Consider the following 72,089-nt stretch of genomic DNA (forward strand, 5'->3'; position numbering starts at 1 on the left):
GGTCATCAAGGCTCTTTTCTGGCACCATTGCCGAGGAGTGAAGTGCTCTTGGTAAGTGGAAATTGGTAAGGAAAAATTATTACTACGTGCTCAAATTTATTGTCACTTGTTACTATGGAAAACAATCCTTTGATGGGTTTGTTCGGGGTATCTTCACCTCGATCGGAACCAAAATTAGTTATCCCTCAACCTACTGCACCTACTGAAAATATTGAATATGAAATTCCTTTGGGTATGATGGAACAATTGCTAGCTAATCCTTATGCAGGAGATGGAACCGAACATCCTGATATGCACTTGATATATGTGGAAGAAATTTGTGGATTGTTTAAGCTTGCAGGTTTACCCAGAAATGAAGTTAAGAAGAAGGTTTTCCCTTTATCCTTGAAGGGAAAAGAATTGGCATGGTATAGGCTATGTGATGATATTGGATGTTGGAATTGGAATCGATTGAAATTGGGGTTTCACCAAAAAATTATCCTATGTATCTAGTTCATCGTGATCAGAATTACATATATAATTTTTGGCCTCGTGAAGGAAAAACGTATCGCTCTAGATTGGGGGAGGCTTAAGTCAATGTTATATTGATGCCCCAATCATGAACTCTCAAGACAAATTATTATCCAGAATTTTTATGCTTGGCTTTCTCATAATGATCAATCCATGCTTGATACTTCTTGTGCTAGTTCTTTTAAGAAGAAGACTATTGAATTCCGGTGGGATCTTTTGGAAAGAATTAAATGCAACTCTGAAGATTGGGAACTCGATGAAGGTAAAGATTCATGTATTAAGCTCAAGTTTGATTGTGTTAAATCTTTTATGAATACCGATGCTTTTCAAAAGTTTAGCACTAAATATGGACTTGACTCTGAGATAGTAGCCTCCTTTTGTGAATCATTTGCTACTCATGTTCATCTCCCTAAGGAGAAGTGGTTTAAATATCACCCACCTATTAATGAAGAAATTAAAGAACCGGTAATAGCTAAAGAGGAAACTATTATTTATAATGTTGATCCAGTTGTTCCTACTACTTATATTGAGAAACCACCTTTCCCTGTTAGGATGAAGGAACATGCTAAAGTTTCAACTGTGGCCAACAAAAGTTATATTAGAACACCTAAACCTGATGAACAAATCAAAGTAGAACCTAGGGTTGCTATGGTTAAGGATCTCCTAGAAGAAAATATAGGTGGACATGTTATTTACTTCTGTGATGAAGCTGCTAAAATTGCCAAACCTGATAAAAAGGATAAACATATACCTGTTGTTGGCATGCCCGTTGTCTCAGTTAAAATAGGAGATCACTGTTATCATGGTTTATCCGACCTAGGTGCTAGCGTGAGTGCTATTCCCTTTACCTTATATTAAGAAATTATGAATGACATAGCACCCGCAGAGATAGAAGACATAGATGTTACTATTAAACTTTCCTAATAGAGATACTATTTCACCAACTGGGATTGTTAGAGATGTTGAAGTCTTGTGTGGGAAAATAAAATATCCTACTGATTTTCTTGTTCTTGGTTCTCCACAAGATGATTTTTGTCCCATTATCCTTGGTAGACCTTTCTTGAACACCACTGGCGGTGTTAGCTTTGGTGATGAGTCTCATGAGTTTAATTTTTCCAAGATTAGTAGAAAACCACATAAAAAAGAATTGTCCAGTTAGGATGAAATAATTGGTCTTGCTTCTATTGTTGTGCCTCCTACTGATCCTCTAGAACAATATCTGCTAGACCATGAAAATGATTTACATATGCATAAAAGAAATGAAATAGGTAAGATTTTCTTTGAACAACGTCCTCTGCTTAAACACAATTTGCCTATTGAAACTCTAGGAGGTCCTCCTCCACCTAAAGGTGATCCTGTGTTTGATTTAAAACAATTGCCACACACTTTGAAATATGCTTATCTTGATGAGAAGAAGACATATCCTGTTATTATTAGTGCTAACCTTTCAAAACATGAAGAAGAAAGATTATTGAAAGTTCTAAGGAAGCATCGAGCTGCTATTGGATATACTCTTGATGATTTAAAGGGCATTAGTCCCACTCTATGTCAGCACAAGATTAATATGGAACCTGATGCTAAACCCGTTGTTGATCACCAATGTCGGTTAAATCCGAAGATGAAGGAAGTGGTAAGAAAAGAAATATTAAAACTTCTGGAAGCAGGTATAATCTATCCCATAGATGATAGTGGATGGGTAAGTCATGTTCATTGTGTCCCTAAGAAAGGACGTATTACTATTGTTCCTAATGATAAGAATGAACTTATTCCACAAAGAATTGTTACAGGCTATAGAATGGTAATTGATTTTAGAAAATTAAACAAAGCAACTAGAAAAGATCATTACCCTCTGCCTTTTATTGATCAAATGCTAGAAAGATTATCTAAGCACACACATTTTTGCTTCCTTGATGGATATTTTGGTTTTTCACAAATTCCTGTTTCTCAACCTGATCAAGAAAAGACCACTTTGACTTGTCCCTTTGGAACTTATGCTTATAGACTTATGCCTTTTGCTTTATGCAATGCACCTGCTACCTTTCAAAGATGTATGACTGCTATATTCTCTGACTTTTGTGAAAAGGTTGCTGAAGTTTTCATGGATGACTTTTCTGTTTATGGGAAGTCTTTTGATGATTGTTTAAGTAATCTTGATCGAGTTTTGCAGATATGCAAGCAAACAAATCTTGTCTTGAATTGGGAGAAGTGCCACTTTATGGTTAATGAAGGTATTGTTTTGGGCCATAAAATTTCTGAAAGAGGTATTGAGGTGGACAAAGCTAAGCTTGATGCAATTGAGAAAATGACATGTCCTAAAGATACCAAAGGTATTCATAGTTTCTTAGGTCATGCTGGTTTCTATAGGAGATTTATCAAAGACTTTTCTAAAATTTCTAGGCCCCTTACAAATCTTTTGCAAAAGGATGTTCCTTTTTTTATGATGATCGTTTAGAAGCCTTCGAAACACTCAAGAAAGCCTTAATTTCTGCACCTATTGTTCAACCACCTGACTGGAACTTGCCTTTTGAAATTATGTGTGATGCTAGTTATTATGTTGTTGGTGCTGTTCTAGGACAAAGAGTTGAAAACTAAATTTTATTCATTATGCTAGTAAAACTCTAGATAGTGATCAAAGAAATTACGCTACTACTGAAAAAGAATTTCTAGCAATGGTGTTTGCCTGTGATAAATTTAGATCTTACATTGTTGATTCAAAAGTAATTGTTCACACTAACCATGCTGCTATTAAATATCTTACGAAAAAGGAAGATGCTAAACCTAGGCTTATTCGATGGGTTCTCCTGCTACAAGAATTTGGTTTACATATCACTGATAGAAAAGGAGCAGAGAACCCCATAGCTGATAACTTGTCTAGGTTGGAGAATGTCCTTGATGACCCACTACCTATTGATGATAGTTTTCGTGATGAGTAGTTAGCTACAGTAAATGTTTCTCATAACACTCCTTGGTATGCTGACTATGCTAATTACATTGTTGCTAAGTATTTACCACCTAGCTTTAGATACCAACAAAAGAAAAAATTATTCTATGATTTAAGACATTACTTTTGGGATGACCCGCATCTTTATAAAGAAGGAGTAGATGGTATTATTAGACGTTGTGTACCTGAGCAAGATAGGAACAAATCCTATGGAAATGTCACTCCGAAGCTTACGGAGGGCATCATGTGGGGGACAGAACTGCTCACAAGGTATTGCAGTCTGGGTTTTATTGGCCTACTCTTTTCAAGGATGCTCGTAAGTTCGTCTTATCTTCTGATGCATGTCAAAGAATAGGTAATATCGGTAAGTGTCAAGAAATGCCTATGAATTATTCACTTGTTGTTGAACTATTTGATGTTTGGGGTTTTGATTACATGGGACCTTTTCCTTCCTCTAATGGGTATACACATATTTTGGTTGCTGTTGATTATGTTACTAAGTGGGTAGAAGCTATTCCAACTAGTAGTGCTGATCACAACACCTCTATTAAAATGCTTAAGGAAGTTATTTTCCCAAGGTTTGGAGTCCCTAGATATTTAATGGCTGATGGTGGTTCACACTTTATTCAAGGTGCTTTCCGTAAAATTCTTGCCAAGTATGACGTTAACCATAGAATTGCATCACACTAGCTATCATCCTCAGTCTAGTGGTCAAGTTGAACTTAGCAAAAGAGAAATAAAATTAATCTTGCAAAAGACTGTCAATAGGTCCTGGAAGAATTGGTCAAAGAAATTAGAGGATGCACTTTGGGCCTATAGAACAGCATATAAAAATCCTATGGGTATGTCTCCTTATAAAATGGTTTATGGAAAAGCTTGTCATTTGCCTCTTGAGTTAGAACATAAAGCTTATTGGGCAATCAAAGAACTCAACTATGATTTGAAACTTGCCGGTGAAAAGAGGTTATTTGATATTAGCTCATTAGATGAATGGAGAACCCAAGCTTATGAAAATGCCAAGTTACTTAAAGAAACAGTTAAAAGATGGCATGATAAAAGAATCCAAAAGTGTGAGTTCAAAGTTGGAGAATGTGTTCTTTTGTACAACTCTTGTTTCAGATTCTTTGCAGGAAAACTCCTCTCCAAATGGGAAGGTGATACGTCTCCAACGTATCTATAATTTTTGATTATTCCATGCTATTATATTATCCATCTAGGATGTTTTATATGCATTTATATGCTATTTTATATGATTTTTGGGACTAACCTATTAACCTAGAGCCCAGTGCCAGTTTCTGTTTTTCCTTGTTTTTGAGTTTTACAGAAACGGAATACCAAATGGAGTCCAATTGACGTGCCAATTTTTGATGATTTTTGATGGACCAAAAGAAGCCCCCAGAGTAAACGATTTGGGCCAGAAGAGTCCCGGGCCGTCCACGAGGGTGGAGGGTGCGCCCTACCCCCTGGGCGCGCCCCTGCCTCGTGGACGACTCGGAGACCCCCCTGACGTGAGACCAACGCCAAAAATTCCTACAAATACAGAAACCCCCAAAAAGAAACCTAGATCGGGAGCGCCGCAAGCCTCTGTAGCCACCAAAAACCAATCGGGACCCTGTTCCAGCACCCTGCCGGAGGGGGAATCCCTCACCGGTGGCCATCTTCATTATCCCGGCGCTCTCCATGACGAGGAGGGAGTAGTTCACCCTCGGGGCTGAGGGTATGTACCAGTAGCTATGTGTTTGATCTCTCTCTCTCTCTCTCGTGTTCTTGATTTGGCACATTCTTGATGTATTGCGACCTTTGCTATTATAGTTGGATCTTATGATGTTTCTCCCCCTCTACTCTCTTGTAATGGATTGAGTTTTCCCTTTGAAGTTATCTTATTGGATTGAGTCTTTAAGGATTTGAGAACACTTGATGTATGTCTTGCATGTGCTTATCTGTGGTGACAATGGGATATTCACGTGATCTACTTGATGTATGTTTTCGTCATCAACTTGCGGGTTCAGTGACCTTGTGAACTTATGCATAGTGGTTGGCACACGTTTTCGTCTTGACTCTCCGGTAGAAACTTTGGAGCACTCTTTGAAGTTCTTTGTGTTGGTTGAATAGATGAATCTGAGATTGTGTGATGCATATCGTATAATCATACCCATGGATACTTGAGGTGACATTGGAGTATCTAGGTGACATTAGGGTTTTGGTTGATTTGTATCTTAAGGTGTTATTAGAGTATGAACTCTTGGATAGATTGATCAGAAAGAATAACTTTGAGGTGGTTTCGTACCCTACAATAATCTCTTCGTTTGTTCTCCTCTATTAGTGACTTTGGAGTGACTCTTTGTTGCATGTTGAGGGATAGTTATATGATCCAGTTATGTTATTATTGTTGAGTGAACTTGCACTAGTGAAAGTATGAACCCTAGGCCTTGTTTCAATGCATTGCAATACCGTTTGTGCTCACTTTTATCATTAGTTACCTTGCTGTTTTTATATTTTCATATTACAAAAACCTTTATCTACCATCCATATTGCACTTGTATCACCATCTCTTCGCCGAACTAGTGCACCTATACAATTCACCATTGTATTCGGTGTGTTGGGGACACAAGAGACTCTTTGTTATTTGGTTGCAGGGTTGTTTGAGAGAGACCATCTTCATCCTACGCCTTCCACGGATTGATAAACCTTAGGTCATCCACTTGAGGGAAATTTGCTACTGTCCTACAAACCTCTGCACTTCGAGGCCCAACAACGTCTACAAGAAGAAGGTTGTGTAGTAGACATCAAGCAATTTCTGGCACCGTTGCCGGGGAGGTGAGTGCTTGAAGGTATATCTTTAGATCTTGTAATCGAATCTTTTTGTTTCTTGTTTTATCAATAGTTTAGTCTATAAAAGAAAACTACAAAAAAATGGAATTAAGGTTGCCTCATATGCTTCATCTTTTTAATGTCTTTCGTGAAAATGATGGGAAGGAAAATTTTGCTCAAGTACTAGAAGAATAATTACATAGAATGCCGGGCATAAAATATGTGAATGATGAGCATGATTGCAATGTAGTTAGTATGAATTCTTTGAATACACATGATGCTAATGATATGCAAAGCCACAAGCTTGGGGATGCTATGTTTGATGAAGATGATATGTTTAGTCCCCCAAGTTTTGATGAGCAAATTTATTATGATGAAAGCATGCCTCCTATTTATGAAGATTATTGTGATGACATGTATGCTATAAAGAATAAAGATAACCATGAAACTTGTCATCATGATTTTAATTTTCAATTGGATTATGCTTCACATGACAGTTATTTTGTTGAGTTTGCTCCCACTACTACTCATGAGAATAAATTTGCTTATGTGGAGAGTAGTAAAATTTCTATGCTTGTGCATCATGAAAATAATTCTTTATGTGATGGTTATATTGTTGAATTTATTCATCATGCTACTGAAAATTATTGTGAGGGAGGAATATATGCTTGTAGGAATTGCAACAATATCAAGTTTCCTCTCTATGTGTTAAAAGTTTTGAAGTTATGCTTGTTTTGCCTTCCTATGCTAGTTGATTATTGTTCCCAGAATTTGTTTGCTCAAAAAATCCCTATGCATAGGAAGTGGGTTAGACTTAAATGTGTTAGTCATATTCTTCATGATGCTCTCTTTATGTTTCAATTCTTATCTTTTATGTGAGCATCATTAAAATCATCATGCCTAGCTAAAAAGGCAATAAAGAAAAGCGCTTGTTGGGAGACAACCCAATATTTACCTTTACTGTTTTTGTGTGTACACATGATTATGCTATTGTAGTAATCATGTTTTATAGCTTTTGTTTCAATAAAGTGCCAAGTAGAACCTTTGGGAAGACTTGGGTGAAGTCTTTGCAATCTTGCTGTAAAAAACAGAAACTTTTGCGCTCACAAGATTAGCTGCCATTTTTTACGGGAGAGTGATTGTAGGTTGATTCTTTTTGAATATGATTAATAGACAAATTCCTCACGTCCAACAATTTATTTCAGAATTGTTGGAGTTACATAAGTATTCGAATGATACAGATTACTACAGACTGTTCTGTTTTTGACAGATTCTGTTTTCTATGTGTTCTTTGCTTATTTTGATGAATCTATGAGTAGTATCGGAGGGTATGAACCATAGAGAAGTTGTAATACAGTAGATATTGCACCAATATGAATTTATAATGAGTTCACAACAGTACCTAAGTGGTGATTTATTTTCTTATACTAACGGAGCTTACGAGTTTTCTGTTAAGTTTTGTGTTGTGAAGTTTTCAAGTTTTGGGTAAAGATTCGATGGACTATGGAATAAGGAGTGGCAAGAGCCTAAGCTTGGGGATGCCCAGGGCACCCCAAGGTAATATTCAAGGACAACCAAGAGCCTAAGCTTGGGGATGCCCCGGATGGCATCCCCTCTTTCGTCTTTTTTCATCGGTAACTTTACTTGGAGCTATATTTTTATTCACCACATGATATGTGTTTTGCTTGGAGCGTCATTTTATTTTATTTTGTTTTGCTTGCTGTTTGAATAAAATACCAAGATCTGAAATTCTGAAATGTTAGAGAGTCTTCACATAGTTACATAATTATTCGGCTACTCATTGATCTTCACTTATATCCTTTGGAGTAGTTTGTCATTTGCTCTAGTGCTTCACTTATATCTTTTTAGAGAACGGCGGTGGTTTTATTTTGATGAAATAGATGAACTCTCATGCTTCACTTATATTATTTTGAGAGTCTTTATAACAGCATGGTAATTTGCTTGGGTTATGAATTTAGTCCTAATATGATGGGTATCCAAGATGGGTATAATAAAAACTTCCATATAGAGTGCATTGAATACTATGAGAAGTTTGATACTTGATGATTGTTTTGAGATATGAAGATGGTAATATTATAGTCGTGCTAGTTGAGTAATTGTGAATTTGAGAAATACTTGTGTTGAAGTTTGCAAGTCCCGTAGCATGCACGTATGGTAACCGTTGTGTAACAAATTTGAAGCATGAGGTGTTTCTTTGATTGTCCTCCTTATGAGTGGCGGTCGGGGACGAGCGATGGTCTTTTCCTACCAATCTATCCCCCTAGGAGCATGCGCATAATGCTTGGTTTTTGATGACTTGTAGATTTTTGCAATAAGTATGTGAGTTCTTTATGACTAATGTTGAGTCCATGGATTATACGCACTCTCACCTTTCCATCATTGCTAGCCTCTTCGGTACCGTGCATTACCCTTTCTCACCTTGAGAGTTGGTGCAAACTTCGCCGGTGCATCCAAACCCCGTGATATGATACGCTCTATCACACATAAACCTCCTTATATCTTCCTCAAAATAGCCACCATACCTACCTATTATGGCATTTCCATAGCCATTCCGAGATATATTGACATGCAACTTTCCACCGTTCCGTTTATTATGACACGCTTCATCATTGTCATATAGCCTTGCATGATCATGTAGATGACATCGTATTTGTGGTAAGGCCACCATGCATAATTTTTCATACATGTCACTCTTGATTCATTGCCCATCCTGGTACACCGCCGGAGGCATTCATATAGAGTCATATTTTGTACTAGTATCGACTTGTAATCATTGAGTTGTAAATAAATAGAAGTGTGATGATCATCATTAATAGAGCATTGTCCCATGAAAAAAATGAAAAAAGTAAGGCCAAATAAAAAAAGGAGAAAGGCCAAATAAAAAAAGGAAGGCCCAAAAAAAAGAAGGGACAATGCTACTATCTTTTTTCCACACTTGTGCTTCAAAGTAGCACCATGATCTTTATGATATAGAGTCTCTTATTTTGTCACTTTCATATACTAGTGGGAATTTTTCATTATAGAACTTGGCTTGTATATTCCAACAATGGGCTTCCTCAAATTCCCTAGGTCTTCATGAGCAAGCAAGTTGGATGCACACCCACTTAGTTTGTTTTGTTGAGCTTTCATACATTTATAGCTCTAGTGCATCCGTTGCATGGCAATCCCCACTCCTTGCATTGACATCAATTGATGGGCATCTCCCTAGCCCTTTGATTAGCCGCGTCAATGTGAGACTTTCTCCTTTTTTTCTCCACACAACCCCTATCATTATATTCTATTCCACCCATAGTGCTATGTCCATGGCTCACGCTCATGTATTGCGTGAAAGTTGAAAAAAGTTTGAGAATACTAAAGTAAGAAACAATTGCTTGGCTTGTCATCAGGGTTGTGCATGATGAGAGCATTTTTGTGTGACGAAAATGAAGCATCACCAAACTATATGATTTTGTAGGGATGAGCTTTCTTTGGCCATGTTATTTTGAGAAGACATAATTGCTTAGTTAGTATGCTTGAAGTATTATTATTTTTATGTCAATATTAAACTTTTATCTTGAATCTTTCGAATATGAACATTCATGCCACAATAAATGAAATTACATTGAAAATTATGTTGGGTAGCATTCCACATCAAAAATTCTGTTTTTATCATTTACCTACTCGAGGATGAGCAGGAATTAAGCTTGGGGATGCTTGATACGTCTCCAACGTATCTATAATTTTTTATTCTTCCATGCTATTATATTATCCATCTAGGATGTTTTATAAGCATTTATATGATATTTTATATGATTTTTGGGACTAACCTATTAACCTAGAGCCCAGTGCTAGTTTCTGGTTTTTCCTTGTTTTTGAGTTTACAGAAAAGGAATAACAAACGGAGTCCAATTGACGTGCCAATTTTTGATGATTTTTTATGGACGAGAAGAAGCCCCCGGAGTAAAAGAGTTGGGCCAGAAGAGTCCCGGTCCGTCCACGAGGGTGGAGGGCGCGCCCCCTGCCTCGTGGACGACTCGGAGTCCCCCCCGACGTGAGACCAATGCCAAAAATTCCTATAAATACAGAAACCGCCAGAAAGAAACCTAGATCGGGAGTTCCGCTGCAGCAAGCCTTTGTAGCCACCAAAAACCAATCGGGGCCCTGTTCGGGCACCCTACCGGAGGGGGGATCCCTCACCGGTGGCCATCTTCATCATCCCGGCGCTCTCCATGACGAGGAGGGAGTAGTTCACCCTCGGGGCTGAGGGTATGTACTAGTAGCTATGTGTTTGATCTCTCTCTCTCGTGTTCTTGATTTGGCACGATCTTGATGTATCGCGAGCTTTGCTATTATAGTTGGATCTTATGATGTTTCTCCCCCTCTACTCTCTTGTAATGGATTGAGTTTTCCCTTTGAAGTTATCTTATCGGATTGAGTCTTTAAGGATTTGAGAACACTTGATGTATGTCTTGCATGTGCTTATCTATGGTGACAATGGGATATTCACGTGATCTACTTGATGTATGTTTTGGTGATCAACTTGCGGGTTCAGTGACCTTGTGAACTTATGCATAGGGGTTGGCACACGTTTTCTTCTTGACTCTCCGGTAGAAACTTTGGGGCACTCTTTGAAGTTCTTTGTGTTGGTCAAATAGATGAATCTGAGATTGTGTGATGCATATCGTATAATCATACCCATACCCGTGGATACTTGAGGTGACATTGGAGTATCTAGGTGACATTAGGGTTTTGGTTGATTTGTATCTTAAGGTGTTATTCTAGTATGAACTCTTGAATAGATTGATCTGAAAGAATAACTTTGAGGTGGTTTCGTACCCTACAATAATCTCTTCGTTTGTTCTCCTCTATTAGTGACTTTGGAGTGACTCCTTGTTGCATGTTGAGGAATAGTCATATGATCCAGTTGTGTTATTATTGTTGAGAGAACTTGCAATAGTGAAAGTATGAACCCTAGGCCTTGTTTCAACGCATTGCAATACCGTTTGTGCTCACTTTTATCATTAGTTACCTTGCTGTTTTTATATTTTCAGATTACAAAAACCTTTATCTACCATCCATATTGCACTTGTATCACCATCTCTTCGCCGAACTAGTGCACCTATACAATTTAACATTGTATTGGGTGTGTTGGGGACACAAGAGACTCTTTGTTATTTGGTTGCAGGGTTGTTTGAGAGAGACCATCTTCATCCTACGCCTCCCACGGATTGATAAACCTTAGGTCATAGTGTCCTACAAACCTCTGCACTTGGCGGCCCAACAACGTCTACAAGAAGAAAGTTGACGTGTCCGGCGGCGGAGTGGGACGAGGGCTAGGGTTGGACTGAGATTTCGTTTTTCGGGATGCCCACATATTTATAGGTAGAGGGAGATAGGAGGCTCCAAATGAGGTGCGGTTTTCGCCCACACGATCGTGATCGAACGACCTAGAGCATGGAAGAGAGTTTGGTGGGTTTTGGGCTGGTTTTAGAGGGGTTTTTTGCTGGACACTCGAATGGACATTGCGGATGCCCGGTTAACCGTTGGAGTACCAAACGACCTCCGAATGGAACGAAACTTGACCGGTAGTCTCCGGGTGGTATATTAAGACCACTTGACAAGCCTCGGTCCATTCCGAGAAAGTTTGACACACGCACACAAAAGAAAACAAGAGGGGTGCACCGGTGGAGATAGGAGCGCTGGATTGGAAAACGGACAACGGGGAAAATGCTCGGATGCATGAGACGAACACGTATGCAAAAGCAATGCACATGATGACGTGATATGAAAATGCATGACATGACAAAATACAAAACGAAAGACAAAATCCGACAACGGAGGGAAAATCATAACACATAGCCGAAAATGGCAAGAGTCGGAGTTACAAATATGGCAAGTTACATCCGGGGTGTTACAACACTCCACCACTACGAGAGGATCTCGTCCCGAGATCTAGGACTGAAAGAACTCCGGATATTCGGAACGGAGGTGGTCCTCGCGTTCCCAGGTGGCTTCCCGGTCGGAATGGTGCGACCACTTCACTTTCAGGAATTTGATAGACTTGTTGCGAGTCTTGCGGTCAGTTTCTTCAAGAATAGCAACGGGGTGCTTATGATAAGACAAATCTTCTTGGAGGTCAATCTCTTCGAAGTTGATAGTGCGCTCAAGTGTCTTGAAGCACTTGCGGAGCTGTGACACGTGGAACACATCGTGCACGTTCGCGAAGTTGGAAGGAAGCTCAAGTTGATAGGCGAGGTCGCCTCTTTTGCCAATGATCTTGAAAGGACCCACGTATCTAGGGGCAAGCTTCCCTTTGATACCGAAGCGACGAGTGCCTTTCATTGGAGAGACGCGGAGGTAGACATGGTCTCCGATCTCGAAAGCCAAATCACGATGCTTACTATCATAGTAGCTCTTCTGGCGCGATTGCGCGGCTTTGAGATTATCACGGATGACTTTACACATTTCTTCAGCTTCAGTGATTAAGTCATTGCCAAGAAGTTGGCGTTCACCAGTCTCTGACCAATTGAGAGGAGTACGGCACTTTCTGCCATAGAGAATCTCGAATGGGGCCTTGCCCGAACTCGCTTGGAAGCTGTTGTTGTAGGAGAATTCAGCATATGGAAGACAATCTTCCCATTTCATGCCAAAGGAAATGACACAAGCCCTGAGCATATCTTCAAGAATTTGATTGACTCGCTCGACTTGGCCACTAGTTTGAGGATGGAAAGCTGTGCTGAAGCGAATGTTTGTGCCCATGGCCTTCTGGAAGGAGTCCCAGAACTTAGAGGTGAAGATGCTTCCACGATCTGAAGAAATCAATTGTGGAATGCCGTGCAAGGAGACAATTCTGGAGGTGTATAGCTCTGCCAGCTGAGCTGCTGTGATGGATTCTTTGATTGGAAGGAAATGAGCCACTTTAGAGAGCTTGTCGATGACAACGAAGATAGCATCATTTCCGCGCTTGGACTTGGGAAATCCAGTCACGAAGTCCATTTCGATATGATCAAACTTCCATTCTGGGATAGCAAGAGGTTGGAGGAGACCAGCTGGTCGTTGGTGTTCTGCTTTCACTCTTCGACAGACATCACATTCATTCACGAATTGAGCAATTTCTCGCTTCATTCGAGTCCACCAATACGACTGCTTGAGGTCATGATACATCTTCGTACTTCCAGGATGAATGGAAAGGAGAGAATTGTGCGCCTCGTTCATTATGACTTTCCTTAGATCACCTTTCGGAACCACAATCCGGTCCTCGAAGAATAAAGTGTCTCTGTCATCAATGCGATAGCACTTGTATTTGGAAAGACCCTTGTCGATACCACGTTTCACCTTCTTCACCATGGCATCAAGGAGTTGTGCCTCACGAATTTGATCTTCCAAAGTAGGAGATACTATGAGGTTGGCAAGAAAGCCTTGAGGAACAACTTGGAGATTCAGCTTGCGGAAAGCTTCACAAAGATCCGGTTGGAAAGGCTTGAGGATTAAGCTGTTGCAATAAGCCTTCCTGCTTAAAGCATCTGCAATGACATTGGCCTTGCCTGGAGTATATTCGATACTCGGATTGTACTCTTGAATCATTTCGACCCATCGAGTCTGCCTGAGGTTGAGGTTGGGCTGAGTGAAGATATACTTGAGACTCTTGTGATCGGTGAAAATGTCCACTGAGGTTGAGGTTGGGCTGAGTGAAGATGTACTTGAGACTCTTGTGATCGGTGAAAATGTCCACTTGTCTTCCCAACAAGAGATGTCTCCACGTTATTAATGCATGGACAACTGCCGCCAACTCAAGATCGTGAGTGGGGTAGTTCTTCTCGTTGGGCTTCAACTGACGAGAGGTATAGGCCACAACTTTCTTCTCTTGCATTAACACAGCACCGAGACCTTGTAGAGAAGCATCACAGAAAACTTCATACGGCTTGGATTCATCAGGAGGAGTCAAGACAGGAGCTGTGACTAGTTTCTCTTTGAGAGTGTTGAAAGCAACGTCACACTCAGGAGACCAGACATATTTCACATGCTTCTGTAGGAGGTTGGAAAGAGGCTTTGCAATCTTGGAGAAATTCTCAACGAATCTTCGGCAATAGCTTGCAAGACCCAGAAAACTGCGGAGCTGCTTGACATTTTGAGGAGGTTCCCAATCCACAACTGCGGACACCTTCTCGGGGTTAACAGCGATGCCCTTGGCAGAGATGATGTGACCAAGGAAAAGAACTTCATCGAGCCAAAACTCACATTTGGAGAACTTCGCATAGAATTGATACTCTCTGAGCTTGTCGAGCACCAATCGCAAATGTTTGGCATGATCCTGCTTATTCTTGGAGAAAACCAAGATATCATCGAGATACACCAGAACGAATTCATTGGTATAGGGGTTGAAGATGAAATTCATCATCTGAGAGAACACTGGAGGAGCATTGACAAGGCCGAAAGACACGACAGTATATTCATAAGAACCAAAGCTTGTTCTGAATGCTGTCTTGGGAATATCTTCTTCACGAATGCGAATCTGATGATAACCCATACGAAGGTCGAGCTTCGAGAATACTTTAGCACCCTTGAGTTGCTCAAATAGCTCATTGATGTTGGGAAGTGGATACTTGTTCTTGATTGTCTTCTTGTTCAATGGACGGTAGTCGACACAAAGTCGGTCCATGCCATCCTTCTTCTTGACAAAAAGAACACCACAACCCCATGGAGAAGAACTCGGTCTGATCAAACCCAGACGCTCTTGTTCATCGAGCTGCTTCTTCAATTCCTTCGGCTCGTTAGGTCCAAGCTGGTATGGACGCTTGCAAACGGGTTCAGTGCCAGGCTCCAGTTCGATAACGAACTCAACTGGCCGATGAGGAGGCATACCCGGAAGCTCTTCTGGAAAGACATCTTGATACTCGCAAACGACTGGAATTTGAGAGATGGCATTCAATTCGCCCTTCTCATTGAGAGAGAAAAACCGAATGGTTTCATCACGAGCGGCAAAAATAATCACATCCTCAGATGAGTGTGTCAATTGAATTTCCCTGGCAGCACAATCAAGTTGAGCCTTGTGCTTAGAAAGCCAGTCCATCCCGAGAATTAGATCAATATCCGAGTCACCAAGAACAATTGGAGAAGATTGAAAATCATAGTCGCCCATCTTGATGGAAACATCCGGAACCATCATACTAGAACTCAAACGTTTACCCGGAGAAACGACATCCATGGGTTTACTCAGATGAGAACAAGTGAATTCATGCTTGGCAAAAAATGGTCTTGACATGAAACAAAGCGATGCACCAGTATCAAAAGGAACTTCTGCGGGAATATCATTAACAGGAAGATTACCCATTATCACATCAGTAGATTCCTCCGCTTGAGCTTCATTCATCATGTTCACCTTTGCAGACTTTGGATTATGCTTGACCACTGCATTGCTGGAAGATCTGACAGGAGGAGGAGGAGGAAGACGCCTCTGGTTGAAGCACTTGTTAGCATAGTGACCTTTCTGCTGACATTTGTTGCAAGTCACCTCTGAGAGTGGACGGTGATAAGGAGCATTGGACTTGGGAGCTTGATTCTGAGACTTGTTCTGATAGCCAGAGTTGGAAGAGTTGGAAGAACCATGGCCACCTTTGTTCTTCTGCTGGTAAGGCTGACGAAACGGAGGAGGAGGCAACCAGAACTTCTGTTGCTTAGCTGTCACAAGTGAGGAAGAAGAAGACTGAACTACGTCTCTGACTCTCTTCTTAGAAGCCTCACACTTGAGCTGAGCAGCCTCTTGCTTCAGTGCCATATTGTAGAATTGATCAAACTGAGTAGGCTCAACAAGAACGAGAGCTAACTGCAGATCCTCTTTAAGGCCACCTCTGAAGTGATAGATCATGCTCTTCTCATCAGGAACGTCTTGTTTAGCGAAGCGAGCAAGTTTCTGAAACTGAATGTTGTATTGATACACAGACATGTTGCCTTGCTTGAGATTGCGGAACTCCTCACGCTTGCTCTCAACAACACTTTGTGGAATGTGGTGCGCTTTGAAGTCCCGACAGAAGTCAGTCCAAGTGATCACACGACCTCCTCTGGAATCTTTGTATTGCTGAAACCAATCAGCAGCTTGGTCCTTGAGCTGGAAAGAAGCGAACTTGACATAGTCCTTAGGCCTGACATTGCTACATTCAAAATGCTTGTTGATGTCCACGAGCCAATCATCAGCATCCGTGGCCTCGGCACAGTAGCTGAAAGACTTGGGCTGATTTGCGAGAAACTGGTTGAGAGTGGCGAAGTGAAACTGATTGTTGCCTTGACCTTGATTGCCTTGATTGCCTTGCCCTTGAGTACGTTCTTGCAAGAGTTGCAGAATCATCTGAGCATTGGCGTTGGTGGCTGCCATGATAGCTTGCCATGCCTCCGGAGGTGGAGGTGGTGGCGGAGGGTTCGCTTGACTCCCTTCATTGCGATCCGGATTCTGACCCGTTGGCGGAGCCATCCTGAAGAGGGTGACATCCGTTAGCATCTTGATAGACAAATAGATAAGTAGAGTCAACGGATAGAAATTGCAACATATAGTCTTCACAATAAACATTCGAACGAAGATGAACGAATGAATTCCGTAGTAAATCATCACACTTCCATAAGTTGAGAAGCCACTTGAAAAAGATATGGAGTGAACATATGAATTCGAAGCAACTCGAATACCACAATACAAAATAAAACAAAGTATTGGCTTGCAAAATAAGCCGGAACAAACATATGATAGATATTTCGTCCGAAGTTTTTGTGGTGGGGCCCACACGGGCTCAATCGTACATCACCATCATGTACAAGGCTATGCACATGACATACGAAGCGTCCCCGAGTCGGCAAAGCCATGGACTCTTTAAGACACAACGAGACCACTGTAAAATCAACCGTATACAGGCGGACCACTAGACGTCGAACCCCAATCTCATATCATGCGTCTGTCGGAAAGATATCCTAAGGCTACTTGAATTCCCACTTATAAACTCCCGAAACTTTCTGGTTATGCAATCTGGTGTAGGGGATACAGGGGACACAAAATATATCACCCAAACTAACAATCCCTAGATCCAGCTGTATCCATCCGTCAACACATAACCAAGAAACCTTCGGAAATCGTTTACCTCAACCTTCGAAAAACATCTGTTATACAAGTTATGGCAATACTCCCGAACTCCCGCCCCAGTACTGGGTGGCGTCGAGGTGATCTCACCAACAACTGCATAAAAGAGATTTCGATGTCGGCGAAACTCAGGTATTCCAGAACTGCAACGATAAAATTGTGACGACAACACCTCGGAGCTCAACTCCCCGGGACACTGCCACAACCCCTAAATGACAAGAGGCACCAAGAACAATGTTCTCGTCACAAATCCATCGGAACGATTCCAAGATACCCGCGTGATCCTAAATTTTTTTTTAGTGAAATTTGAGGAGAGAATAGTCAAAACTTCTACGTCAGGAGACCTCACCAGAGCGACGAAGGGACTGAGGAGTAAAAAGAATCCTACTCTCCGATATATATAATCCTAAGACTCAAAACATTTTTGTTCTAGACTCAACAACGCCAGCGATTCGATAAAGCAGGGGGCTCCTAAGTCGGGGATGGCTCTGATTGCACTTGTTGAGCCTACTCAGTTTGATCAATTCTACAATATGGCACTGAAGCAAGAGGCTGCTCAGCTCAAGTGTGAGGCTTCTAAGAAGAGAGTCAGAGACGCAGTTCAGTCTTCTTCTTCCTCACTTGTGACAGCTAAGCAACAGAAGTTCTGGTTGCCTCCTCCTCCTCCGTTTTGTCAGCCTTACCAGCAGAAGAACAAAGGTGGCCATGGTTCTTCCAACTCTGGCTATCAGAACAAGTCTCAGAATCAAGCTCCCAAGTCCAATGCTCCTTATCACCGTCCACTCTCGGAGGTGACTTGCAACAAATGTCAGCAGAAAGGTCACTATGCTAACAAGTGCTTCAACCAGAGGCGTCTTCCTCCTCCTCCTCTTGTCAGATCTTCCAGCAATGCAGTGGTCAAGCATAATCCAAAGTCTGCAAAGGTGAACATGATGAATGCAGCTCAAGCGGAGGAATCTACTGATGTGATAATGGGTAATCTTCCTGTTAATGATATTCCCGCAAAAGTTCTTTTTGATACTGGTGCATCGCTTTGTTTCATGTCAAGACCGTTTTTTGCCAAGCATGAATTCACTTGTTCTCATCTGAGTAAACCCATGGATGTCGTTTCTCCGGGTAAACGTTTGAGTTCTAGTATGATGGTTCCGGATGTTTCCATCAAGATGGGCGACTATGATTTTCAATCTTCTCCAATTGTTCTTGGTGACTCGGATATTGATCTAATTCTCGGGATGGACTGGCTTTCTAAGCACAAGGCTCAACTTGATTGTGCTGCCAGGGAAATTCAATTGACACACTCATCTGAGGATGTGATTATTTTTTGCCGCTCGTGATGAAACCATTCGGTTTTTCTCTCTCAATGAGAAGGGCGAATTGAATGCCATCTCTCAAATTCCAGTCGTTTGCGAGTATCAAGATGTCTTTCCAGAAGAGCTTCCGGGTATGCCTCCTCATCGGCCAGTTGAGTTCGTTATCGAACTGGAGCCTGGCACTGAACCCGTTTGCAAGCGTCCATACAAGCTTGGACCTAACGAGCTGAAGGAATTGAAGAAGCAGCTCGATGAACAAGAGCGTCTGGGTTTGATCAGACCGAGTTCTTCTCCATGGGGTTGTGGTGTTCTTTTTGTCAAGAAGAAGGATGGCACGGACCGACTTTGTGTCGACTACCGTCCATTGAACAAGAAGACAATCAAGAACAAGTATCCACTTCCCAACATCAATGAGCTATTTGAGCAACTCAAGGGTGCTAAAGTATTCTCGAAGCTCGACCTTCGTATGGGTTATCATCAGATTCGCATTCGTGAAGAAGATATTCCCAAGACAGCATTCAGAACAAGCTTTGGTTCTTATGAATATACTGTCGTGTCTTTCGGCCTTGTCAATGCTCCTCCAGTGTTCTCTCGGATGATGAATTTCATCTTCAACCCCTATACCAATGAATTCGTTCTGGTGTATCTCGATGATATCTTGGTTTTCTCCAAGAATAAGCAGGATCATGCCAAACATTTGCGATTGGTGCTCGACAAGCTCAGAGAGTATCAATTCTATGCGAAGTTCTCCAAATGTGAGTTTTGGCTCGATGAAGTTCTTTTCCTTGGTCACATCATCTCTGCCAAGGGCATCGCTGTTAACCCCGAGAAGGTGTCCGCAGTTGTGGATTGGGAACCTCCTCAAAATGTCAAGCAGCTCCGCAGTTTTCTGGGTCTTGCAAGCTATTGCCGAAGATTCGTTGAGAATTTCTCCAAGATTGCAAAGCCTCTTTCCAACCTCCTACAGAAGCATGTGAAATATGTCTGGTCTCCTGAGTGTGACGTTGCTTTCAACACTCTCAAAGAGAAACTAGTCACAGCTCCTGTCTTGACTCCTCCTGATGAATCCAAGCCGTATGAAGTTTTCTGTGATGCTTCTCTACAAGGTCTCGGTGCTGTGTTAATGCAAGAGAAGAAAGTTGTGGCCTATACCTCTCGTCAGTTGAAGCCCAACGAGAAGAACTACCCCACTCACGATCTTGAGTTGGCGGCAGTTGTCCATGCATTAATAACGTGGAGACATCTCTTGTTGGGAAGACAAGTGGACATTTTCACCGATCACAAGAGTCTCAAGTACATCTTCACTCAGCCCAACCTCAACCTCAGACAGACTCGATGGGTCGAAATGATTCAAGAGTACAATCCGAGTATCGAATATACTCCAGGCAAGGCCAATGTCATTGCAGATGCTTTAAGCAGGAAGGCTTATTGCAACAGCTTAATCCTCAAGCCTTTCCAACCGGATCTTTGTGAAGCTTTCCGCAAGCTGAATCTCCAAGTTGTTCCTCAAGGCTTTCTTGCCAACCTCATAGTATCTCCTACCTTGGAGGATCAAATTCGTGAGGCACAACTCCTTGATGCCATGGTGAAGAAGGTGAAACGTGGTATCGACAAGGGTCTTTCCAAATACAAGTGCTATCGCATTGATGACAGAGACACTTTATTCTTTGAGGACCGGATTGTGGTTCCGAAAGGTGATCTAAGGAAAGTCATAATGAACGAGGCGCACAATTCTCTCCTTTCCATTCATCCTGGAAGTACGAAGATGTATCATGACCTCAAGCAGTCGTATTGGTGGACTCGAATGAAGCGAGAAATTGCTCAATTCGTGAATGAATGTGATGTCTGTCGAAGAGTGAAAGCAGAACACCAATGACCAGCTGGTCTCCTCCAACCTCTTGCTATCCCAGAGTGGAAGTTTGATCATATCGAGATGGACTTCATGACTGGATTTCCCAAGTCCAAGCGCGGAAATGACGCTATCTTCGTTGTCATCGACAAGCTCTCTAAAGTGTCTCATTTCCTTCCAATCAAAGAATCCATCACAGCAGCTCAGCTGGCAGAGCTATACACCTCCAGAATTGTCTCCTTGCACGGCATTCCACAATTGATTTCTTCAGATCGTGGAAGTATCTTCACCTCTAAGTTCTGGGACTCCTTCTAGAAGGCCATGGGCACAAACATTCGCTTCAGCACAGCTTTCCATCCTCAAACTAGTGGCCAAGTCGAGCGAGTCAATCAAATTCTTGAAGATATGCTCAGGGCTTGTGTCATTTCCTTTGGCATGAAATGGGAAGATTGTCTTCCATATGCTGAATTCTCCTACAACAACAGCTTCCAAGCAAGTTCGGGCAAGGCCCCATTCGAGATCCTCTATGGCAGAAAGTGCCGTACTCCTCTCAATTGGTCAGAGACTGGTGAACGCCAACTTCTTGGCAATGACTTAATCACTGAAGCTGAAGAAATGTGTAAAGTCATCCGTGATAATCTCAAAGCCGCGCAATCGCGCCAGAAGAGCTACTATGATAGTAAGCATCGTGATTTGGCTTTCGAGGTCGGAGACCATGTCTACCTCCGCGTCTCTCCAATGAAAGGCACTCGTCGCTTTGGTATCAAAGGGAAGCTTGCCCCTAGATACGTGGGTCCTTTCAAGATCATTGGCAAAAGAGGGGACCTCGCCTATCAACTTGAGCTTCCTTCCAACTTCGCGAACGTGCACGATGTGTTCCACGTGTCACAGCTCCGCAAGTGCTTCAAGACGCCTGAGCGCACTATCAACTTCGAAGAGATTGACCTCCAAGAAGATTTGTCTTATCATGAGCACCCCGTTGCTATTCTTGAAGAAACTGAGCGCAAGACTCGCAACAAGTCTATCAAATTCCTGAAAGTGAAGTGGTCGCACCATTCCGACCGGGAAGCCACCTGGGAACACGAGGACCACCTCCGTTCCGAATATCCGGAGTTCTTTCAGTCCTAGATCTCGGGACGAGATCCTCTCGTAGTGGTGGAGTGTTGTAACACCCCGGATGTAACTTGCCATATTTGTAACTCCGACTCTTGCCATTTTCGGCTATGTGTTATGTTTTTCCCTCCGTTGTCGGGTTTTGTCTTTCATTTTGTATTTTGTCATGTCATGCATTTTCATATCACGTCATCATGTGCATTGCTTTTGCATACGTGTTCGTCTCATGCATCCGAGCATTTTCCCCGTTGTCCGTTTTCCAATCCGGCGCTCCTATCTCCTCCGGTGCACCCCTCTTGTTTTCTTTCGTGTGCGTGTGTCAAACTTTCTCGGAATGGACCGAGGCTTGTCAAGTGGTCTTAATATACCACCCGGAGACTACCGGTCAAGTTTCGTTCCATTCGGAGGTCGTTTGGTATTCCAACGGTTAACCGGGCATCCGCAATGTCCATTCGAGTGTCCAGCAAAAACCCCCTCTAAAACCAGCCCAAAACCCTCCAAACTCTCTTCCATGCTCTAGGTCGTTCGATCACGATCGTGTGAGCGAAAACCGCACCTCATTTGGAGTCTCCTAGCTCCCTCTACCTATAAAAGAGCATCTCCTCTCGTATACGAATCGCAGACGAAACCCTAGTTTCTCCACCGCGCGCCGCCGGACGAAATCGTCTGCCGACGGACATGTCCGCCGCCCTCAGCCGCCGCCCCCGTGCCAACCGTTGACCGCCGCGTGTCACCGCCGCCGCGGGCTTCTCCGCTGCCGCCCGTCTCCGCCCCGCCGCCGGCGACCTCGCCGCCCCCGCCGCCGGCGACCGCCGCCCTCCGGTCTCCCTCTCCTCCGCCGGCGCCGCCATCCCTCTCCCTCCTTCCTCTCCGGCCGGCGAGCACCCGAGCGCCGTCGAGCTCGAGCCAGCCCTCGATCCGATCTGGAGGTTACTGTTCCCGTTGACTTCCCGAGCCCTGTGTTTTTTTCTAAGTTTTTTGCATTTTGTTATTATATGCCTCTGTTCGTGATACCATAACTCCTTGCATGTAGCTTTGATTCGCGCATGTAATATGTCAAATTGTTCGCCTCGTGATGCTCTCCATTTTTTTCAATTGCACAATATTCATTAGAGGCCATCTTGATGCCCAAATCTCTGTTGGAAGAGGGCTAGTTGCTGTTATTCTCTGGTTCTTAACAGAACTTGGAGATTTGTCATTTTTGTATCTTTAATCTGTGCATCTTTTGAGCATGAGCTCTACATGTGTTTTGAAGTATGTCATGCCATATTTCCAGTGGTGTAGTCCATGTATTTTTGTGATCTCTGTGGTGACTAGCACAAGCATGCAAAGTAGGCCCCGTAATATTTCTGATTTCAGGGACTTGGTGATTTCTCTAAGTCCTTGTCTGCTGTAATTTTGTTGCCATGTAAACTTGATGCTACAGAGAGATCCATGCATATTTTGGAGATCCATTGCTGCAATTTTTTGCAATTATGGAGTGCCATAGTCTGACTCAATATTTCTCTACTTTTGCTATAAAATATTTCTGGCAGATTCTTAACATGATATGCAATTTTGCCAAGCTTATTGTAGTTGATCCATGCATGCTATGCTATTGTTATTACCATGGATAGCTTCATAAACATTCCATCTTGCTGTAGGAATGCTTGGTTTGTCATGCATTGCTCTGTAGTGAGTGCATCAAGCTCACAAAGAGGCCTACATATTAATATTTCTGCCATGCTCTGTTTTCTGCTAAGTCTGAAACCTGATAACGAAACTTGCTATGTTTACATGCTTGCCATCATATCTTCTGGTCCTTTTGGCTTATGGTAAGTAAGGGAATTTTGTCATGTGCATTTAGTAGAACACTGCCATGCCTTGTTTTGCTATGTTAAGTTCCTGTAGCATGTTGTTTTCGTGCTCTGAACATTGCTACCTGATGCTGTTTTCTGCCATGTCCAGTTTTTCACCAAGTCTGTGAACCTGTAATATTTTGCACTTTTGCCATGCTTGTTTGAGCTTGATATGTTGTGAACTAGCCATATCTCACTGTTCATCTTTTGTCGAGCATCTCTTGTAGATTACTGCCATGTACTTTGTTGCTATGTTAGGGTGCTGTAGCATTGTTGCTTGTTGCATTTTAAGTGCTATCATGCTGTTAATCGCAGATTCGTGTCATTCTTGTTTTGCTTGCCATTTGCAAACCGTGCATCCGATTCCGGTGATCTTTATATCGATTCCGACCGAAATCATCTCATCTTTTCAGTGGCATGCTTGGTTTTCCAAGTTACTGCCATGTTCATCATTTTCCTTCCGGAGCACGCACATGCATCGCATATCATATCTTGCATATCATACATGTTTTGCATCATGTTGCTTGCGCATTTCTCGTTGTTGATTGTGGTTCCGTTTGTTTGTGTTCTTGTCTTGGGTAGAGCCGGGAGACGAGTTCGTGAACGAGGAATCTGTCGAGTACGCTTACGAGGATCAAGCTTTCGACAACTCTGAGAACCTTGCAGGCAAGATGACCACCCCTCGAAATCACTTCTATCTTTGCTATGCTAGTTGTTCGCTCTATTGCCATGCTCCGCTACCTATAACTTACTATATCATGTCTCCCATTTTAGCCATGTCAGCCCCTAACCATCCTTTCCTAGCAAACCGTTGTTTGGCTAAGTTACCGCTTTTGCTCAGCCCCTCTTATAGCGTTGCTAGTTGCAGGTGAAGTTGAAGTTTGTTCCATGTCGGAACATGGATATGTTGGGATATCACAATATCTCTTATTTAATTAATGCATCTATATATATTTGGTAAAGGGTGGAAGGCTCGGCCTTATGCCTGGTGTTTTGTTCCACTCTTGCCGCCCTAGTTACTGTTATACCGGGATTATGTTCCTTGAGTTGCATTCCTTACACGGTCGGGTGATTTATGGGACCCCCTTGACAGTTCGCCTTGAAAAACTCCTCCAGCAAGGCCCAACCTTGGTTTTACCATTTGCTACCTAAGCCTTTTCCCCCGGGTTTTCGCGAGCCCGAGGGTCATCTTATTTTAACCCCCCCGGGCCAGTGCTCCTTCGAGTGTTGGTCCGAACCGAGCAGCCTGCGGGGCCACCTCGGGGAAACTCAAGGTCTGGTTTTACTCGTAGCTTGACTTATCCGGTGTGCCCTGAGAACGAGATATGTGCAGCTCCTATCGGGATTTGTCGGCACATTCGGGCGGCTTTGCTGGTCTTGTTTTACCATTGTCGAGATGTCTTGTAAACCGGGATTCAGAGACTGATCGGGTCTTTCCGGGAGAAGGTTTATCCTTCGTTGACTGTGAGAGCTTATGATGGGCTAAGTTGGGACACCCCTGCAGGGTATTATCTTTCGAAAGCCGTGCCCGCGGTTATGAGGCAGATGGGAATTTGTTAATGTCCGGTTGTAGATAACTTGTCACTTGACCCAACTAAAATACATCAACTGCGTGTGTAGCCGTGATGGTCTCTTCTCGGCGGAGTCCGGGAAGTGAACACGGTCTGTGTTATGAATGACGTAAGTAGGTGTTCAGGATCACTTCTTGGTCATTGCTAGATGACGTCCGTTCCGTTGCTTCTCTTCTCGCTCTCATTTGCGCAAGTTAGCCACCATATATGCTTTTGCCGCTGCAGCTCCACCTCATTACACCATCCTTTCCTACCAGCTTAAATAGTCTTGATCTCGCGGGTGTGAGATTGCTGAGTCCCCGTGACTCACAGATTCTACCAAAACAGTTGCAGGTGCCGACGATGCCAGTGCAGATGATGGCGTCGATCTCAAGTGGGGGTTCGACGAGGAACGTGGTCGTTACTATGTGTCTTTTCCTGATGATCAGTAGTGGAGCCCAGTTGGGACGATCGGGGATCTAGCATTTGGGGTTGTCTTATTTTCATCTGGATTTTGACCGTAGTCGGTCTATATGCTTGTATTTTGGATGATGTATGATAATATTTATGTATTGTGTGAAGTGGCGATTGTAAGCCAACTCTTATCCCATTCTTGTTCATTACATGGGATTGTGTGAAGATGACCCTTCTTGCGACAAAACCACTATGCGGTTATGCCTCTAAGTCGTGCCTCGACACGTGGGAGATATAGCCGCATCGTGGGCGTTACAAGACATCAGAAGGACCCTATGTTATCGAGGAGGTTTATCGGTCTGGAGCTATCAAAATAAATAATGTTGAAGGTACTAACCCGAAGGTTGTTAATGGGCAACGAATAAAACATTATATCTCAGGTACGCCCATTAATGTTGAAAGTAATATTATCCAAACTATGACACCGGAAGGACACATAAAAGAGACCTTCCGGAACACTCCAGAATCGTGAAAAAGAGGAGGTACCTGACATAGTAAGTAAACGGACTCCGAAAAATCTGCAAAAAAAATTTTGTCTGTTTTGGAAAATAACAAATATTAGGAAAATAATAAACAAGCAGGAAGGTCACCCTGGTGGGCACAAGACACCAGGGAGCGCCTTGCAAGCCAGGCGTGCCCATGTGGGTTGTTCCCACCTCGGGTACCTTCCGGACTCCGTTTTTCTCCCGTTTTCTTGTTTCCCAAGATAAAAAATCTTTATATACCCCTTGAACCTATTGACCACCGTATCGCGGAGAAATCTTTCATTTTCTTTTCTTGCTGTTTTCGGTTAGATCTGTTGACCAGGCATTATGTCTTCTCCTTCCTCAAACAATGTGGAAGGGGATGCTTGGTTGATGAAGATTGAGCTTATGAGAGAAGAACCCGTAGAAGCTCTCAAAGGGGAACAGAGCAAGGAGGCTACCGGAGATCAAGCGCTGGTGGTTGAGCAGGCCTGGCCTGCTGAGGAAGAAGAAGAAGATATCCTTAAACCTTACTATGATCATCTCACCCCCACCAAGTTCGAAGCCTTTCGGGTTATCGAAACGGTTCATGTGCAAAATAAATATCTCACTCGTGAAAACATTTTGGTACAAGAGCACATCATCGCCCTCCGGAGTGTCATCCGTAGATTGGAGAATCTCTTGATCATGAAGGACAAGATCGCCTCTACTTCATCACCACACCTTCTTCATCACCAAAAGAAAATTGAGTATCGGGTATGGGCACTCCCCTTGGCTTCCGCCAAGCTTGGGGGAGGTGCCCCGGTATCGTATCACCCCCACTATTTTTACCTTTACTTATTTTAGTTCGATCCTTAGTTATCTTTTGCTTTAGATGAATAAAAGTTTAGTTCGATCCTTTCTTTTTGAGAGTTTGCTTGGTGATCTATCCTTGTAATTGTGTGCGAGATATATAATAAAGTTTAGTTTGAGTTTTTGCTTTCCTTACTTTCATGTTCCAATAAAAAGAAAGGAAATAAATGAAAAAGATCATATGCTAATCTTATGGTAGGTAATGACACCACATAAGGAAAAGTATAAGTACAAAATTTTATTAGAGATTGACAAACATAGAATTGGTCAATGATGCAACTCATGAAAGAATTAATAAGGGAAGAGAAGATTCACATACAAATACACTATCCTCGCAATCTTTTGTGATTGTGAGCCCCCATCAAAATATTATATGCCAAAATTGTTGACGTTGGACAAGGAAGACAACGTAATGATTTATATTTCTTCATATTCACATACAAGTTATATTGTTATAGATCCTTCAGCATGTGGTGCTTCCCCCATCTTTGCTAGCCAAAAATTCCGCACCAAGTAGAGATACTACTTGTGCATCCAGAAACCCTTAAACCCAAATCGTATTTTCAAGAGTCCTCCATACCTACCTAGGGATTGACCAAGATCCCTCAAGTAAGTTGTTATCGATGCAATAAGGCAATAGAAATTGCCTCTAAAAGTGTTAGATCATTTGGTGTAAGAGAAAATTGAGCGTTGTATGAACTTGAGATAGCAAAGAATAAAAGCGACATACTGCATAATAAAGGTTGCTATCATAAGGGGCAATATAACATGGCGTTCTTTTGCACTAAGGGGTTGAGCATACAAACAAATAAGCGCATGGCAACCTCTGCTTCCCTCTGCGAAGGGCCTATCTTTTACTTTTATGTATTTACTTTTATGCAAGAGTCGAAGTTTTTCTCTCTATTCCTTTTTATTTTTCTCCTTTGGCAAGCATCATGTGGTAGGGTGTTTGACATTCATTCACATTTTTGCATGGGACCTAAGCATGCAACCAAGGACACAAATATGAATTTTCAACCAATTTATATGCATTAGAGCATGTGCCTGTAGTTCAAATTTGAATTATGCACATAAAATGCCTAGAAAACCCAGTTAATGTATAAAAATGCCCAAACGAACCTCAAAAAATCCCAAAATTTAACACAACACTCCTGTTGTTCTATGTTGACACTAGATAAAAAATTGAAATCAAGAAGAGGCAACGGATATCATTTCGTCCAGAAAGGTGAAATGTTCCCTACCGAAACCATCTGGCTTGTTGCGAGAAGCTCTGTTTTGTGAGAAGCTTATACCCAAACCTGCCCCAAATGGGACAAAAACTTTACCACGGCATGTTGATGCCGCTCCATGATAGCGCCAAGTTTCATGAATTTCAAACGAGTTTTGGATTAGTAGAATTTAAAAACTAGGTATCTCAATGTTTGTGGCTGAGTGACGGTGGCAGGGTGTTTGACATTCATTCTCATTTCTTGCATGGGACCTAAGCATGCAACCAAGGGCACATATTTGAATTTTCAACCAATTTATATGCATTAGAGCATGTGCATGTAGTTCAAATTTGAATTATGCACATAAATGCATTGAAATCTCAATAATGTATAAAAATGTCCAAACGAACCCCGAAAAATCCCAAAATTTAAGACAACACTCCTGTTGTTCTATGTTGACACTAGAAAAAAAATTGAAATCAAGAAGAGGCAATGGATATCATTTCGTCCAGAAAGGTGAAACGTTCCCTACCGAAACCATGAGGCTTGTTGCGAGAAGCTCTGGTTTGTGAGAAGCTTATATCCAAACCTGCCCCAAATGGGACATAAGCATCGATCCATGGACACATATATTATTTTACATCCCATTTTGGTGCACCGGAGCATGTGCATGTAGTTTAATTTTGAATTGTGCACCTGAAATGCCTAGAAAACCAAATTAATGTATAAAAATGTCCAAACGAACCGTGAATAATTCCCATTTTTTTGACAACACACCTATAGTTGCATGTTCACTACAGATAAAAGTTCTAGCAATTCAAACACCATCCTTTGCAGTTGTGACCCCATTATGTAATTCAAATCAAGATGAAAAATCAAGTAGATCGCACACAGTTTATTATCACCAACCGTGTGAGATGCGGTACAAAATATCCTGGAGCACCGTCGGTGTATAGTATGCATATGGCTTACGCGAGAAGGTGCATCGGCAATAGTCCACAACCGGCGTGTCAAGCACACTAGCTCGCTCCCCAAATATCATTTCACTGTTTAATCATCGTCGGTGAAAGATGGGGACGTGGACCCGCTTCGTGAGGGTAACTTCGGCGGCCCACTCTGGCGAGAGCGCGCACGCAGCCGCCAGGCGTGTGCTAACAAGCTTCGTGAGCGCGGCCGCAATCTACGACCGGGCGGCCAAGGCAGCCCAAACGGCCGCTGTTGCTTCTCACGTGGCGACAGCAACATCTGCCTCGGGGTAGCAACTGGCGAGAGTGGCACAGCACCTGTCCGTTCTGTAGCGGCGGCCTTAGCCATGTTGGAGGCCGCCCACGACCATGTCGAGGCCACCAACACCAAGCTCATGGCGGTCACCACACAAACCGAACGAAGCTTCTCCGACAACGGTCGGCAACCCACGGTCGAGGGCGTTCGAGCAGCCATCCGTTCCTACGCAGCATACCTTGCCACGACGGAGCCCGCCCAAGCCAAGATTGCGGCCGCCCACGCCAAGCTCGTGGCGGCCTATTCCAAAGATATGGCGGATGCGGATGGCGAGATGCTTGCCAAGTATGGTGGATGGATTCCATGGAGCCCCTTCCCCAGGATATCGTCAGGCGCGAGCTGGACATGGAGGAGGTGGCGGAGATCGACGAGCACCAGCCGTAGTAGTACTCTTTGTTTTGTTTAATTAAGAGCGCCGGTCTTTAATTTGTTAGAGTAATGTTTAGGTCAGCTAGCTCCATTTAATTGCTGAAATTGTTCGATTAAGAAGTGTGGGTGTGCTGTAGTCTGCTTTGTGTACGTAAATTATGCAATGACGTGGATGACCAGTATAACCAGGGAAATTCGAACCAAAATTTCTGACATTCAAACTCATCACACACGGGTTAAGATATCTGAATCTTGTGATGTTCACATATCATACACAGTTCTAAATAAGGGAACGTGTTTGATGACACTTTGCGCGCTAGTTTTTTCGTTGAACCGATTCAAAATTTTCGGCTTCCGCGGAAATATCTACCTCCCTGCCCCCTCCCCCTTACCAAAAGCCACATTTCCCCTGTTTCCGCCTTCCTTTCCAAGTTGAAACGTTCACTCCTTGCTTGCAGCGCCGCCTCCTCGCCGGCGACCCTCCTTCACGCTGCTCGACCTCGTCTATCCAGGCAGGTAATCCACACCCGGCCCCCGTCCTCCTCCTCCTTCCACATCCCACATGCCCCGACCACCGGCACGAAACCTTCCACCCAAATCACCGACCCCTCCACCAAATAAATGCCGCCCTAAGCCATGGTGCACGCAGTATAGCCAGGAGCTCAAGGAGCATTTGGCAGCGGAGAAGCAAATCGCGGCCGCACGCGCGGATGAGGTTGCGATGGCTGACATTCGTGCCGACCCCCAGATCTTGGAGGAGCACCTGTCGAGTCCACCATCGACACCTCACGCGCCGACGTAGCAACGCGGTTGGCTGCTTTGAATGACAGTTCGATGGCATTTCCTCGAGGCCACCCTCGGTGCCTTCAACGAAGACTACGAGGTGTTTTCTCAGTGTGCACGTGCTTACCTCAACTCGAGAGCCAGCAGGTTGGTGCCCGGAGCGGCTCAGGCAACTCACCACTACGACGAGGGCACCCATGATGTGGAGGCCTCGCCCTCTTTCATGTCCAAGGAGCCAATCGTCATTGATATCTCCGACAATGAGGAGTAGCTTGTCTTATTAGCTCACTATAAGGACCCATGTTCAGTTTGCTAGCTACTGCCTTTCCTTAACAAATTCCAGTGAAGTGTGCTATCTACTTTTACCATGCAATCTTTTGCTCTTGTGTATATGTTCTATATGTCGTGCAATGTGGTGCTAACCTTAATTGTTTGGTTTCGTGTTCAGTTAACAGTTTGGTGCATGTGAGAAATAATCGAATTTGGCTGCACTTGATACATGAGAAACATATACAATTGCTATATTTCCTAGTTCTTAATCATGCTTGGTTTGGATAAATGGTTTTTCCAAGTGGCTTGAATTCACCTGATGAATCTGCAATGTGCTTATTTTTCATCAACATATTTTACTAATAGCATGCGAACCCTCACTTAACCTGATCACTAACTACATTATATGTGTTGCAGGGAAACAATGGGAAGCAGTGAGGTTTACAATCGAGGTTTGCACATGCATGGTCCTTTGTCTAATAGCGCATTATTGTGCAATTGCATGAACCATTCTAATATTTAGGTTTTTAACAATTTGGTCTTGCACATGTAGGTCCTGTTGTCAGAGGTTTTGACCCATTGTTCGACCCTTTTTGCATATGGGGAAATGAGTTGTCCATGAATATCAGTCAAGTCAAGAAACTTAGAAAGATTGTTAGGATAAAGAAATTAGTGACAAAAAACAACAAGATCTTTGTCTCCACAATGAAGAAGACATCAGTTCACTACAGGATGGTACTAACTATTATGCCTTGCCTTTTTTATTCCTTTGCCCCATTTCCAATATAGAGAAGATATTTATGCACATCCTTGTTTTCAGGCCTTTCCAAAGCAGTTCACTGATGATTACCTCTCAAACCACCTGTATGGTCAGGAGGCGAGGAAGGTATTCATATAACACCCACGGTTCAATATTGAAGTGTTCCTAAAGAGGACGAAGGATGGACGGTCAATCATCCACAAGCACTGGCCTAAAGTTGAAAGACCTTCAACATCAATGAAGGCTCAATATTCTCCTTCTGCTTCAGCAGTTTTCCAGATGAGATACATCTGTCTATGTACCGTCTATGATGCTAATTTCAAAAGGTTATAGATGTTGCATGTGAAACTTGGTGCTGGTGTAGTTGTGTAATGGGGTAGCTGAGTGTTGAAGTTATATGATGTTGTACTCTGATGTATTTCAATTATGAAAATGAAATCTATTGTGTGCTTAAGAGGAAATGTCTATTAGATTAATAAATGGATTATTAATAATAGGATAATTAGCCTGCTAATTGGGTTTTACTATTGCAAACGGTTATTGAGAAAACACCGTGGGCGATGACCTCAGGCAACGCACACAATTTTTAGGAATAAACCATGTTGGATTAATAAACAATCACACACGACATCCTCTTGAAAACTATTTGCATTGGGCCACCTGGCGCAAATGTTTACCACATAAAACTGTGTGTGATGGACATCCTTTGCCACACAGTTTCTTCTACTCATCGTGTGTGATGAATTCAATAATGCAAACGATAAAATTGTTAATACCGTGTGCAATGGAAACGTTATCACAAACAATTTAACGGGGAAAATTGTGTGTGATGTACCTGCGAACAGAAACGTTTTCCTTGGAGCGACTGTGTGGGATGTATATACGAACGGAAACATTTAGCGGGGACCGACTGTGTGGGATAAACTTACGACCGGAAACGATTTCGCCTGTAGAATTGAATTTTTTTAGCACTACTGTACGTATAACCGTATTTGATCGCTCGCTGGTCACACACGACCTCATTTTGCCGAGCGTGTGCGCGAGGAGGGCATATCCCCTACGGTTTCTATGTTGTGTGGGAAGGACCCCCTATCACAGTCACTCACTAAGCGACGGTTCCAAATGCCGTCGCGGAAAGGGGTTAAAACCCGGTTGTATAGCACCTCGATGTACTAGTGGCTGACGACCGAAAGGTTGAACGTGAATCATATAGTACATATGATCAACATAGAGATGTTCACCATTGATGACTACTCCATCTCACGTGATGATCAGACATGGTTTAGTTTATTTGGATCACGTATCATTTGGATGACTTGACGGATGTCTATCTAAGTGGGAGTTCTTAAGTAATTTGATTAACTGAACTTATTTTATCATGAACTTAGTCCTGATAGTATTTGCATATCTATGTTGTAGATCAATAGCTCGTGATGTAGCTCCCCGTTTATTTTTTATATGTTCCTAGAGAAAAATAAGTTGAAAGATGATAGTAGCAATGAAGCGGACTGGGTGTGTGATCTGAGGATTTTCCTCATTGCTGCACACAAAAAATTATGTCCTTGATGCACTGCTAGGTGGCAAACCTATTGCGGGAGCAGATGCAGAAGTTATGAACGCTTGGCAAGCTCGGTATGATGACTACTTGATAGTTTAGTGTGCCATGCTTTCTGGCTTAGAACCGGGACTTCAAAAACATTTTGAACGCCACAAAGCAAATGAGATTTTCCAAGAGCTGAAATTGGTATTTCAGACTCATGCCCGAGTCGAGAGGTATGAGACCTCTGACAACTACTTTGCCTACAAGATGGAGGAGAATAGCTCAACCAGTGAGCACGTGCTCAGAATGTCTGAGTACTACAATTGCTTGAATAAAGTGGGAGTTAATCTTCCAGATAAGATAGTGATTGACAGAGTTCTCTAGTCACTATCACCAAGTTACTGGAACTTCGTGATGAACTATAATAAGCAAGGGATGACGAAAATGATTCCCGAGCTCTTCGTGATGCTGAAATCGACGAAGGTAGAAATAAAGAAAGAGCATCAAGTGTTGATGGTTAACAAGACCACTAGTTTTAAGAAAAGGGCAAACAGAAAGATAGGGAACTTCAAGAAGAATGGCAAGAAAGTTGCCAGTCCCGTGAAGAAGCCCAAAGCTGGACCCAAGCCTGAAACTGAGTGCTTCTGTCGGATCACGGGTTCCGGCAAAACCCTTAAGGTTCAAACACTCGGGTGCGCGCGAAGATTTCCTCCCTACTGATCTACGCCCTGGCTCGCTAAGATCTCGCGGACGAACTCGACGAACTCACAACACAAAGACACAAGATTTATACTGGTTCGGGCCACCGAGGTGGTGTAATACCCTACTCCAGTGTGGTGGTGGTGGATTGCCTCTTGGGCTGATGAACAACAGTACAAAGGGAAGAACAGCCTCCTGAGGTTGAGGTGTTCTTGTGCTTGGCGAACTTGTGGATGTGAGGATCAGATGCCCCCTATTGTGGTGGCTAGTTCTACTTATATAGGCCCTGGTCCTCACCCCAAATATTGAGTGGGAAGGGAGCCAACAACTGTGGCCAATTTGAAAGGGAACAACTTGTACAGCTTATCCTGACAAAAGCGATCTTCGCCTGCAAAAGGCTCTGGTGATGACGCCGTCTTGGGCTCCATGGTGACCTCCGTCCTACCGTCCTGCTGGTCTTGGTCTCATTGCACCGATATGGAAACCTTTGCTTGATGCCTCGGTACTCCGCGCCTGCGCCTGCCTCATTAGCACCAAAGAGGAAACAAGGACGCTGCGTGCACTAGCGCCCGCCTGGTGCCTGCCTGATCTTGATCGTCATGGCTCACGTCATGAGAGCCTCGCGGGGTTTGCCCTTCCTTGATTTCTCTGCTCCTTGCGAGGCAGCCTGGTGAGGCCGCTCCTGAGGAGGCCCTGCGTCGTCCGCCTCACGAGGCTTGGCCCCTCGTGAGGGTCTTGAATGCCTCGTTGATGAAGATGGGCCATACAGGCCTGCAGCAAAGCCACGCCATGGGCTGCAGGCAGGCAAGTCTGGGGACCCCCATTCCCAGGACACCGACAATAGCCCCCGGGCCCAAGGCGCGCTCGGGCTTGACTTCAAGGCGAAGCCAAAGGTCAAGCGCGGAGTGCCGCGGGCCCCAAAAGCTTGCGGGCTTGGTCGACGCGTGGCAGTTGGTTGGACGTGGGCGTCTCCGCTTCCCCATGCTGCCTCGGCAACTGCTCGACTTGACAAAAGGCTGGCGCAGATAGCGCTCGCCATCACTATTCCTCTTCGCCTTGCCTCAGATCCCCTTTCTCGCTCCTCGCTATCGATACCTCTAGATCTGCTCCAATCTTGCTCCGCATCTGCGACCCATGGCGCCGCGCAAGGTCAAGTCCTCCTCGACGCCGGCTTGGTACGAGCCAGCTCTTGATGCGCCCAACGTCACAGAGAAGAGCCTCGCCTCCACGCGCCTCTGACGGCGGGGGAGAGCAATGAATGGGGGAAGACGGAGCTCCGGCTTGCCTCCGACGTGCCGGAGTCTGAGGGAAGCGCCTTCTTCCCCTTCTTCTCGAGCAGCATCACCACCAGGTTGGTTCCCCCCTTCTTCGATTTCTTTTATGAGGTCCTCGACCACTACGGGCTGCAGGCGTTGCACCTCCATCCCAACTCTATCCTCCTCCTGTCCATCTTCGCCTACTATTGCGAGGCATATCTGGGCGTGATGCCGTCTGTGGCGCTTCTGCGCCACCTCTTCTTCCTCCGCGTCAGCGACGGACATGTTTCTGGGTGCGCCAATTTCATCGCATCCAGCAAAGCCAACTCAATCTCGAACACCGGGAAGAGAGCCGACAACATCCGGGCCAAACGGGTCATGATGGATGCCAAGTGCGTCCACCCGCGCTTGGCGCTGCCAATGGAGGCGCCCCAATTTAACAAGGGGTGGCCCCGCGTAGAGCTCGCTGACGAGCGGGCGTCGTCGGTGTTGGCGCAGATGCAGACCGACCTGAAGCCGGGCAACGCTAAGGCGGCGAAGGTCACAGGGGCCATGCTCCAGAGGGAATTCCTAATGTTGCGCGTCGCCCCGCTCCAGGCGCGCGCGCGCCCCTTGTGGAAGCTTGGAGATGAAGAAGACAAGACCCGCCAGAAGCCGGGGGCCCTGCCTGACGACGAACTGGCTGTTGTCCTTCGCCTCCTGGTTGAGGATAACCAGGAGTACCCGCCGAGCGCCTTTACTCCCTTGTTCCATCGCAAGGACCAAGCCGCTCGTGGCCTCCAGGCCGACCTTTGACGCGCGCTGGCTGGTGCCGCCTGTGCTCTCCAGGGCCCCCGTGGCGCCGAAGCCAGTGGAGCTATCTTCTGACGAGTCCTGCGGGGGGAAAGAAGAGGAGGAGGATTCAGAGGCGACCCCCGAGGAGATGGGGGGAAACTCTCCCTTGAGCAAAGCTGAAATCCTCCGCGCCCTTCCTGACGACGCCGAGGTCGATGCCCGCCAGGAGGGGGGAGAACTGCCCTTGTCCCGACAAGGAGCAGGTCATCGCTAATTCCTCGGGATGTTGCCTCCGCCTTGACGCCGGCCGGAGCTGCCTCCGGTCCTTCTGCTATGCTGTCTTCTGCTCCCGGGGTCCGCGCGCCCACACCTCAGGCTTCGAGGCTTTCTGGCTTCAAGCTTCAAGCTTCCCAAGCGGAGGGTGGAATACGCCATGGTGGATCAGTAAGTGTTTCGAGCTTCGTCTTGCTTCTGCTTATACTTCTATTTCCTGACGTTCACCCTTGGTTGACAAGGCCGGTGCCTTCGGCGAAGAAACGGAAGGACGACACGGCGGTCGCGCCCCCTCGTCGGAGAAAGGAGGTGGCAACACTCGCACCTCCCCAGCCCGGTCGCCCTCGCGAGGCCAAGGGGAGGAACGTCAGGAGGAGTCAGCCCCTGTGGCCCCGCTGGCTCCGGAAGTGCCAGCGCCTGGCCCGGCTGATGAGGTCCCAAGGGCTCGGGAGCCCTTGATCTCCCAGGCTCTAGTGACGACGTTGATTCCTCCTTCTGCCACGCCAGTACTCCCAGGCTCTTTTGCTTCCTCCACCGGCCTGGACCGCGTTCTTTCAGAGATGGCACAGCTGCGAGAAGATCTTCTGGGCGCGGACCCGCGCCTGGTAGCCGGGCGCCTGGAACTGGCCTCCGGCTGGCTTCATTCTGACTCTGCGGTCCGAGCGACGCTGAGCCAGGCCGCGGCGTCCTCCGAGAAGGAGAAACAGAGCGCCACCAAAGCCGCAGCTGAGCGCGACGCGGCACTGGAGGACGCCGAGGCCGCCCGCGGCCGCTGCCGAGAGCTAGAGGACGAGCTGAAGCGTCTGCGCGACCAACACGACGAAGAAGCACGCAGCCGCCAGGTGAAGGAAGAGGAGATGAGGGCCCGGGAGGACGCCATCAAGAACCGTGACGCCGAGTTTGGGGAGCTGGAGAAGACGCAGGCTGCTGAGCGCAGCCGGCTGGAGAAGCTGGAGCGGGAGGTGAAGGCGAAGGAGGCCGATCTTGACGCCAAGGCAAAGGTCCTGGCTAAGGACCGCGCGACCTTCGCTGATCTCGAGGAGAGGTCTCGCGCGGCACTGAAGACACTCTACGAGAATGGCTTGGAGAGGCCGCTAGCCACCGCTGAGGACGGCCCTGCCCAGCTGCTTCCCTTCTTGGTGGAGGCGCTCGAAGAAGTTGTGGAGGGCGTCGGTCCCATGGCAGAGGCGGAGGCTCGTGTTCTTTCTTCAGCTGCGTTGACTCACGTCTTTAGCCACCTGCACCTCCGCGACCCCAACGCTTGTCTTGACAAGCTGCTGGAGCCTGTGGCTGATGAACACTGCACAGTTGCCGCCGCAGCCGTGCAAGGTCAGGTGGAGGCCCTGCTGAAGAAGTTCTGCGGCTTTGCCCCCACGCCCTTCGCTCGAGGCGAGGCCACTGCTGCAGCCCTGGCCGGTGACCAAGACGAAGGCGACGCCACCAAGGGAGGAGTGCCGCCCTCAGGCATCGATGGTGTTCAGGGGTGACCTGCGGCTCCTTTCCTGTTTAATTCCTACAGTCATGAATCAGGCCTCGTGTAGGCGTTAAACTTGTGTTTGATATTGTGAGAACAATATGTCTTGTAATATTTTCTTCGAGATTTTGCGATTTGCTCCCTATCCGCTTTGTGTTCTGCGTCGGCAGAGCCCGGCACCGCGCATACCTCAACCGCCATTGGGCCGACCGGAGACCAGGACGGACCAAGGAGTGAGGGGCTACGTGACCAGTTAGGCTCCTGAGTCACGATGCTCAGGAGTCCCCCTTGACGTGCAAACAGCTTATAGGAAGGATGCACGAGGATAGGTGAATGTTCTACATCGGCAGAGCCCGGCCCCGCGCATACCTCAACCACCATTGGACCGACCGGAGACCAGGACGGACCAAGGAGTGAGGGGCTACATGACCAGTTAGGCTCCAGAGTTGTGATGCTCAGGAGTCCCCCTTTACGCGCAAATGATTTCCATACCTGCCCTCGCCGAGGCCTCGGGAGGGGCGTGCGACAACCAGGTCCGGGAGACCTGGTTGGGTGGCGTGCGCTTGGGTGTGGCCCGAGCGCTGCCCCCAGGTCCAGGAGACCTGGTTGGGTGGCATACGCTTGGGCATGACCCGAGCGCAGCCCCCGTGCCCAGCCCCCTCGCGCAGCTCTCCCGAGGGGAGGCGTTGCGGTGAGGCTGGATGTTGAGCTCTGGGGCTCCCTGAGGTTGGTACGGCCGTGAAGCCGCCCTCAGTTGTTTATCACCAGTGCGGAGCATAGTACTTCCGCTTGTGCACGGGCATAGCCGCTCCTCGGCAGTGTCGACGGCCAGCGCGGAGCATGGTGCTTCCACTTGTGCGTGGGAGGGGGGCTCCCTCTAAGGAGAGCCCCCGGGGCGTGTACAGCCCCGCCCTGACACGTGGTTTCACGGTAGGGCAGCGAGGTGTATCTGGGCACTCGTGAGCCAGCGCGGGACTCACGAGGCCCTACCTCAAGGCGGGTTGCGTCTGGTCTTGGGTCTTGATAGTTGTATGTTCCTGCGAGACGGTTAGGTGCAAATGCTCTACGTCCTCAGGTCCCGGCCCTCGAGCGAGCTCAGCCACCGTTGGTATGCCAGGTCGCGATGCCGTGGTCAAGGCCAGGGGGTGAGGGCTGGAGAGCCAGTAAGAGCTCCAGAGTCACGATGCTCAGGAGCCCCCCTTTTAACGCGCAAGCGAATTGCAAGAGAGGGGGTGGACCCATGGCAGGTGGCAATCGAGCAGGTGATAACCACAAGTAGATTACGCATGAAAGGTAGATCAACTTGGGTAAATGCATAAAGATACATGCCACTAGGTCAGGCCCTAGCGGCTTGGGGATGATGTAGCCCGAGGGGCGCCCCCAACAGAGTAAACTAAAGACATAAAAAGGGGGTACATGCCACAGGGATGGACCCACGCGGCCTGGGAATGATGCAGCCCGAGGGGCGCTCCCAGCTGAATGAACTTGGAAAATGTCACCTGGTTCTGTTGACGAAGGAGAGTTGGGGCAGCTGAAGGTACGCGGCGAAGGGATTGCTCCTCACGAGCCACCGGGGCCCTGAGCCTCGGGAGGCTCTAGGGGCTCAGGTGGTTCCCTGAGGACCGTTTCCATCTCCACCAGGACGGCGTGATGCCTGGCCTCCTGAGCCGCCAGGACACGCCGCAGGTTGTGTTGATAGGCTGACGACACGCTCGGCAGGCCAAAAGGCATGCGAACGTAGCTGTGTGGTGGACCCTCACAACAGCCCACGCGCGAAGGCCAGAAAAGCTCCTGAGAAGCGGCCTTGTTGAGCCCTGGGACGTCGATGCAGACGTGCAGCCTGCCATCCTCGCCTGGATGGGGAGCTACGCTTCGTGAGCGGCGGTCGCCGCACATGGCCCTTGCGTCTTGCAGTTCCTGAGTGGTCTTGGTGATAAACTCCTGAGCGGTGGGTGCTCCTTGCCCTGTGTTCTGAGGGAACCGTTCCGTGAAGCACTCCTCCAAGTGGTGCCCAAGCGCCTCCCTCGTGATGTTGGCAAGTGCTACCTCTTGAGCACTGCGTTGGTTTTCCCTTGAAGAGGAAAGGGTGATGCAGTAAAGCAGTGTAAGTATTTCCCTCGGTTTTTGAGAACCAATGTATCAATCCAGTAGGAGGCCACACACGAGTCCCTCGCACCTACACAAACAAATAAATCCTCGCAACCAACGCAATAAAGGGGTTGTCAATCCCTTCACGGTCACTTACGAGAGTGAGATCTGATAGATATGACAAGATAATATTTTTGGTATTTCTATAATAAAGATGCAAAGTAAAATAAAAGTCAATGAAAATAGCTAAGTATTGGAAGATTAATATGATGAAAAATAGACCCGGGGCCATAGGTTTCGCTAGTGGCTTCTCTCGAGAGCATAAGTATTACGGTGGGTAAACAAATTACTGTTGAGCAATTGATAGAATTGAGCATAGTTATGAGAATATCTAGATATGATCATGTATATAGGCATCACATCCGCGACAAGTAGACCGACACCTGCCTGCATCTACTACTATTACTCCACACATCGACCGCTATCCAGCATGCATCTAGAGTATTAAGTTCAAAAGAACAGAGTAACGCTTTAAGTAAGATGACATGATGTAGAGGGATAAACTCATGCAATATGATATAAACCCCATCTTGTTATCCTCAATGGCAACAATACCATACATGCCTTGCTGCCCCTACTGTCACTGGGAAATGACACTGCAAGATTGAACCCAAAGCTAAGCACTTCTCCCATTGCAAGAAGGATCAATCTAGTAGGCCTAACCAAACTGATAATTCGAAGAGACTTGCAAAGATAATCAATCATACATAAAAGAATTCAGAGAAGATTCAAATATTGTTCACAGATAAACTTGATCATAAACCCACAATTCATCGGTCTCAACAAACACACCGCAAAAGAAGATTACATCGAATAGATCTCCACAAGAGAGGGGTAGAACATTGTATTGAGATCCAAAAAGAGAGAAGAAGCCATCTAGCTAATAACTATGGACCCGAAGGTCTGAGGTAAACTACTCACACATCATCGGAGAGGCTATGGTGTTGATGTAGAAGCCCTCCGTGATCGATGCCCCCTCCGGCGGAGCTCCGGAAAAGGCCTCAAGATGGGATCTCATAGGTACAGAAGGTTGCGGCAGTGGAATTAGGTTTTTGGCTCCGTATCTGGCAGTTTGTGGGTACGTGGGTATATATAGGAGGAAGAAGTACGTCGGTGGAGCAACGTGGGCCCCACGAGGGTGGAGGGCGCGCCCAGGGGGGTAGGTGCGCCCCCCTACCTCATGCCTTCCTGGTTGATGTCTTGATGTAGGGTCCAAGTCCTCTGGATCACGTTCGTTCCGAAAATCACGTTCCCGAAGGTTTGGACTCCGTTTGATATTCTTTTTCTACGAAACTCTGAAATAGGCAAAAAACAGCAATTCTGGGCTGGGCCTCCGGTTAATAGGTTAGTCCCAAAAATAATATAAAAGTGTATAATAAAGCCCAATAATGTCCAAAACAGAATATAATATAGCATGGAACAATCAAAAATTATAGATACGTTGGAGACGTATCGAGCATCCCCAAGCTTAATTCCTGCTCGTCCTCGAGTAGGTAAATGATAAAAACAGAATTTTTGATGTGGAATGCTACTTAGCATAATTTTCAATGTAATTCTTCTTATTGTGGCACGAATGTTCAGATTTAATATGATTCAAGATAAAAGTTTAATGTTGACATAAAAACAATAATACTTCAAGCATGCTCACCAAGCAATTATGTCTTATCAAAATAAGATAGCCGAAGCAAGTTATCCCTACAAAATCATATAGTCTGGCTATGCTCCATCTTCCCCACACAAAATATTCATATCATGTACAACCTCGGTTTTAGCCAAGCAATTGGTTCATACTTTTTAACGCGCTTCAGCCTTTTCAACTCTTACGCAATACATGAGCGTAAGCCATGGATATAGCACTATGGTGGAAATAGGTATAATGGTAGGGGTTATGTGGGAAGACAAAAAAGGAGAAAGTCTCACATCAACGAGGCTAATCAACGGGCTATGGAGATGCCCATCAATTGATGTCAATGCAAGGAGTAGGGATTGCCATGCAACGGATGCGCTAGAGCTATAAGTGTATGAAAGCTCAAACAAAAGAAACTAAGTGGGTGTGCATCCAACTTGCTTGCTCACGAAGACCTCGGGCATTTGAGGAAGCCCATCATTGGAATATACAAGCCAAGTTCTATAATGAAATTTCCCACTAGTATATGAAAGGACAAAACGAGAGACTCTCTATCATGAAGATTACGGTGCTACTTTGAAGCACAAGTGTGGTAAAAGGATAGTAACATTATCCCTTCTCTCCTTTTCTCTCTCTTTTTTGGGCCTTCTCTCTCTTCTTTTTTTATGGCCTCTTTTTTCGTCCGGAGTCTCATCCCGACTTGTGGGGGAATCATAGTCTCCATCATCCTTTCCTCACTTGGGACAATGCTCTAATAATGATGATCATCACACTTTTATTTACTTACAACTCATGAATTACAACTCAATACTTAGAACAAAATATGACTCTATGTGGATGCCTCCGGCGGTGTACCGGGATATGCAATGAATCAAGAGCGACATGTACGAAAGAATTATGAATGGTGGCTTTGCCACAAATACAATGTCAACTACATGATCATGCAAAGCAATATGACAATGATGGAGCGTGTCATGATAAACGAAACGATGGAAAGTTGCATGGCAATATATCTCGGAATGGCTATGGAAATGCCATAATAGGTAGGTATGGTGGCTGTTTTGAGGAAGATATAAGGAGGTTTATGTGTGATAGAGCGTATCATATCACGGGGTTTGGATGCACCGGCGAAGTTTGCGCCAACTCTCAAGGTGAGAAAGGGCAATGCACGGTACCGAAGAGGCTAGAAAATTGTGGAAAGGTAAGTGTGCGTATAATCCATGGACTCACATTAGTCATAAAGAACTCATATACTTATTGCAAAAATTTATTAGCCCTCGAAGCAAAGTACTACTACGCATGCTCCTAGGGGAAGGGTTGGTAGGAGTTAACCATCGCGAGATCCCGACCGCCACACAAAGGATGACAATCAATAAATACCTCATGCTCTGACTTCGTTACATAACGGTTCACCATACGTGCATGCTACGGGAATCACAAACTCCAACACAAGTAATTTTCAATTCCACAATTACTCAACTAGCACAACTATGATATTACCACCTTTATATCTCAAAACAATTATCAAGCATCAAATTTCTCATGATATTATAATTAAAGCAAATTGCCATGATATTTTAAGACTCTCAAAATAATATAAGTGAAGCATGAGAGATCAATAGTTTCTATAAAACAGATCTACCGTCGTGCTCTAAAAGATATAAGTGAAGCACTAGAGCAAAAACTATATAACTCAAAAGATATAAGTGAAGCACATAGAGTATTCTAACAATTTCCGAATCATGTGTGTCTCTCTCAAAAGGTGTGTACAGCAAGGATGATTGTGGCAAACTAACAAATAAAGACTCAAATAATACTAGACGCTCCAAGCGAAACACATATCATGTGGTGAATAAAAATATAGCTCCAAGTAAAGTTACCGATGGAAGTAGACGAAAGAGGGGATGCCTTCCGGAGCATCCCCAAGCTTTGGCTTTTAGGTGTCCTTAGATTATCTTGGGGTGCCATGGGCATCCCCAAGCTTAGGATCTTGCCACTCCTTGTTCCATAATCCATCAAATCTTTTACCCAAAACTTGAAAACTTCACAACACAAAACTTAACAGAAAATCTCGTGAGCTCCGTTAGCGAAAGAAAACAAAAAACCACTTCAAGGTACTGTAATGAACTCATTATTTGTTTATATTGATGTTAAAGCTACTGTATTCCAACTTCTCTATGGTTTATAAACTATTTTACTAGCCATAGATTCATCAAAATAAGCAAACAACACACGAAAAACAGAATCTGTCAAAAACAGAACAGTCTGTAGTAATCTGTAACTAACGCAAACTTCTGGAACTCCAAAAATTCAGACAAAATAGGAAGACCTAGACAATTTGTTTATTGATCAGCAGCAATTGGAATCAATATGTTATCACGTTCTGGTGATTTTTAACAATTATTTTCGTGAACAAAAAGTTTCTGGAATTTTCAGCAAGATCAAATAACTATCATCCAAGAAGATCCTATAGGTTTAACTTGGGACAAACACTAATTAAAACATAAAAACACATATAACCAGAGGCTAGATCAAATATTTATTCCTAAACAGAAGCAAAAAGCAAAAAACTAAAAATAAAATTGGGTTGCCTCCCAACAAGCGCTATCGTTTAACGCCCCTAGCTAGGCATAATAGCAAGGATAGATCTAGGTACTGCCATCTTTGGTGACAAAATTCTTAATGGAGTTATGCTCGGTGATCCTTTGATCTAAAGCACCCAGCCACTTATTGCAAAGCGTAATCAGATTATTCATGCAGTTGATATGCCCACCAATACTTTTAAGAGGTTCAACAATTTTTTGTAATTCACATAATTTCTCTAGAATTTGAGTCTCTTCTTGGGTAAAGGATGATCCTTTTTGTAGGGGGAGTACTCCCACTATCCCCTCTATAACTTCATAAGCGAAGCCAGGATCAATATCAATAAAACTACCTTTGGCGGAAAAATCGAGGAGTTGTCTATGGGGCAAGGTTAGCTCAACATAAAAATTGCGAAGCAAGATTTTGAAATCTCCCTCTATATTGCAACTACGATAAGATTCGAGCATCCTAAACCAAGCATCTTTTAAATTTTCCCCTTGTCTTTGCTTGAAGTGGAGGACTTCAAAGTCGGGAGACGAAGGGATGAAGACCGAGCTAGCCATAACGACGAAACAAGCAGAAAAGAGGCGAACGGAAAAGAGAGGGCGAATAAAACGGCAAGGGTGAAGTGGGGGAGAGGAAAACGAGAGGCAAATGGCAAAAAATGTAATGCGGGAGATAAGGGTTTGTGATGGGTACTTGGTATGTTGACTTTTGCGTAGACTCCCCGGCAACGGCGCCAGAAATGGCTCGTTGTCGGGAGTGCGAATCTTGACTTTGCGAAAGCCTCCCCGGCAACGGCGCCAGAAATCCTTCTTGCTACCTCTTGAGCACTGCGTTGGTTTTCCCTTGAAGAGGAAAGGGTGATGCAGTAAAGCAGCGTAAGTATTTCCCTCAGTTTTTTAGAACCAAGGTATCAATCCAGTAGGAGGCCACACACGAGTCCCTCACACCTACACAAACAAATAAATCCTCGCAACCAACGCAATAAAGGGGTTGTCAATCCCTTCACGGTCACTTACGAGAGTGAGATCTGATAGATATGATAAGATAATATTTTTGGTATTTTTATAATAAAGATGCAAAGTAAAATAAAAGGCAATGAAAATAGCTAAGTGTTGGAAGATTAATATGATGGAAAATAGACTCGGGGGCCATAGGTTTCACTAGTGGCTTCTCTCGAGAGCATAAGTATTACAGTGGGTAAACAAATTACTGTTGAGCAATTGATAGAATTGAGCATAGTTATGAGAATATCTAGATATGATCATGTATATAGGCATCACGTCCGCGACAACTAGACCGACTCCTGCCTGCATCTACTACTATTACTCCACACATCGACCGCTATCCAGCATGCATCTAGAGTATTAAGTTCAAAAGAACAGAGTAACGCTTTAAGTAAGATGACATGATGTAGAGGGATAAACTCATGCAATATGATTAAAAAAACCCCATCTTGTTATCCTCGATGGCAACAATACAATACGTGCCTTGCTGCCCCTACTGTCACTGGGAAATGACACCACAAGATTGAACCCAAAGCTAAGCACTTCTCCCATTGCAAGAAAGATCAATCTAGTAGGCCAAACCAAACTGATAATTCGAAGAGACTTGCAAAGACAACCAATCATACATAAAAGAATTCAGAGAAGATTCAAATATTGTTCATAGATAAACTTGATCATAAACCCACAATTCATCGGTCTCAACAAACACACCGCAAAAGAAGATTACATTGAATAGATCTCCACAAGAGAGGGGTAGAACATTGTATTGAGATCCAAAAAGAGAGAAGAAGCCATCTAGCTAATAACTATGGACCCGAAGGTCTGAGGTAAACTACTCACACATCATCGGAGAGGCTATGGTGTTGATGTAGAAGCCCTCCATGATCGATGCCCCCTCCGGCGGACCTCCGGAAAAGGCCCCAAGATGGGATCTCACAGGTACAGAAGGTTGCGGCGGTGGAATTAGCTTTTTGGCTCTGTATCTGGTAGTTTGGGGGTACGTAGGTATATATAGGAGGAAGGAGTACGTCGGTGGAGCAACGTGGGCCCCACGAGGGTGGAGGGCGTGCCCAGGGGGTAGGCGTGCCCCCCTACCTCGTGCCTTCCTGGTTGATGTCTTGACGTAGGGTCCAAGTCCTCTAGATCACGTTCATTCCAAAAATCACGTTCCCGAAGGTTTCATTCCGTTTGGACTCTGTTTGATATTCTTTTTCTGCGAAACTCTGAAATAGGCAAAAAAACAGCAATTCTGGGCTGGGCCTCCGGTTAATAGGTTAGTCCCAAAAATAATATAAAAGTGTATAATAAATCCCAATAATTTCCAAAACAGAATATAATATAGCATGGAACAATAAAAAATTATAGATACGTTGGAGACGTATCAGCAAGGTCTGAGGCCCTCCAGAAGCGAGCCCCCGAGCCCTGCCCGAGGAGGGCGCTGGGCGCGCCTTCCTATGCGACAGAGGGAGGCGCCCCTGGAGCGGGCGCTGATCCTGACGAGGTTCCAGTTATGACGCCATCCTCTTGAGATCCTGCACAGCGCAGCTGCTTCTTCTTCTTGGGAGGGCCTCAGGAGGGCCCTCGCCCTTGCTGTCGGGGTCGTCGATTGCTGCAGCCTGGAAGGCACGCTTGAGGGAGCACACCGCGTCTCTTTCTTTGCATGGGACCGTGATGATTCCGCCGCTTCCCGGCATCTTGAGGACGTTGTAGCCGTGGTGTGTCACCACCATGAACTTGGCCAGGGCTGGATACCTAAGGATGGCATTGTACGGCCGACGGATGTGCGCGACGTCAAAGTCAATGAGCTCGGTGCGGTAGTTCTTGCGTTCTCCAAACGTGACAGGGAGGCGGACCTGCCCTATCAGTGTGGTGGAGCCGTCGGTCACTCCTGAGAAAGGCTTGGTAGGCTGAAGCTGGTCATATGGCACTTGGAGGTTGTCAAACGTGTCGATGGACAGGACGTTGAGCCCTGCGCCGCCGTCGATGAGGGTCATGGTAACTTGCACGTTGCTGATGACTCGTGAACAAAGCATCGGGAGGGCGCCAGCGGTTGCTGCGCACTTGAGCTGATCTGCCGAGTTAAAGGTGATGGCGCACTGGGACCACCTGAACGGGCGTGTGGCCTCAAGCTTGGGGAGGACTGCATTCACTTCACGAGCAAACTGTTTGAAGATGCGCTGCGAGGCTGGGGCCTGGGCTCAGCCCAAGATGCAGGCGATAGCACGCGGCTCCTGGAAGCCCCCAGCCCCCTCGCCCTGATGGTGGTCGTCATTCCTTCTTGGTGGTGGCGGCAGCGGGGGAAGACCAGTGTTACCCTGAGGGCGATCCTCATGAGGCTGGTTCCTCTAGGCGCCCTCGCGAGGATGATCCTGCCAGCGGTCCTCACGAGGCCGGTCGCGCCAATCATGGCGCGGGCCACGGTCGTCCCAGCGTCCGCCTCCACGTCCTCCTCCTCGGTCGTAGCCTCGGTCGCTGTGCTCGGGCGCCGACCGAAGCGTCCTTCACGAATGGCTCTGAGCTCTTGACAGTTGATGGTGTTGTGGGTGTTCAGGTTGTGAAAGGCGCAGAACGGTCGGCTGCCTTTGGATGACTCGGGCTGGTCTCTGCCTCGCTTGGTGTCCGGCTCCGCTGCGAGCACGGCTGCTCCCTTGCCCTTCACGTCCTTGGCCTTGGCTTTCTTCTCCTCTAGGTCCACAGTCGGCAGCTCGAGGAGGGAGAGGCGTCCTTCCTCAGCTCTTGCGCACTTGGTCGCCAGGTTGAACAGTCCTGAGATGTGCACAACTCCTCATGGATAGCGAGCTCTTCCTTCATCTTGACGTCGCGGACGCCATCAGAAAACGCAGAGATGATGGCTTCATCCGTCACCTTGGGGATCTTGAGACGGATGTTGAAGCGCTGGATGAATTTCTGGAGGGTCTCTCCTGGTTGTTGCTTGACACGGCGCAGGTCACCCGCGGCCGGCGGGCGGTCGCGAGTGCCCTGGAAGTTGGCGATGAAGCGGTCGCGCATCTCGTCCCTGGAGGAGATCGAGCCCGGAGGCAGGTTCAGGAGCCACGAACGGGCGCCGTCTGTGAGTGCCATGGGGAACCAGTTCGCCATGATCTTTTCGTCGCCGTTGGCCGCCTCAATGCTCAGCTCGTAGAGCTGCAGGAACTCCGCGGGGTCGGGGGTGCCGTCGTAGCGAGGAGGCAGATCTGGCTTGAACTTGCCCGGCCAGGCGATGCTACACAGCTCGGGGGTGAAGGCGCGGCAGCCGGCCGTGGTCGCCGGGGCCCGTCTTGGAGGTGGAGCTTGGTCTTGACGCCCACGTGCCGCCACAGCAAGCGGCGCGGGGCCCTGCCGCGGCAGACGAGCCTGGCGCAGCGGTGCGAGGAGCGGTGGAGGGACTTCTTCGCGTGCGGGCGCGGGACACGGCGGGTCGCGTCATGGGGCCGCGCGCCTCGGCGCCAGGGCGCCGTCTTGGGGCAGAGGTGGTGGAGGCGCTCCATGAGCTACGTCGCCCGTAGCTCGTGGAGTGTGAGGCGGAGAGAGGGACGGCGCAGGGGAGCCCCCTGCGGCGCGGACGAGCTCGGCGATGCGGTCGAGCCAGTCCTCGTAGAGGTCGTCGACCGGGCGGTAGCGCAGGAGCTCGTGCGCCATGAGGAGTGTGGCCCGTGCGTCCATGGGAGCACGACGAGCATGGGATGAGGAACCGGCCGGGGTCAGCGATGGAGTGGCGGTGCGGCCGTCCCGCCGCACTGAGGGGTGCAGCGAGGACGCTTGCTGCTTGTTCCCCGCCGGACCAGTGGCGGCGTTGGCGGCAGGACATGGAGAACGACGAGGTGGCCCACCGACGGGAGCCGTCTGAGCGATGCGAGTGGCTAGGGCAGCGCGGCGCTCTGCTCGAGCGTCGACCATGGAGCCGACGGAGCGACTGGACGTGAGACGACGGAAAGGAAACTTCGGCGCACCCCTACCTGGTGCGCCAAATGCCAGATCACGGGTTTCGGCAAAACCCTTAAGGTTCGAACACTCGGGTGCGCGCGAAGATTTCCTCCCTACCGATCTATGCCCTGGCTCGCTAAGATCTCGTGGACGAACTCGACGAACTCACAACACAAAGACACAAGATTTATACTAGTTCAGGCCACCGAGGTGGTGTAATACCCTACTCCAGTGTGGTGGTGGTGGATTGCCTCTTGGGCTGATGAACAACAGTACAAAGGGAAGAACAGCCTCCTGAGGTTGAGGTGTTCTTGTGTTTGGCGAACTTGTGGATGTGAGGATCAGATGCCCCTACTGTGGTGGCTGGTTCTACTTATATAGGCCCTGGTCCTCTCCCCAAATATTGAGCGGGAAGGGATCCAACAACGGTGGCCAATTTGAAAGGGGACAGCTAGTACAGCTTATCCTGACAAAAGAGGTCATCGCCTGCAAAAGGCTCTGGTGATGACGCCGTCTTGGGCTCCATGGTGACCTCCGTCCTGCCGTCCTGCTGGTCTTGGTCTCGTTGCACCGATATGGAAACCTCTGCTTGATGCCTCGGTACTCCGTGCCTGCGCCTGCCTCCTTAGCACCAAAGAGGAAACAAGGACGATGCGCGCACTGGCGCCCGCCTGGCGCCCGCCTGATCTTGATCGTCATGGCTCACGTCATGAGAGCCTCGCGAGGTTTGCCCTGCCTTGATTTCTCCGCTCCTCGCGAGGCAGCCTGGTGAGGCCGCTCCTGAGGAGGTCTTGCATCGTCCGCCTCGCGAGGCTTAGCCCCTCGCGAGGGTCTTGAATGCCTCCTTGATGAAGATGGGCCGTACAGGCCTGCAGCACAGCCACGCCGTGGGCCGCAGGAAGTCTGGGGACCCCTGTTCCCAGAACGCCGACAGCTTCTACTACAAAGGAAATGGTCACTAGAAGCGGAACTGCCCCAAACATTTGGTGGATAAGAAGGATGGCAAAGTGAACAAAAGTATATTTGATATACAGGCTATTGATGTGTACCTTACTAATGTTCATAGTAACCCCTGGGTATTTGATATCGGTTCAGTTGCAAAGATTAGTAACTCGAAACAGGAGTTACAGAATAAACAAAGACTAGTTAAGGGCGAGGTGGCGATGTGTGTTGGAATTGATTCCAAGGTTGATACGATCACCATCGCACACTCACTCTATCTTCGGGATTAGTATTGAACCTTAAATAAATGTTATTTGGTGTTTGCGTTTAGCATGAATATGATTGGATCATGTTTATTGCGATACAGTTATTCATTTAAGTAAGAGAATAATTGTTGTTGTTTTACATGAATAAAACCTTCTATGGTCATACACCCAATTTAAATGGTTTATTGAATCTCGATCGTAGTAATACACATATTCATAATATTGATGCCAAAAGATGCAAAGTTGATAATGATAGTGCAACATATTTGTGGCACTGCCGATTAGGTCATATTGATGTAAAGCGCATGAAGAAACTCCATGCAGATGGGCTTTTTGAATCACTTGATTATGAATCATTTGATACTTGCGAACCATGCCTCATGGGCAAGATGACTAAAACTCTGTTCTTCGGAACAATGGAGCGAGCCAATGACTTATTGGAAATAATACATATCGATGTATGCAGTCCGATGACTGTTGAGGCACGTGGCGGGTATCATTATTTTCTGACCTTCACATGATTTGAGCAGATATGGGTATATCTACTTAATGAAACACAAGTCTGAAACATTTGAAAAGTTCAAAGAATTTCAGAGTGAAGTGGAGAATCACCGTAACAAGAAAATAAAGTTTCTACGAACTGATCGCGGAGGCGAATATTTGAGTTACGAGTTTGGCCTTCATTTAAAACAATGTGGAATAGTTACACAACTCACGCCACCTGGAACACCACAGCGTAATGGTGTGTCCGAACGTCGTAACCGTACTTTATTAGATATGGTGTGATCTATGATGTCTCTTACCGATTAACCACTATCATTTTGGGGTTATGCATTAGAGACAGCTGCATTCACGTTAAATAGGGTACCATCTAAATCCGTTGAGACGACACCGTATGAACTGTGGTTTGGCAAGAAACCTAAGCTGTCGTTTCTTAAAATTTGGGGTTGCGACACTTATGTCAAAAGGCTTCAGCCTGATAAGCTTGAACCCAAATCCCTAAGGAAACAATTGGGTACACCTTCTACCACAAATCCGAAGGCAAGATCTTTGTTGCCAAGAATGGAACCTTTCTAGAGAAGGAATTTCTCTCGAAAGAAGTGAGTGAGAGGAAAGTAGGACTTGATGAGGTAATTGTACCTTCTCTCGAATTAGAAAGTAGCACATCTCAGAAAACCATTCCTGTGATGCCTACACCAACTAGAGAGGAAGCAAATGATAATGATCATGAAACTTCTGATCAAGTTACTACTGAACCTTGTAGGTCGACCAGAGCACGATCTGCACCAGAGTGGTACGGTAATCCTGTCCTGGAAGTCATGTTACTAGACCATGGCGAACCTACGAACTATGAAGAAGCTATGATGAGCCCAGATTCCAACAGATGGCTTGAGGCCATGAAATCTGAGATAGGATCCATGTATGAGAACAAAGTATGGACTTTGGTGGATTTGCCCGATAATCGGCAAGCCATAGAGAATAAATGGATCTTTAAGAAGAAGACTGACGCTGATGGTAATGTTACTGTCTACAAAGCTCGACTAGTCGCAAAAGGTTTTCGACAAGTTCAAGGGGTTGACTACGATGAGACTTTCTCACCCGTAGCGATGCTTGAGTCTGCCGAATCATGTTAGCAATTGCCACATTTTATGATTATAAAATCTGGCAAATGAACGTCAAAACTGCATTCCTTGATGGATTTCTTAAAGAAGAGTTGTATATGATGCAACCAGAAGGTTTTGTCGATCCTAAAGGTGCTGAAAAAGTGAGCAAGCTCCAGCAGTCCATCTATGGACTGGTGCAAGCTTCTCGGAGTTGGAATATATGCTTTGATGAGGTGATCAAAGCATATGGTTTTATACAGACTTATGGTGAAGCCTGCATTTACAAGAAAGTGAGTGGGAGATCTGTAGCATTTCTAATATTATATGTGGATCACATATTGTTGATTGGAAATGATATAGAATTTCTGGATGGCATAAAAGGATACTTGAATAAGAATTTTTCAATCAAAGATGTCGTGGAGTTAACACGGCAGATTTCCTAGTATGAGGACTTAGTCGTGGAGCCATCGCAACTAGGTAGCTTAAAGGAGTTAAAACGGGACAAAGGACACAGTGAGTTTATACTGGTTTGGCCCCTTGCGGTGAAGCTAAAAGCCTAATCCAGTTTGAGGTGGTATTGCTTATGTCTTGATTACCAGGGAGCGAATACGCTTGACCTAGCTTTCGGTCTCTTGTTTCTTGCCCTAAACCGCCACCGGGTCGTCCCTTTATATACAAAGGTTGACTCCCAGCGGCTCACGGAGTCCCGGCCGGCTCATAAACAACCTGTCTGGCTCAGTGACTAAATACACTTTCCTTACAATACAAGTCATACACATATGGCATTTTATACCTATGGGCCTTAAGCCCCCTTTGGGCTTAGGCCCTTTAACAAGTCCGCTTCATGAACCGCCATCTTCCATATCTTCATGGGCTTTGTCTTAATGAATAGCCATAGGTATAACCCGGCCCCTCCTAGGCGGGTCATACCCAATAGTAATATCCCCAACATTAGGCCCCAGGTTGATTTGAACTTGTTCATGTCAATCTTCTGCACTTAGAAAAAATCCTTCTTCATTTGTTTTTGCAAGATATTGTAACCCGCCATGACATCATCTCCTAGAATTACGGAAACCCGCCATGACGTCATCTGTCTATTAAATTTGCACAATATCCAGCATATCTTAATAGATCCTTATCTTTAATAACCATCCCGAAGATCGAGGCGTCCGAGCAACTGGATAATCATTCTTTGACCTCCTCGATTTTCGCACCTGCCTGTTACCTCTTTCCTTATAAATAGGGTCTGGCAGCCTGTTCATTTTCTCCCCTTGCCTCCTCATCTGTCTTCAACCTTTCTTTTTCGCGATGCATCTACACCTCTGCACACCGCCGCCGCCGACCTCATCGACTTCCTCGACCCCGGCCACTGCATCAACCTGAACGGGACCAGAGAACTGCGGTGTCTCTCCATTGCTCAGCGAATCCAGTAAGTACCTTATCTCTCCCGCCATAGATCTCCATTAGGGTTCCTGAACCTCTTACGAGTTCATCATCATTCTTCATCGTACCTTGTTTTAATCCTCACTTTGATCCAAAAATAACCTGTAAACATGCATAATCTGTTTCTGTGTCTTTCTCTTAATCACTGAACCTGCCTCCTAGATGCAGAAATCTCGCCAATGTATTGGCTCCTTAGCTGCTGTGATATTATACTTTGATTTTACCTTTCTTTTCCGAACATCGTCAGATCCAAAATCAACTGCACCAACGTATAAAACCTGTTTATCCAACACTTAGCAGAATTCGCTCTTAATAGATCTTAAATATCAGCATTGTCATGGCGGCTTACATCACCAATTATAACTAGTCATATGTCATTAGGCCCCATTAAGCCGCCAATTGCAACATTCTCCTCTGGCTTAATGAATCAACTTAAACCGACAAATTTTCTTTCTTTTAGGCCTCTTCCTTCACAATGCCGAAGACAGTGACTTCATGTAATTGGGTTCCTTCTATTGTCGCTGAAAACACGCTCAAGGACTTTGTTAAAGTCAGCTTTTTACCAGCGAAAGACATCTTGCATTGGCGCGCTCCCAAGCCAAATGAGAAAAAACCTCAGCCACAGGATGGTGAGATTATTGTTTTTACTGACCATATGAACCGGGGCTTCTCCCCACCTGGGTCCAATTTTTTCCAAGACGTTCCGCACTTCTTTCAACTTCATCCTCAAGATATCAGACCCAATTCCGTGTCAAACATTTTCAATATTAAAGTTTTCTGCGAAGTATACCTTCAAGAGGAACCCAGTGTTGAACTCTTCAGGGAATATTTTTATCTGAACCGCCAAAACGAGTGTACCAATGGCCCCAGCTTAGAACTTGGTGGGATCTCAATTCAACGGAGAAGAGATGCTATCTTCCCCTATGCTTTCCTGCCGAGTCACCCCAAAGACTGGAATCAAACATGGTTCTATTGTAAGGACACTTCTCTGGCTGATGAAAATCCATTGCCGGGTTATCGCGTCCAGCGGCTCGATCCAAAACACCATCTTCCCGAAAAGCTTACCACTGCTGAACGTAAAAAACTTGCACCCACTATTGCAAAGGTGAAGGCCCCAATTGGGAAACGGGTTAACCGGCATTGACTTAGTTCGGTGCTGGGTTTCTTGGCGGATCATACCCTTGAGCCGCCGATCTGGCTTAATGTGCACTTACTCGGGTGGTGCAAAAGATCCATTGCGCCACAGCTCTGTGAACTTAACCGATGATGCAATCAATGAAATGACAAAGACTCTTCTGAATGAGAGCCTGGAAGACTGCAGCAAAGTGGGACTGAACCCTTTCTACAAACTTAACCCGCCACCAGATGTGAGTCTTTAAATCCCTTACTTTACCTTATCATTCCAATACTCTATTAACTCAACTTTGATGACTTTCACAGGCTGACTCCGATTTTTGGAAAATGGCATATGACCATGAAGCTGCCAAGCAAGCGAGGGCCAAAACGAAAGCAGCCAAAAAAGCTGCCAAGAAGAATAAGAAATTAACTGCTTCCGAGATGTTTGAACTGGACAACAGCTCTAAGTCGGAGGTAGCCCTTGATTCCCTTGGCTCCTTTTTCAACTATCTTATTGACACTGATTATCATCAGGATGACACGGGGGCCAGTCAAGCAGTCGAAGAAGAGGTAACTATCGGATTTCGGGTTCCGGCAAAACCCTTGAGGTTCGAACTCTGGGGTGCGCATGAAGATCTCTCCTCCCTATAGCTCACACCCTCTCCACGATCTCAAGGCTCAATGCATCGAACTCACAGAACAAAGGACACGGGGTTTATACTAGTTCGGGCCACCGATGTGGTGTAATACCCTACTCCAGTGTGGTGTGGTGGATTGCCTCTTGGGCTGGGGACGAATAGATACAAGGGAAGAACATCCTCCTGAGGAGAGGTGTTCTTGAGCTCGGTGAGCTTTGGTGGATGAGGATGATTGGAGTCTGGATCAGTTGCCTCCTACTGTGGTGGCTAGTCCTATTTATAGAGGCCCTGGTCCTCTTCCCAAATATTGAGAGGGAAGGGATCCAACAACGACCAATTTTGAAGGGAGACAACTAGTACAAGTTATCCTGACTAAAGGTGGTCTTCGCCTGCCAAAGGCCCTGGTGATGACGCCGTACTGGGCTCCATGGTGACCTCCGTCCTGCGGTCCTGCTGATCTTGGTCTTATTGCACCAATATGGAAACCTTTGCCTGATGCCTCGGGACTCCTCGCCTGCGCTTGTCTCTTTAGCACCAAAGGGGAAACGAGTACACTGCGCGAGCTGGCGCCCGCCTGGCCTTGGTCATCATGGCTTGCGTCACAGGGACCTCGCGAGTTGCCCCTCGCCTTTATCTCTCCGCCCCTCGCGAGCCAGCCTGGTGAGGCCGCCCCCGAGGAGGTCTTGTGTCGTCCGCCTCGCGAGGCTTGGCCCCTCGCGAGGGTCGTGAGTGCTTGCTGGTGAAGATGGGCCGTACAAGGCCGCTGGTGGAGCCACGTCGTGGGCCACAGATAGGCAAGTCTGGGGACCCCCATTCCCAGGACACCGACAGTAGCCCCCGGGCCCAAGGCGCGCTCTGACTTGGCTTCGAGGCGAAGCCAAGGGGCAAGTGCAGAGCGCCGCGGGCCCCAATAGCATGCGGCCTCGGTCGACGTGTGGTGATTGATGGGACGTGGGCATCTCCACTTCCCCACGCTACCTCGGCAACTGCCCAACTGGTAAAAGGCTGGCGCGGCCTGCATTTGCCTTCATCGCTTTCCTTCGTCTTGCTCCAGATCCCCTTTCTTGCTCTTCACTTCCAGAGACTCCAGTTCTTCCCAGATCCCCCTTCGCGCCTGCCGCTAATGGCGCCCAAAAAATCTCGGGCCACTCCTCCGCCATCTTGGTACGAGCCTGTGCTTGATGCACCGAGTGTTTCGGAGAAGAACCTTGTCGCCATGCTCCTGATGACAGTGGAGGGTGATGAGAAGAGGAAGACTGTGCTCCGGGCCGGCTCCGCCGAGCCGGAGGCCTCAGGCATCACTTTTTACCCCTTCTTCATGAGCAGCATTGTCGCCGGGTTGGTTCCCCCCTTCTCCGACTTCTTCTACTCCGTCCTTAGCCATTACAAGATCCACGCTCTCCATCTTCATCCCAACTCCATCCTTCTCCTATCGATCTTCGCCTTCTACTGCGAGGCGTATGTTGGAGTGACGTCGTCCGTGGCGCTACTGCGCCATTTCTTCTTCCTCCGGATCAAGGAGGGCCACCGCTCTGGGTGTGTTGGCTTCATCGCTGGCAACAAGACCAACGCCATATCGAAGGACGGGAAGAAGGCCGAGGGCTTCAGGAGCAAGTGGGTCTTGATGGACGCCAAGTGCTCCCACCCCCGACTGGTGCTGCCGTCAGAGATGCCTGTGTCCCAAGAGGGGTGGCTTCGCGCGAAGCTCACTGACCCCTGGGTGGCGCGGGTATTGGAGAGGATGACCGCCGACCTGAGGCCTGGTGACTCAAGGGTGGCGAAGCTGACGGGAGCCATGATCGTCAAAGAATTCATGACGCAGCACGTGGCTCCCCTTCAGGCGCGCTCGCGCCCCTTGTGGAAGCTTGGGGACGACCTCCGCCTGCGGCCAGAGGCCCTTTCCGATGAGGATTTGCACTTGGCCCTCTGCTCCTTGGTTGGGGAAAACCAAGGGTACCCGCCGGACTCCTTCGTTCCCTTGTTCTGCCGCCAAGACGGGGCAGAGGCTGCCGCCGCCATGCCCGTTTTCGACGGGCATGGGGCTCGTGCCGCCTGCGCCCTCGAGTGTTCTAGTGATGACGACTCCGGTGGACGTTTCTTCTGAAGAGTCTCGCGAGGAGGAGGAGGAGCGCGACTCGGAGGCGACTCGCGAAGGGGCGGGGGAAACCTCCCCTTTGCGCAAGGCCGACATCCTCCGCACCTTGCCTGATGATGATGACGAGGCTGATGTCTCCCTGGAGCGAGGGGAGCAGCCCGTAGCTGGAGGCTCCACAAGGTCCAAGGTCAGTCCCCGAAGGAGGCCACCGGACGAGGGGCAGGTCGGCGCTGATCTCCCGAGACGACGCCCCTGCTCTGACTCTGCCTGGAGCTGCCTCCAACCCACCTGCTGCCCCCTCTTCTGTTCCTGGTGCCCGTGCGCCCGCGCCTCAGGCTGCGAAGCTTTCAGGCTTCAAGCTTAGGAAGCAGAGAGACTACGCCGCGGTGGACCAGTAAGCATTCTTGTCCTATCTTGTTCTTGCTTCTGCTGCTGATTCTTGATGCTTCTCTTTTGCGCCATTAGGCTGACACCCACGGCGAAGAAAAGGAAGGAGGAGGAGGCGATGGTACTGCTCGGGACCCAATCGCATGCGGCAGCTGCAGCCCCCTCCACGGGGAAGGGCAGTGACAGCGCTCACGCTTCTCCGGCCCGATCGTCCTCGCGAGGCTTGGGGGAGCGTCCTCAGGAGGAGGCGACCCTCGTAGCCCCGCTGGCTCCGGAGGTGCCAACGTCCGGCTCAGTTGCTGGGGTCCCCAAGGCTCAGGAGCTCTCAGCCTCCCAGGCCATGGTGACGATGCTGCCTCCTCCTCCTCCCTCTGCGCTGCTGACCCTGGGTCCTTCCGCCTCCCCTGACGTCCTGGAGTGCGCTCTTTCTGCGATGGCCCGGCTGCAAGAGGATCTTCAAAGCGCCGGTCGTCGCCTGGTAGCCGGGTGCCTGGAGCTGGTCTCTGGTTGGCTTCATTCCGACGTGTCCGTTCGGGCGGCGCTGAGCCAGGCCGCGGCGACCTCCGATAAGGATGAGCAGGCCGCCGCCCAAGCCACGGCTGCTCGCGAAGTGGCGCTAAAGGATGCCGAGGCCGCCCAGGATCGCTGTCGGTCGCTGGAGGCCGAGCTGGAGACCATGCGCAGGGAGCGTACGGACGAAGCTTGAGGCCGCAAGGCGGGGGAGGAGAAGATGAAGGCCCGAGAGGACGCCGTCAGGGGTCGCGACGCCGAGCTGGAGCAGCTAGCAAAGGCGCAGGCTATGGAGCGCAGCCGGCTGGAGAAGCTGGGGTAGAAGATGGAGGCAGAGAAGGCCGAGCTTGAAGCCAAGGCGAAGGTCCTGGCTGAGGACCGCGTGGCCTTCAAGTCCCTTGAGGGGAGGTCCCGCGTGGCGCTGCGGGCACTCTACGAGAAGGGCTTGGAGGAGCCGCTGGCTACAGATGACGAGGGCCCCACCCAGCTGCTTCCTCATCTGGCCGTGGCGCTTGAGGAAGTCGTGGGCGGGATCGGCCCCTTGGTGGAAGGAGAAGCCCGCACGCTTTCTTCGGCCGCGCTAACGCGCGTCTTCAGCCACCTCCATCTTCGTGATCCTGACGCCAACCTCGATGAGCTGCTGGAGCCTGTGGACGACGAGCGTTGCGCAGCTGCTGCCAAAGCCGTGAAGGGCCAGGTGGAAGCTTTGCTGAAGAAGTTCCGCGCCTTCGACCCTGCACCCTCAACTGGTGGTGCTGCTGACCCTGCAACTCTGGCGGGCGGCACAGGTGAGGGCAACATTGCCGTCGAAGGGGCACCTCTTGCATGCGACGGCGGCGCTCAGGGGTGAGGAGATGACTTGCTTGCGACTCCTTTTCCTGCATTGCTTCTGCAACACGTGCCATGCCCCGTGGAGGCGTTAAACTTATGCTTGGTATTTGGAGAACAATATGTCTTGTAATATTTATTTGAATTCCGCGACTTCCTTCCTGTTTGCTTCATGTTCTACGTCGGCAGAGCCCGACCCCGCGCATGCCTCAGCCGCCGTTGGGTCGTCCAGATCACCAGGACGAGACCAAGGGGTGAGGGGCTGCGTGGCCAGTTAGGCTCCTGAGTCGTTATGCTCAGGAGTCCCCCTTGACGCGCATACAGCTTACAGAAAGGAGACGGAAGAGTAGGCCTAGTGTTCTACATTGGCAGGGCCCGACCCCGCGCATACCTCAGCCGATGTTGGGTCGTCCGGATCACCAGGATGAGACCAAGGGGTGAGGGGCTACGTGGCCAGTTAGGCTCCTGAATCGCGATGTTCAGGAGTCCCCCTTGACGCTCAAACGACCTTCATACCTTTTCCCTCACTGAGGCTCCGCTCGGGAGGGGCGCGCGATGACCAGGTCCGAGTGACCTGGCAGGGTGGCGTACGCCTAGGCGTGACCCGAGCGCAGCCCCCGTGCCCAGCCCCCTCACACAACTCTCCCGAGGGGAGGTGTTGCGATGAGGCCAGACACTGAGCTCTGAGGCTCCCTGAGGTTGATACGGCCATGGGGCCGCCCTCAGTTGTTTATCACCAGCGCGAAGCATAGCGCTTCCGCACTTGCACGGGCATAGCCGCTCCTCGGCCGTGTCGACTGCCAGCACGGAGCAAGGTGCTTCCACTGGTGCGTGGGTGAGGGCTCTCTCTGAGTGGAGCCCCCGGGGCGTGTACAGCCCCGCCCTGACACGTGGCTTGCACGGCAGGGCTGGACGAGGTGTGTCTGGGCACTCGTGAGCCAGCGCGGGACTCACGAGGCCCTACCTCAAGGCGGGTTGCGCCTGGTCTTGGTTCTTGATAACTGTGGTGGTCCTGCTAGATGGTTAGGCAACCTGCGCCGAGCGAATCTCCTGAGGCTATCGCATGAGAGGGCCAAGCACCAACGACCCCAGGAGGTGATGTGAACGGGGCCGGCCCGTCAGACAGAGCGTAGCCGTTGGGTTTGTCGATGCTGCAGGGACGGACCCGAGCACAGGCGTCGTGCCTAGTTTCCTCATGCGAAGGATCCTAAAGAAAGATGATCGGTGCGCGGCTCCCGCGGTGGGTGACAATCAAGCAGGTGATAACCATAGATAATTCATGGAAGGAAGCAAATTAGCTTAGATAGATGCGAGAATGATACATGCCACTGGGATGGACCCGAGCGGCTTGGGGATGATGCGGCCTGAGGGGCGCCCCCAGTAGAGTAAGCTAAAGATGCAAAAGGATACACGCCGCAGGGGCAGGCCCGTGCGACTTGGGAATAATGCAGCCCGAGGGGCGCTCCCAGCTGAATAAACTTGGAAAATGTCACCTGGTTCCGTTGTCGAAGGAGTGTTGAAGTAGCCGAAGACACGCGATGAAGGAGTCGCTCCTCATGAACCATCAGGGTCCCGAGCCTCGGGAGGCTCTGGGGGCTCGGGTGGTTCCTTGAGGACCGTCCCCATCTTCGCCAGGACTGCGTGATGCCTGGCCTCCTGAGCTGCCAGGATGCTTCGTAGGTTGCGCTGGAAGGTGGCTGCTGAGGGAGTCCTGGATTAGGGGTCCTCGGATAGCCGGACTATATCCTTTGGCCGGACTGTTGGACTATGAAGATACAAGATTGAAGACTTCGACCCGTGTCCGGATGGGACTCTCCTTGGCGTGGAAGGCAAGTTGGCAATACGGATATGTAGATCTCCTCCCTTGTAACCGACTCTGTGTAACCCTAGCCCCCTCTGGTGTCTATATAAACCGGAGGGTTTAGTCTGTAGGACGACAACAATCATACCATAGGCTAGCTTCTAGGGTTTAGCCTCTACGATCTCGTGGTAGATCAACTGTTGTAATACTCATATCATCAAGATCAATCAAGCAGGAAGTAGGGTATTACCTCCATCGAGAGGGCCCGAACCTGGGTAAACGTCGTGTCCCCTGCCTCCTGTTACCATCCGCCTTAGACGCACAGTTCGGGACCCCCTACCCGAGATCCGCCGGTTTTGACACCGACATTGGTGCTTTCATTTAGAGTTCCACTGTGCCGTCACTACAAGGTTTGATGGCCCCTTCGATCATCGGCAACGAGGCGATCCAGGGTGAGGTTTTCCTCCCCGGACAGATCTTCGTATTCGGCGGCTTCGCACTGCGGGCCAACTCGCTTGGCCATCTGGAGCAGATCGAAAGCTACGCCCCTGGCCATCACGTCAGGTTTGGAAGCTTGAACTATACTGCTGACATCCGTGGAGACTTGATCTTCGACGGATTCGAGCCCATGTCAGGTGCGCCGCACAGTCACGCCAGGCATGACTTAGCTCTGCCGACGGACAGTGTTCGGGAGATCCCACCTGCAGCTACTCCGGCCCTCGATCCGGAGCAGATTACGCCGCCCGAGAACGGGTGGATGGACCCCGCCACGGAGGCTGCACACTCAGCGGCGATAGAGCCGAATACTGACTTCACCTCTTATGAGACTCGTGTTGCCGGACATTTGGATTCGTCCCCGGCCACGGGCTCCGAACCGCCTGCGTTCGTGCCTATTGAATCTGATTGGGCACCGATCATGGAGTTCCTCCGCGGATATCTTTCAGCACTCACCACTGGGCGACGTGCTAAACTCATTGAGGTCTCTCTCCTTGTCAGGAGACCCTTGGCCGAACTATGTCCGGCTAGAATGGGATGCGGACGATGAAGAAATTCGCTGCCCACCCAGCACCCACTTAGTAGCCACTGTCGACGATTTAACCGACATGCTCGATTTCGGCTCCAAAGACATCGACGGTATGGACGACGATGCAGGAGATGAACAGGAACCACCGCCCACAGGGCACTGGACTGCCACCTCATCATATGATATATACATGGTGGACACCCCCAAAGAAGGTGATGGCGATAAGACAACGGAGGATAATCCCTCCAAGAAGCAATCCAAGCACCGACGTCAGCGGCGCCGCTCTAAGTCCCGCCATAGCAAAAGCAGCGATACCGGCACAACAGACAATAACGCTCCGGATAGTGCCGAAGACGGCAACAATCCCCTCCAGCCAGACCTCGAGCGGGAGGATGAACAAGCTAGCCCTCCGGAACATGCAACAAACGGAGAATCGGAGGATGACAATTACATGCCTCTCTCCGAAGACGAGGTGAGCCTCGGCGACGAAGAATTTATCGTGCCTGAGGATCCCGTCGAGCAGGAGCGCTTCAAGCGCCGGCTTATAGCCACAGCAAACAGCCTGAAGAAAAAGCAACAACAGCTTCGAGCTGATCAAGATCTGCTAGCGGATAGATGGACTGAAGTCCTGGCGGCCGAGGAATACGAACTCGAGCGCCCAACCAACAGTTACCCAAAGCGCAGGTTGCTACCCCAACTCGAGGAGGAAGCATTGAAACCTACATCACCAGCGTATGATGCGGCTGATCGGCCACCTCGTGGCCGAGACAGAGAGGCATATCAGCCTGAAGTCCAGCCCGCACCCCGCCGACATTCAAACAAAAATACCAAGGCCTGGGACAACACGCGGGACCTGTGAGACATATTGGAAAACAAAGCAAAACATGCAAGATCGATCTACGGATCACGGGGGCGCGCCCCAATGCGGGACGATGACTGTCACGCCGGATATACTAAAAGCAAATCCGGCCAGGCCAAATACAGCAGACAAGACTCGTATGAACTGCGTCGTGATATAGCCCGGCACAGAGGCGCCGCACACCCCCTATGCTTCACTGATGAAGTAATGGATCACGAATTCCCAGAGGGTTTTAAACCCGTAAACATTGAATCATATGATGGTACAACAAACCCCGCGGTATGGATCGAGGATTTCCTCCTCCACATCCACATGGCTCGCGGTGATGACCTACATGCCATCAAGTACCTCCCACTAAAACTCAAAGGACCAGCTCGGCATTGGCTGAATAGCTTGCCAGCAGACTCCATTGGCAGTTGGGAGGATTTGGAAGATGCATTCCTTGCCAACTTCCAGGGCACTTATGTGTGACCACCGGATGTTGATGACTTGAGCCATATAACTCAGCAGCCAGGGGAATCGGCCAGGAAATTCTGGACCCGGTTCCTAACTAAGAAAAAACAAATTGTCGACTATTCGGATGCAGAGGCCTTAGCGGCATTTAAGCATAACATCCGTGACGAGTGGCTCGCCCGGCACCTGTGCCAGGAGAAGCCGAAGTCAATGGCAGCCCTCACGATACTCATGGCTCGCTTTTGCATGGGCGAGGATAGCTGGCTGGCTCGCAGCAACAACACATCAAGAAGTCATGGCAATTCAGATGCCAATGATAGTAACGGCAGACCACGTCGCAACAGACACAAGCGTCGCAACAACGGTGACAACGCCGAAGACACGACAGTCAATGCCGGATTCAATGGCTCTAAATCTGGTCAGCAGAAGAAGCCGTTCAAAAGAAGCAACCCGGGCCCGTCCAGTTTGGACCGCATACTCGATCGCTTGTGTCAAATTCACGGCACCCCCGATAAGCCAGCCAATCACACCGACAGAGAATGCTGGGTGTTCAAGCAGGCCGGCAAGTTGAATACCGAAAACAAGGAAAAGGGGCTGCATAGCGACAATGAGGAGGAGTCCCGGCCGCCGAACACAGGAGGACAGAAGAAATTCCCTCCCCAAGTGAAAACGGTGAACATGATATATGCAACCCATATTCCCAAGAGGGAACAGAAGCGTGCACTAAGGGACGTCTATGCGATGGAGCCAGTCGCCCCAAAGTTCAACCCATGGTCTTCTTGTCCGATCACTTTTGATCGTAGGGGACCACCCCACTAGTATCCGTCATGGCGGTTCTGCCGCATTGGTCCTTGATCCCATCATTGACGGATTTCACCTCACCCGAGTCCTTATGGACGGCGGCAGCAGCCTAAACCTGCTTTATCAGGATACAGTGCGCAAAATGGATATAGACCCCTCGAGAATCAAACCCACTAAAACCACCCTTAAAGGTGTCATCCCAGGTCTCGAGGCCCGTTGCACGGGCTCAATCACACTGGAAGTGGTCTTTGGATCTCCGGACAACTTCCGAAGCGAGGAGTTAATCTTCGATATCATCTCGTTCCGCAGTGGCTATCACGCACTGCTTGGACGAACCGTATTTGCCAGATTCAATGCGGTGCCACATTATGCATACCTCAAGCTCAAAATGCCAGGACCTCGTGGGGTTATAACAGTCAATGGAAACACAGAACGCTCGCTCCGCACGGAGGAGCACACTGTGGCCCTCGTAGCAAAAGCACAAAGCAGCCTTTTAAGGCCAACCGCCAATTCGGCGATAAAGCCCCCGCACACCTTCAAGCGAGCCCAGAGTAACCTGCAACAGGATCGCCTGGCACGTTCAGAGCTCGCCTAGCAATTCGGCCTCCATCCTAGTCCCAGTAAAGCGATGAAATCGGTGCCGCGCGTACATAATTACACACTAAAAATACCATGGGCACAGGCGGGGGCACGGCCAGGACACGTACCACAATGCGACTCAACCGCCCCAGGGGCTGTATATCTTTATCATTTTCTCTCTTTCAGGACCTTACTCTCTGGAAGCCCTTTTCGGCAGTCTGATTGCTGGACGCATTATAGGAAGGAAATACCAAGGAGGCAAGAAGCTAAGACGTACAAGGGAATCCCTAGGTGGTCTCTGATAACGATCGAAATACCTGTTTTAAATACCCATACGCAGCTTGCCCTTGGATAGGACATGTCAAATATTCCTATTTTTTGCGTATTGCAGTACTTGTATCGGTACGCTTCGACGTATTATTTAATAACAATGCATAGAGTTAGTCTATTATTGCATTACCCTTTTTTTCCTTGTCTGCTTATTTACGACAAATTACACCCGTACATTCTGGTACGACCAGTACGCCACGGGCTTAAGTATACCCCATAAATACGGCGTGAGAAGTCCGAACACTTTTGACAGTGCGGCACCCCGAACTTATAGCACTATATGCATCAGCTCCGAATCATGTCTTGGGTCAATAGTTGGGTTTGCTCGGCTCCCATGTTTTGGTACCTTACGTTCCGCAATATCGGCTAAGGTAGCACTGGGAGAACTACTGCGATTGTGTCCCGGTTCTTCCGGACGAGCACCTCAGTAGAGAAAGCCGAAAACTGACTGTCATGATAAGGCGAGAGCTGGTCGCTGTTTGAGAGGTCTCAAGTCCCTAAAGACTTTTTCCGCTTCGGCGGAGGAGTCGGCCTTGCCCGACTTAGGCGTATATAGCGCCCCAAATTCGGCCTTCCGAATACTAGGGGCTTCGCCAAAATTTAAAATTGTAGACTTCTATGGCTAAGTGAGAGTGATAAAGCCTTATAGTCCGATTGCCTAGTTCGTTGTGCTGAACACCTCCTTCGAAGGACCCAAAATTGGGATAAAGAGTGCTCAGGTTTATCCCGAACACCTCAGTACTAGTTACATGGGGGCAGAAGCCAACGACTGGCCAACTCTCAGATTTTATAAACGGCCGCACAGAAGGTAATATTTTAGATTCACAAGCGTTGCATAGCGCAGATGAACTCGTTTCACATTACAGGATCACATGAGTACATTTATTCAAATATTACATCCTTAGCACATTCCTCCGCCACAAGGCGAGCACCCTTCAGGACACTTTCATAATACTTTTCGGGGTGGCGATGCTCCTTGCCCTCCAGCGGCCCCTCCTTCACCAGCTTTTCGGCGTCCAGCTTCGTCCAGTGCACCTTCGCTCGGGCAAAAGCCCTGCGTGCACCCTCGATGCAGACGGACCGCTTTATGACTTCAAACCGTGGGCAGGCATTCGCAAGCCGCGTCACCAGACCAAAGTAGCTACCAGGCAGGGGCTCACCAGGCCACATCCGGACTATAAGACCCCTCATGGCCTGTTCGGCCGCCTTGTGAAGCTCGACCAGTTGCTTCGACTGGTCGCTCAAGGGCATTGGGTGTTCGGTCCCAGTATACTGAGACCAAAACAACTTCTCCGTCGAGCTCCCCTCCTCGGCCCGGTAGAACTCCGCGGCATCTGACACACTGCAGGGTAGATCTGCGAACGCTCCTGGAGAGCTCCGAACTCGGGTAAGTAAAAAGAAAGTTTCCTTCACATGCTTGCTTAGCATAATGAATGCCTTACCCGCCGCTATCTTCTTAATCACCTCAATTTCTGGAGGGCCTTTTGGGCTTCGGCCTTGGCATGTTGTGCGCTTTCAAGGGCCTTCGCAAGCTCGGACCCTTGCGTCTTAGAGTCAAGCTCCAAGGACTCATGCTTCTTCACGAGAGCCTGGAGCTCTTGTTGCACCTCGCCTACTCAGGCCTCTTGTTTCTCTCGCTCGATGCGCTCCTTGGCCGCTTTGTCTTCGGCCTCGGATAGCACCTTCTGCAGGGCCGCCACTTCGGTCGTGGCCCCTAGAAAAATTCATGACGATCCTATTATTCCAAAACCAAATTTTCTTTGTCAATACTCAGACGGGGTGTCACTTACCTTTGTTCTCTTCGAGCTGCCTCTTGGCAAGGCCGAGCTCTTCCTTGGATAGCTTAAGGTCCCGCTTCAGTGCGGCGACCTCAGCAGTACGAGAGGTGGCGGCCAGCAGTGAAGCCTTCTTATTCACATAGACACATTTTGATTAGACTCCTGCGATTATTATTTGATCCTCTATTCGGCCTTTCTTTGCGAACGCCAAACAGAGCATCAGGGGCTACTGTCTATACTGTAACATTTTCATACAATTTGGTTACTTACCTCAAAGCCAGTTAGGAGGCTGGCACAGGCTTCAGTCAGTCCGCTCTTAGCGGACTGAACCTTCTTGACTACCGCACTCGTGATAGTGCGGTGCTCTTCGTCAATGGAAGCGCCGCGAAGTGCTTCCAGCAAGTTGTCCGATGCCTCTGGATGGACAGAGGCCATCGGCACAAACGGCTTGCCCCCCTTAGCGAGGGGTTGCCTGACAGAATCCGGAACCACTGGAGGTTCTAGCGCCGTATTCGGCTTGGGGCTAGACTTGCTGCCCCCGGCGTTAGGGCCCAGAGGAGTCTTGCCCCTCGTGCGCCCAGCGCCTGGAATGTCGCCTTGGGGCGCCTCCGGAACTGTCTCCCCTTGGTTTAGTTCCCTTTGAGACAACACCTCGGCATCGTCCGTAGGGCGGGGGGAGGAGGCGGTCGGGAATCAATCGTTGTTCATATCTGACGGGCCCAAAGAATCATCCGACGAAGACACGTCGATATGGGCCCGGGATGGACTGCATAATCATGTGTGGCATGATAAGAAATAGTACAATAAGACATACCAAGAATTATTATGGTATCCGGATACTCACGACTTCGCCAGGGGCTTGTCCCTGGGTAACCACTCCTCGTCGCTGAAAGCGGCCGACGTGGAGCAGTCCGGGAGGAGGGTCCTTCCCTTCTTGGATCCTTCGGCCTCCCCTGATGGGGCGGCCTTCCTTTTCCTGTCCCCCCCCCCCGGCGGGGGGGAGAACTTTCCTCTTCCTCCTCCTCGTTTTCGTGGGAGGAGTGCGCCTCGGTGTTTTCGGACGATGAGTCCGACATAACCTTGCACCGGAGACCCTTCCTGGTCCCCGTGGCCTTCTTCTTGGCCTTCTTCTCCGGCACCTCATAAGGCGCCAAAACCAACATCTCCGTTAGGAGGGCATCTGCTGGATCTTCGGGCAGGGGAGCCAGACAATCGATCTGCTCCGCTGTCACTACCCAGTCCTGTCAAATGGCATGGAGGCTTAGATCCCGCGCGTGGTTATACTGGGGAAAAGAACATCTTATGGGATGTGAAAGACTTACCGGATTGGCAGGGCGCTTTGCGCTGAGTCTGCGGTCCTCGGTAAGGGGAGGAGGTACCTCGGCGCCCTTGAACAGCACCTTCCAGACGTCCTTGTGCGTCGTGTCGAAGAGCTCTCGCCACGTCTGGTGCTCGGCCGGGTCGAACTCCCACAAATTGAATGCCCATCTTTGACACGGGAGGATCCGGCGGAAGAGCATGACTTGGACCACGTTGACGAGCTTGATTTTCTTGCTCATCATGTTTTTGACACATGTTTGGAGTCCAGTCAGCTCTACCGAGGAACCCCAGGACATGCCCTTCTCTTTCCAGGAGGTGAGCCGCATGGGGATTCCGGATCGAAATTCGGGGGCCGCCACCCAGTTGGTGTCGCGCGGCTCGGTGATGTAGAACCACCCCGATTGCCACCCCTTTACGGTCTCCACATAGGAGCCTTCGAGCCAGGTGACGTTGGGCATTTTGCCCACCATGGCGCCTCCGCATTCCTCTTGCTGGCCGACCACCACCTTCGGTTTAACGTTGAAGGTCTTCAGCCACAGGCCGAAGTGGGGCTTGATGCGGAGGAAGGCCTCGCACACGACGATAAACGCCGAGATGTTGAGGATGAAATTGGGAGCCAGATCGTGAAAGTCCAGCCCGTAGTAGAACATGAGCCCGCGGACAAACAGGTGGAGGGGAAATCCCTGTCCGCGGACGAAATGGGTAAGAAATACCACCCTCTCATGGGGTTCTGGAGTAGGGACGATCTGCCCCGCATCTGGCAGCCGGTGCGCGATATCCGCGGCTAGGTATCCGGCTCCCCGCAACTTTGTGATGTCCTCCTCCGTAACAGAGGAGACCATCCACTTGCCTCCCTCTCCGGACATGCTTGGAGTGGTTTGAGGAGAAAAACGCGAACTTGGGTGCTGAAGCTCGAGTGCGCAAGAATGGATTTGCAAGGAGGAAGAAGGCGTGGGTGAAAAAGGTAAATCCTTGTCCCTTTATAAGGGCGGAAGAAACTATGCGCCTCCCCACCTACCTCATAAACTCGCTTATTCCCCAAGCGCCGTAATTGATGGCGCGGTTGGGTTACCCACACCCGTATTGATGAGAATCCCATGATAAGGGGACACGATCTCTGCTTTCACAAGACGTGCCAAGAAAACCGCCTCGCAACACGTGCAGTGACAGGCACGGGAAAAATGGTTCGTCATGACCAAACCACGGCAGAACGTCACGTTATGAAAAGCTGTCAGCGGATTAGATTTGTGGAAATATTATTCTCTCTACGGTGGTATGTGGAATTTGTTTTGCTGAGCCGAACACTATCCTTGTGTTCAAAATCTTCTACGGAGTATTCGGAGGAGGAACCCGCCTTGCAATGCCGAAGACAATCTACGCGCCGGACTCATCGTCATTGAAGCCTGGTTCAGGGGCTACTGAGGGAGTCCTGGATTAGGGGGTCCTCGGATAGCCGGACTATATCCTTTGGCCGGACTGTTGGACTATGAAGATACAAGATTGAAGACTTCGACCAGTGTCCGGATGGGACTCTCCTTGGCGTGGAAGGCAAGCTTGGCAATACTGATATGTAGATCTCCTCCCTTGTAACCGACTCTGTGTAACCCTAGCCCCCTCCGGTGTCTATATAAACCGGAGGGTTTAGTGTGTAGGACGACAACAATCATACCATAGGCTAGCTTTTAGGGTTTAGCCTCTACGATCTCGTGGTAGATCAACTCTTGTAATACTCATATCATCAAGATCAATCAAGTAGGAAGTAGGGTATTACCTCCATCGAGAGGGCCCGAACCTGGGTAAACGTCGTGTCCCCTGCCTCCTGTTACCATCCGCCTTAGACGCACAGTTCGGGACCCCCTACCCAAGATCCGCCGGTTTTGACACCGACAGCTGCCACACTCGGCAGGCCAAATGGCATGCGAACATAGCTGTGAGGTGGGCCCTTGCAATGCCCAACGCACGAAGGCCAAAAGCGCTCCTGAGATGTGGCCCGGTTGAGCCCTAGGACGTCGATGCAGACGCGCAGCCCGCCATCCTCGCCGAGATTGGGAGCTGCGCCCGGTGGTGGGCGGCGGTCGCCGCGCATGGCTCTCGCATCCTGTAGCTCCTGAGTGGTCTTGGTGATGAACTCCTGAGCACCAGGCGCTCCTCGCCCTATGCCCTCTTGAGGGAAACATGCGGCAAAGCACGCCTCCAGATGGTGCCCGAGCGCCTCCCTCATGACATTGGCTAGGTCTGAGGCCCTCCAGAAGAGAGCCCCCGAGCCCAGTCTGAGGAGGGCGTTGGGCACGCCTTCCTATGCAAGGGAGGGAGGCGCCCCAGGTGCGGGCGCCGATCCTGAGGCGGCGGCGCTAGAGACACCGCCCCCCTGGGGCCCTGTGCGGAGTAGCTGCTTCTTCTTCTTGGGGATGGCCTCAGGAGGGTACCGCGTGCCCTCGCTGTCAGGGTGTTCGATTGCCGCGGCTTGGAAGGCACGCTCGAGGGAGCACACCGCATCTCTTTCTTCGCAGGGAACTGTGATGATTCCGCCGCTTCCTAGCATCTTGAGGACGTTGTAGCCGTGATGGGTCACTGCCATGAACTTGGCCAATGCTGGATACCCGAGGATGGCATTGTACGGCAGAAGAATGTGGGCGACATCGAAGTCGATGAGCTCGGTGCGGTAGTTATCGCGCTGGCCGAAGGTGACAGGGAGGCGGACCTGCCCTATCGGGGTGGTGGAGCCATCGGTCACTCCTGAGAAGGGCTTGGTAGGCTGTAGCTAATCGTATGGCACTTGGAGGCTGTCAAATGTCTCGACGGACAAGAAGTTAAGCCCTGCGCCGCCGTCGATGAGGGTCTTGGTGACTTGGACATTGCTGATGACGGGCGATCACTGCATCGGGAGGGCGCCAGCGGTCACCGCGCATTTGAGCTAATCCGCCGAACTGAAGGTGATGTTGCACTTGGACCACCTGAACGGGCGCGTGGCCTCGAGCCGGGGAAGGGCTGCATTCACCTCACGAGCAAACTGCTTGAAGATGCGCTGGGATGCTGGGGTCTGAGCTCCGCCCAAGATGCGGGCGATAGCGCGTGGATCCTAGAAGCCCCGGCCCCCTCGTCCTGATGGTGATTGTCGTTCCTTCTTGGCGGTGGTGGCAATGGAGGGAGGCCAGCATTGCCCTGAGGGCGGTCCTCGCGAAGCTGTTCCCTCCATGCGCCCTCACGAGGCCGGTCGCGCCACTCCTGGCGGGGGCCGCGATCGTCCCAGCGTCCTCCACCTCATCCTCCTCCTCGGTCGTAGCCCCGGTCGTTGCGCTTGGGGCGTCGATCGAAGCGTCCATCTCGAATGGCCTTGAGCTCTTGACAGTCATTGATGTTGTGGCTGTGCACGTTGTGGAAGGCGCAGAACGAACGGCTGTTCTTGGACGACTCGAGGTGGTCCCGGGCGCGCTTCGTGTCCGGCTCCGCCGCGAGCACGGCCACCCCCTTGCGCTTCACGTCCTTGGCCTTGGCTTTCTTCTCCTCTGGGTCAGTAGCTGGGAGCTCGAGGAGGGAAAGGCGCCCCTCCTCAGCTCTTGCGCACTTGGTCGCCATGTTGAACAGCTCCAGAGCCGTGCACAGCTCCAGAGCCGTGCACAGCTCCTCGTGGATGGCGAGCTGCTCCTTCATCTTGACGTCGCGGACGCCATCGGAAAACACCGAAATGATGGCCTCGTTCGTCACCTTGGGGATCTTGAGGCGAATGTTGTTGAAGTGCTGGATGTACTTCTGCAAGGTCTCTCCTGGCTGTTGCTTGATGCGACATAGGTCACCCGCGGCCGGTGGGTGGTCGCGAGTGCCCTGGAAGTTGGCGATGAAGCGGTCGCGCATCTCACCCCAGGAGGAGATCGAGCCCGGGGGCAGGTTCAGGAGCCACGAGCGAGCGCCATCCTTGAGAGCCATGGGGAACCAGTTCGCCATGACTTTCTCATTGCCGTTGGCCGCCTCGATGCTTAGCTCATAGAGCTGCAAGAACTCTGCCGGGTCGGGGGTGCCGTCGTAGCGAGGAGGCAGGTCCGGCTTGAACTTGTCCGGCCAGACGACGCTATGCAGCTCTGGAGTGAAGGCGCGACAGCCTGCTGTGGCCACTGGGGCCCTTTGCAGAGGCAGAGCCTGCCCTTGATGTCCGCGCGCCGCCACCACAGATGGCATGCGCTCTTGTCGTGGTGGCGCTCGGAGTGCAGGAGCGTTTTCTTGCGGCCGGGGAACTTCTTGGCAGCTTCCTTCTTCTCGCGCGGGCGCCCGGCATGGTGGGTTGTGCCGAGGGGCCGCGCGCCTTGGCGCCAGGGCACCATCTTGGTGTGGAGGTGGTGGAGGCGCTCCATGAGCTACGTCGCCCGCAGCTGGTGGAGGGCGAGGCAACAAGAGGGATGGTGCAGGAGAGCCCCCAACGGTGCTGACGAGCTCGGCGATGCGGTCCAGCCAATCCTCGTAGAGGTCGTCAGTTGGGCGGTAGCGCAGGAGCTCGCGTGCCATGAGCAGTG

This window comes from Triticum aestivum, chromosome 1D (assembly GCF_018294505.1).
Source record: "Triticum aestivum cultivar Chinese Spring chromosome 1D, IWGSC CS RefSeq v2.1, whole genome shotgun sequence".
NCBI lineage: Eukaryota > Viridiplantae > Streptophyta > Magnoliopsida > Poales > Poaceae > Triticum > Triticum aestivum.